The 64,305-nt window shown below is 38.3% G+C and overlaps 3 protein-coding genes and 2 long non-coding RNA genes across 11 annotated transcripts; all 5 read left to right on the forward strand.

Moving 5' to 3' along the window:
* The first annotated feature begins 671 nt into the window (after window positions 1-671).
* Window positions 672-14,771, forward strand: LOC131630084 (uncharacterized). The gene is made up of 3 exons (XM_058900881.1): window positions 672-1,494; window positions 1,588-2,016; window positions 14,518-14,771. Exons 1-3 carry the CDS (start codon window positions 672-674, stop codon window positions 14,769-14,771), a joined length of 1,506 nt encoding a protein of 501 aa, XP_058756864.1.
* A 2,611-nt stretch (window positions 14,772-17,382) lies between these two features.
* LOC131630107 (phenolic glucoside malonyltransferase 1-like) lies at window positions 17,383-19,824 on the forward strand. The gene has a single exon (XM_058900904.1). It carries the CDS (start codon window positions 17,504-17,506, stop codon window positions 18,851-18,853), a length of 1,350 nt encoding a protein of 449 aa, XP_058756887.1. The 5' UTR covers window positions 17,383-17,503; the 3' UTR covers window positions 18,854-19,824.
* A 2,270-nt stretch (window positions 19,825-22,094) lies between these two features.
* LOC131630108 (uncharacterized) lies at window positions 22,095-23,459 on the forward strand. Of its 6 annotated transcripts, none has more exons than XR_009292237.1 (4): window positions 22,095-22,139; window positions 22,804-22,867; window positions 23,030-23,126; window positions 23,231-23,459. It is a non-coding gene; the product is annotated as an uncharacterized LOC131630108 (long non-coding RNA). The 6 variants fall into 6 exon arrangements; XR_009292238.1 differs by having other exon boundaries at window positions 22,113-22,139; window positions 22,804-22,862; XR_009292235.1 differs by lacking the exon at window positions 22,095-22,139 and adding an exon at window positions 22,559-22,720.
* Window positions 23,460-35,634: 12,175 nt separating this feature from the next.
* LOC131630110 (uncharacterized) lies at window positions 35,635-36,505 on the forward strand. 2 transcript variants are annotated; one of them, XR_009292239.1, is made up of 4 exons: window positions 35,635-35,755; window positions 35,835-35,898; window positions 36,061-36,157; window positions 36,262-36,505. It is a non-coding gene; the product is annotated as an uncharacterized LOC131630110 (long non-coding RNA). The 2 variants fall into 2 exon arrangements; XR_009292240.1 differs by having other exon boundaries at window positions 35,835-35,893.
* Window positions 36,506-41,814: 5,309 nt separating this feature from the next.
* On the forward strand, window positions 41,815-43,847 carry LOC131630085 (protein MAIN-LIKE 1-like). Its single transcript, XM_058900882.1, has 4 exons — window positions 41,815-41,845; window positions 42,065-42,261; window positions 42,339-43,016; window positions 43,128-43,847. Exons 1-4 carry the CDS (start codon window positions 41,815-41,817, stop codon window positions 43,845-43,847), a joined length of 1,626 nt encoding a protein of 541 aa, XP_058756865.1.
* The last annotated feature ends 20,458 nt before the right edge of the window (window positions 43,848-64,305 follow it).

The following is a 64,305-nucleotide window of genomic DNA, read 5'->3' on the forward strand; positions in this document are numbered from 1 at the left end:
CATGTTTATTTTTCTGCTTGCATATCATGTTTATTTCTGTCTGCACATCATGCATATGGATTATATTCTGTGTTCCTTGGGGTCTTCTGTTCTGTTTTGCAGGTTGGGTGGGATGTTCTATGAGGTAAAAGGCCCAATACCCAGGCTATGAGTGCACTTTAGGTACCCTAGGATAGAGTGGGAGCATGGTTTGTCTCGAGGTGTACGTCTCGGGATGGATCATGTGACTACGAGCAGAGTAGTGGTTTCAAACGGAGGTATTATCGTCACCCGCATCCGCGCTGTGATGATGCTTACCTTCGGGCGGACCGTATACTGCGTTTCATGACCTTACCCTGACCTAGATTCACCTGTGAGTGGGGAGGGATATACATGACAGGTACCGTTGGTGACTATTCTGTTCTGTTGGTGATTATTGTTCTTATGGCTGTGTGGCACCTATGCCGAACCTTTGACCTTATGACGTGTGATTCTGCTCAGAGACGACACAACAACTCTCTCATATTGGGAGAATCTCCATTGCATCATTTTCATCATGGCATATTTATTTTCCAAAGAAAAAAGAAGAAAAGATGTAATAAAAAAAAAGAAAAAGGAAAAAAGAAAATAGTATTATTTCTCATATGCATGCCATTTTTCAGGGTATCCGAGGTTATTACTTTTCATCCAGGATGGCTAACAACGTGACCGCTACCAGAGAAGCTACAAGGCGTACTCACACTTACAGTTTCCATCGCGAAGGCTTGATTCAGTTGGGGCAGTTGGGTGGATTGATCACTGGTCATAATAAAACTGTGTTCACTGAGAATTACGGAAACATCTTGACCCTTTTGGACTCACACGTCGACGAATGGGGTTTATCTACTCTTCTCCAGTTCTATGATCCTGACTTGCGTTGTTTCACCTTCTCAGGCTATCAGTTGGCTCCCACTCTCGAGGAGTACTCTCACTTTCTCAATATCAAGGTTCAACACAAGGTTCCTTTCGTTTGTGTCCCAGAGAAACCGGATTTGGACAATATTGCCAACGCTCTTTATTTGAGCATAGAAGACGTTCTTGGGAATTGGAAGAAGAATGGTAATACTCATGGTTTCTATATGAGTTTCTTGGTTGATAAGGCCCAAGAGTTGGCCAACAAAAAGTTGTGGGAAGCTTTCAACGCCCTTCTGGCCGTTTTGATTTATGGGATCGTGATGTTCCCTAACATTCACAAGTTCATTGATCTGGCCGCTATATGTCTTTTCGTGGATAGGAATCCGATCCCTACTTTGCTAGCCGATACGTACTATTCCATTCACTCTCGATATGGGAAAGGAGGAGCCATAAGAAATTGTTTGCCGTTGTTATACACCTGGTTTAAGTCACACCTACCTACAAGTGGTCCTTTCATTACTTCTACTCAGAAATGGCCTCAAAGGATCATGGGGCTTACTGGAAATGACATTGTCTGGTGTCCCACTGGAATGGACGTGGGGAAAGTTATAACTAGCTGTGGTACTTTTGACAACGTTCCTCTCATAGGAACAAAAGGTGTTATCAATTATAATCCTAAGCTAGCGCTGCGTCAGTTGGGTTTTGCACTTGAAGACAAGCCTTTGGACAAAGAGATATTCGAATCCGTTTGCTTTGAAAAGGGAACCAATCCAAAGGGGCTAGAAAAAGTGAAGAGTGCCTGGAATAGCATCCATACAGATGATCAGATTTCTCTAGGTGAAAAGAATGCCGTTGCCAAACAAGCCTACACAGATTGGGTTGAAAATAGAGTTAAAGATCGCCTGTTGCCTTTCCCGAAGGTTAACCCATTGTACGAGCAGCCGCCTAAGATTCCAATTGCCACTGTGCCTGATGAGAATCGTATCCAGGTAGATATGGAATGCACCCAATTGCGCGAAAAGAAGTCAGATGCGCAACCGAAACATTGTCTGGTGGACCAGAAAAAGGTTGAGTTGACACACGAAGCCAAAATGCTGAAGGGAGGATCTTCCAGAGTTCAAAAGAGGGCTAGAACGGAAAAAGGTGAAAGAGATACTACTGTTATTGTCGAGGATCACCAGAAGATCCTAAAAAGGGCCATGAAAGAGGCAGAAGAGAAACTCAAGCGAGAGTACCGAGAAGACTTGAAAGCTTATAAGCTCAAGATAGAAAGGGATGCTAGAGTTGAAGTAAAGAATCTGAAAAAGAAACTGGAAGAAGAGACCACTAAAAGAATGGCAATTGAGACTCAACTGAAAGGAAGTCACCTCCGTAATACTCGATTAACAGAAGAAAATGCCAAGCTCAGAGATCGAATGATGGAGGACGTATCTGAGAAAGATTATCTCCCAGAATGCAAAGGATGTGACGAACTCAGGGAGTGCTGCAAGAAGCTGGATGGGCATTTGTTTCGCAAAGATGAGGTGATCCAAAGCCTTCTTAAAGGAAGAGATCGAGAAGCAACCAAGAAACTGTTTGATGAAACTAAGAAGTGGAGCGATGAGCACTTCAGACAAGGAGGACCTCTGTTTTATATTCAGATGGATTGATGTTTAAGTCTGTATGTTTCGACCACCACCAGACTTGTTGGATGGGGTCTTTTATTTCCCTTGTTGAACTATCTTGTTGATGTATGGCTTGCCCAAGTTTAAATTTCTGTTATGAATAAAAAAGAACTAGTTTCTCTTGATACTTATCTTTTGTCACATTGTTAGCTATTCTGGATCAATATTGAATCTTGGATACTCTGAAAATGGCACATCACGTCATACGCACACATGCACTCATACATTCACATTATCACATTGCATTTTTCAGGTTATTGTACAAGAAACTAATTGGGGTCCCTTTCAGCAACAGATTTCTGCTTCAACAACAAAGCTGACTTCCTTACATCCTTACCGCACCAGAAACAACGAGAAGAGAATCATGGAACAATTCGAACAGAATCAAGCTGCCCTCCGTAGGGATATGGATGTTATGGGGGAAAGAATGGCCCAACTTATGGAGACTCTCCATGCTGTTGTTCAAGGACAGGATGAACTCAGAAAGAGTGTCGCTAGTTTGGTCAAAGATACTCCTACCAATTCTGATGACGGAGGGGTGAAAACTAAAGAGACTCCTATTAATGAGACACTGAAAGTAGTGGACGACCACCACGAGGTTATTGACCTTGAACATGATCTTACTGCTGAGTTGACTGAGACCGCTAAGATGTACCAAGCTCTTGAAGAACGCCTTAAGGCCGTTGAGGTTGCTAAAACTTCGAGTTTTAACACTGCTGCTATGTGCTTGGTACCTGGGATTGTTATTCCCCCGAAGTTCAAGGTGCCAGATTTTGATAAGTACAAGGGAGTTACCTGCCCAGAGACTCACATTCGTTCCTACTGCCGTAAGATGGCCGCTCACGCTGAGAACGAACCTCTGCTTATGCACTTCTTCCAGGATAGTCTCACTGGAGCCCCGTTGGAGTGGTATATGAAACTCGAGAGGTCTAATGTCAGTACTTGGGGAGAACTTGTTGATGCCTTCCTGAAACAATACCACTACAATACTGCTATGGCTCCTAGCCGTGCCCAGCTACAAAATATGTCACAGAAATCTGAAGAGTCTTTTAAGGAATACGCCCAGAGGTGGCGTGAACTTGCTGCTCGAGTCCAACCTCCTTTATTGGACCGAGAGTTGATCGATCTGTTTATGGGGACTCTGAAAGGGCCGTATCTTCAGCACATGGTTAGTAATACTTCTCCTTCTTTTTCGGATGTGGTCATCATTGGTGAGAGGGTTGAGAACTGTGTCAAAGCTGGTACCATTCAAGGTGTTACTAATCCTAGCAACTCAAGTGGTAATGGTAAGAAGCCGTATTCTGGGTTTGTGAAGAAGAAGGAAGGTGAGACTAGCACCGCTTCTGTTGACCAAGGCCGAGCTCCTGCATATTCTGCTGTTCCACCTCCTTATTATCCGATGCCTTATGCTGTTCCTAGCCCATATGTCCCTCAGGCATATGCTGCTGCTCTTCCACAACCATGGATGGCACCCCAACAGCCTTTCGTACCACAACAACAAGCTGCTGCTCCTCAGAATCGTCAACAGAACCCTAGGCCTCAAGGTCAAAGGGGCCCACCAAGAACAAGATTCCAAGATAGGCGTATTGATCCGGTTCCGATGTCATATGCCCAACTCCTCCCTCAGTTGCTTGCTGGCCAATTGGTACAACTCCGTGAACTTGGGCCTCCGCCTAGTCCTCTCCCTCCTGGTTATGATGTTAATGCCCGATGTGAATTTCATTCAGGGGCTCCAGGCCATACTATTGAAAAGTGTAGAGCATTCAAATTGAAGGTTCAGGATCTCCTTGACGACAAGCTTATCTCGTTCACTCCTACTGGTCCTAATGTGCAGAATAATCCCATGCCTCCTCATGCTGGTACGACCAATGCTATTGAGTTATGTGATGATCAGACCCTGGTAAATGATGTTAATGAGGTTAGGATGCCGCTAGCAGTTGTCAGAGAGTATCTTATGCAACAAAAGGTTTTGTGTGAATTACATGACTACTGTTTGCAATGTTCTTCTAATCCTGAGGAGTGCACTAGGTTGAGAGAAGAAATCCAGGAATTAATGGATGAAGGTGTTCTTAGAGTGGAAAGGGTCGTTCCTGTCGAAGATGTGGCTACTTTAGAGATCCCTTACTACCCTGCTGAGATATCAAAAACTCAGGACACTTCTTTGATCATTCATGCTCCGAGTACTCCTTTGGTCATTCAGGCTCCGAGGACTCCGTTGGTTATTCAGGTTCCAAATGTTCCTTCGACTCCTTCAACCTCGTCTCTTGTTCCCTCTCCTGTGAATGATTCTAAGGATGTCCCTTGGAGTTATAATGCCGTGTATATTCGAGGGAAGAAATATGATTGTCCTCCAGTGGGTAATTCGAGCATCACTAATATTACTGGCACTAGTGGCATTACCCGTAGTGGTCGGATCTTTGCTGCCCCTCCACCACTTCCTAAAGAGACCAATAAAGAGGCTAGTACACAAGCAAAAGGAAAGCAAGTTGTTGTTGATCCTCCTGTAACACGTAATGCACAAGATGCCGAGCAGCTCTTGAAGATCATTAAGAAGAGCGATTACAAAGTGATTGACCAACTTGATCAGACCCAAGCCAAGATCTCCATCTTGTCTCTCTTGGTACATTCTGAAGCTCATCGAGATGCTCTGATGAAAGTTCTGGCTTCCTCTCACGTAACTCAAGACATTACCGTGCCTCAGTTTGAAGGGGTTGTGACCAACATTGATGCTGGTAATTGTTTGGGTTTTTCTGATGACGAGCTTCCACCTGAGGGTAGAGCACACAACAAAGCGTTGCATATCTCAGTCAAGTGTCTGGATGCTGTGTTGTCTCGAGTTCTGATTGATACAGGTTCTTCTCTTAATGTGATGCCCAAGACCACTTTGTTTAAGCTGAGTATGGATGGGATTATGATGAGACCATGCACTATGAGTGTCAGAGCTTTTGATGGCTCTAGGAGGTCCGTAGAAGGGGAAATTGATCTGCCTGTTCTGATTGGCCCTCACATGTTCTATATTGCCTTCTACGTCATGGATATAAGTCCTTCATACACTTGCCTCTTGGGTCGTCCTTGGATCCATGCTGCTGGGGCTGTGACATCTACTCTCCACCAGTGTTTGAAATTTGTTGTGAATGACAAGATTGTTGTGATCACTGGTGAAGAGGATTTGATAGTCAATAATCTGGCATCATACCGTTATGTTGAAGTGGAGGGAGAGATACAAGAGACACCTTTTCAAGCCTTAGAGATTGTGTCAGTTGACAAGCTCCCTGTGGTCGAGAATAAGAAGGAACTCGGAGCGCCCCTCTCGTCTTTAAATGATGCTAAGGCTTTCTTAGAAGCTGGTACTCCCCATAGTGCCTGGGGCAAGCTGATTGATGTTCATGAGAAGCGAGACAAGTATGGCCTTGGGTATCAACCATCTTCTTCTACTCAGTTCAGCATAATTCCTGGAAAGAAGGTGATTCCCCCCATTTCTCAAGTGTTCGTCAGTGCAAGCACCAGTTCTGGAAGTCAAGTTCTCGCCATGGATGATGATGATGAAGAAGATCTCTCCAGATTCATTTGCCATGCTGCGCCTGGACAGGAACTCAACAATTGGACTATCTTGGACATCCCCAAAGTCACTTTTATGGAGATGTAATTTTCTTGTTTCAATAAGTCATATGCTTCGCCCTAAGCATTTTTGACCTCTTGTATAAAGAAGGGCCCCCCATGTGTTTCAATTTGTTTAATATTGAATGAAAATCATATTTTCGCATGCAATTACTGTTCCATTTCTTTCATTTTTGTTTTACTTTAAAACTTTTTTCAAAAAATGGCAAAGCTTTCTCTTTTTTCTTTCTTTTTATGTGATGCATTCTAAGGCATAAATCATCCATCGTGCAGATCCGGCTCGAATTCCATCAAAAATGATATTGTTACAGATCCACGTCTTAATATCCTTGAGAATCCAATTGACCAAGCTGATGAGGATAGTGGGGAAGATTGGGAAGTCCCTGAAGAATTGGCAAGACTTTTGAGACAAGAGGAGAAATCTATTCAGCCACATCAAGAAGCCATAGAAGTCGTCAACCTCGGCACAGAAGAGGCAAAGAGAGAAGTCAAGATAGGGGCCGCGTTGCAAAGTGATGTAAAGAGAAGGTTGATTGAGCTACTTCGAGAGTATGTTGACATCTTCGCCTGGTCATACGAGGACATGCCTGGTTTAGACACGGATATAGTTATGCACAGATTACCGCTCAAACCAGAATGTCCGCCTGTAAAGCAGAAACCACGAAGAACTCGACCTGATATGGCTTTGAAAATCAAGGAAGAAGTTGAAAAACAGTTGAAGGCTGGTTTCTTATCTGTATGTGAATATCCTCCTTGGATTGCAAACATAGTACCCGTTCCCAAGAAGGACGGAAAGGTACGCATGTGTGTTGACTACCGAGATTTGAATAGGGCAAGTCCGAAAGATGATTTCCCTCTGCCTCATATTGATGTGCTAGTCGACAACACTGCTCAGTACTCGGTGTTCTCCTTCATGGATGGTTTTTCTGGCTATAATCAAATAAAGATGGCTCCTGAAGATATGACCAAGACTACTTTTACCACTCCGTGGGGTACGTATTGTTATAAAGTGATGCCTTTTGGTCTTAAGAATGCTGGTGCAACATATCAACGAGCGATGGTGGCTCTCTTCCATGACATGATCCATAAAGAGATTGAGGTGTACGTCGATGATATGATTGCAAAATCCCAAACTGAGGAGGAACACTTGGTATATCTTGAGAAACTGTTTGCTCGTTTGCGTAAATTCAAGTTGAGGCTTAATCCAAACAAGTGCACCTTTGGAGTGCGATCTGGAAAGTTACTTGGGTTCATTGTGAGCCAACGAGGGATTGAGGTCGACCCTGATAAAGTAAGAGCAATACAGAACATGCCAGCACCGAAGAATGAAAAGGAAGTTCGAGGGTTCCTTGGGAGATTGAATTACATAGCCAGGTTCATTTCTCATCTCACTGACACTTGTGAACCCATCTTCAAACTGCTGCGCAAAAATCAAGATATCCGTTGGGATGATCGTTGTCAGGAAGCCTTCGAAAAGATCAAGCAGTATCTCCAAGAGCCACCAATTCTCATGCCTCCGGTTCCTGGAAGGCCGCTTCTTATGTACTTAACTGTGCTTGAAGGATCTATGGGGTGTGTGCTGGGCCAACATGACGAGTCTGGTCGAAAAGAGTGCGCCATTTATTACCTGAGCAAAAAGTTTACCGATTGTGAATCCCGCTACTCACTACTCGAGAAAACTTGCTGTGCTTTGGTATGGGCTGCTCGCCGACTGAGGCAGTATATGTTGACTCACACCACTCTATTGATCTCCAAAATGGACCCGATAAAGTACATCTTTGAAAAACCGGCTCTTACCGGAAGATTAGCCCGATGGCAAATGCTTTTATCAGAATACGACATCCAGTATGTCACACAGAAGGCCATCAAAGGAAGTGTCCTTGCAGATCATCTTGCTCATCAACCATTAGAAGAGTATCAATCAATGAAGTTTGACTTTCCTGATGAAGATATCATGAAACTAGATGATAATGAAGGACCCGAACCAGGGGAGCGATGGACTCTCACGTTCGATGGTGCATCAAATGCTATGGGCCATGGTATTGGGGCAGTTTTGACTTCTCCTCGTCAAACTCACATCCCTTTCACAGCTAGAATATGCTTTGATTGCACGAACAATGTCGCGGAATACGAAGCTTGCATAATGGGTCTCGAAGCAGCCATTGATATGAGAATCAAGATCCTTGAGGTTTATGGGGATTCTGCCTTGGTTATACATCAAGTGAGAGGTGATTGGGAGACACGACACCCTAATTTAGTTCCTTATAAGGACTATATCTTGGAGTTGCTTCCCGCTTTCGAGGAAATCACTTTCAATCACATTCCCCGAGAGGAGAATCAATTGGCAGATGCCTTGGCTACTTTGGCAGCTATGTTCAGAGTTAGCTCCCCTAAAGAAGTGCCGGACATAAGGATCCTCCGTTACAAAGAACCCGCACATGTATTCCCTGCCCACTGCCTCACTACCGAAGATGTGTATGATGAAAAGCCATGGTATTACGACATCAAGAGGTATGTTGAGAAGCAAGAGTATCCCGAAGATGCTACGATTGGTGATAAGCGAACGCTTCGAAGGTTAGCATCCAAATTCTTCTTGTCAGGAGACGTCCTGTACAAAAGAAACTATGATTCAGTTTTGCTCAGATGCGTGGATAGACACGAAGCAGAATTGATCATGCGGGAAATTCATGAAGGATCTTTTGGAACTCATTCCAGTGGACATTCTATGGCCAAAAAGATCTTGCGAGCAGGATATTATTGGATGACGATTGAAAGTGATTGTTATGTGTATGTGAAGAAATGTCACAAATGTCAAGTGTATGCTGACAGAATTCATGTTCCTCCGACTCCTCTGAATGTCCTGACGTCGCCTTGGCCCTTTGCTATGTGGGGCATAGACATGATTGGACGGATAGAGCCACAAGCTTCAAATGGACACAGATTTATTCTTGTTGCTATCGACTACTTCACCAAATGGGTTGAAGCCGCTTCTTACAAGAACGTAACCAAGCAAGTCGTTACTCGCTTCATCAAGAAAGAGATCATATGCCGATATGGGGTTCCAAATAAGATCATCACTGATAATGGGTCCAATCTTAATAACAAGATGATGGCAGAGTTGTGTGAAGAGTTCAAGATTGAACATCACAATTCATCACCCTACCGGCCAAAGATGAACGGCGCGGTCGAAGCTGCTAACAAGAATATAAAGAAGATTGTCCAGAAAATGGTTAGAACGTATAAAGATTGGCATGAGATGTTGCCGTTTGCTTTGCATGGCTACAGAACTTCTGTCCGCACTTCAACTGGGGCAACTCCCTTCTCTCTTGTCTACGGCATGGAGGCCGTACTACCTGTTGAAGTGGAAATTCCTTCATTGAGAGTCTTAATGGACGCCAAACTCGATGAAACAGAATGGGTTCAAACGAGGCTTGATCATCTCAATCTAATTGAGGAGAAACGCTTATCTGCTATCTGCCATGGCCAGTTGTACCAAAAAAGGATCAAGAAAGCGTATGACAAGAAAATTCGGCCTCGAGAATTCCACACAGGTGACCTAGTCGTAAGGAAGATCTTGCCAATTCACACCGATCCAAGGGGCAAATGGACTCCCAACTATGAGGGACCATACATTGTGAAAAAAGCATTTTCAGGTGGTGCTTTAATCCTGACCAAGATGGATGGGGAAGACGTTCCGCTTCCAGTCAATTCAGACTCAGTCAAAAAATACTACGCATAAAAGACCCGCTAGGTCGACGTACCTAGGCAAAAATAAGGGCATCCCGGCAAACCAAAAGGGTTTGGGCAAAAATTAGGGATAAAGCAAAAAAAAAAAAGAGAAGAATAACCCGCTAAGTTGAAAACCCGAAAGGGCGACTTAGGCAAAAGGGGGCATCCCGCTGGATTGAAAACCCGAAAGGGCGATCCAGGCAAAAGTTAGGGATCAAAAGCGAGAGGCTGCAGTCTGAATATCTTTCACAAAGACCCCTATACGCCCTTGGCAGAACGGACAGATCAATCCAACCATTACCCTTTTGAAGCAAAGCATTGAGAGGATCGAGGATATGGGAACTGTAGCAATATCAGTTTTAATGGAAATTCGAGCATTTCTCTTTGCCATTTTGCTTTTTGCATTTTATTTTCCTTTCGCAACTACCTCATTTAGGAGTTGCTTCCTTGTACAGAAGCCTATTCATAGGCATTCCATCAATAAAAAGATCTTTTGATAAGAAATGTTCTTTCCTGCTTTCATTTTTTTTTTTTTTTCCGCATGCGAGATGTGATTTAATTCGTTATTAAACATTGCATTGAAAACATGGGGAATAATAATCACAAAATCAAAACGAAACATGATGTTACATAAACATAAAAGTGCTCTAAGGGGCACCATTTGCGTCCAAACGTTGTTTTCCGTGCAGGTTGCAGGTTCTAGTCGTCATCTTGGCTTACGACATGCCACAAAGGTCGTCATCATCCCGCGTGAAAGTTCAAGCGTATAATTCATCAGTACTGGTAAGCACAAGACACCGGAAGAAATCCATGTCTCTCCCCTACACGGCAGACAAAGAAGTGTCCATCAGAACCCACGTTTCCCCAAGCAGTATAAGATGTAAGGAAAGTCGAGCAAAGTCACTTCCTCCCCAACAGAGTTATGTTCTAATCCTCCACACAGTTGCCAATCATCTTTGGCACTATGAGGTTTTCAACGCCCACCCGCAACGGCATCTCAAGATCACAAGCAACGGACCCCAACGATCCTACTCCTCTGTCCCACCAAGGGCCTTTATTTGGCACTCGCTGCATATAGAATCCATTGCATATAGCATTGCATCCTCGAAAGCGTAGCATATCCATTACAGCGGAATATTACGCCATAGAAGAATTCAAACATGCATACAAAGCATAAGCCAGATAATACAAATCATCACTCAATCGAGACAATAATACATCCCCACACAAAAGGTTGTCCTTACAAATTCCGATTGATATCTGCTACTACATCTCAAATCTCTTCCAACCACGGTGCCGATGTGAGGTATCTTCAATCTCTGATGAGTGTCTGACACAATGTCTCCTTTTGTCCCTCGATGTCGAGTCGATGTTGAGTCATAAGATCGCCACGAGATCTTATTCCTTTCCAAAGTGCGGAAAATCGCACGAGATTTTCTTTCGATGTTGAGTCATAAGATCGCCACGAGATCTTATTCCTTTCCAAAGTGTGGAAAATCGCACGAGATTTTCTTTCGATGTTGAGTCATAAGATCGCCACGAGATCTTATTCCTTTCCAAAGTGTGGAAAATCGCACGAGATTTCCTTTCGATGTTGAGTCATAAGATCGCCACGAGATCTTATTCCTTTCCAAAGTGTGGAAAATCGCACGAGATTTTCTTTCGATGTTGAGTCATAAGATCGCCACGAGATCTTATTCCTTTCCCAAAGTGTGGAAAGTCGCACGAGACTTTCTTTCGATGTTGAGTCATAAGATTGCCACGAGATCTTATTCCCTTTTCTTCTGTTGATGAGTTGATCGCCACGAGATCTTCTTTCGATGTTGAGTCATAGATCGCCACGAGATCTTATTCCTTTCAGTCCTGATGTTGAGTCGCAAATTGCACGAAGGCTTTTCCTTCGATCATTGTTTCATACAACCATTCTCTTTGAAAACCCCGTGTCGGCACCGCTACCACGTTATAAGCTATCTCCATTCAAACCCATTACCCATTGTAAATTCTTCCACCAGAAAAACAAAAAGAGAATTCTCTTTCCCCAGCAGATATCAAAACAAAAATAAAGAATAAAGACCACTCCATCTCCTCGGGACAAATTTCGGGTACTTTGATATTTAATCTTCTTCAATCTTCAATGTTCGAAAGGCTAACGCCAATCTCACCTTCAGGTTTAAGATGATTAAATAGGGGCAGCTGTCATACCCTAAATTTGTCCTACCCCTTTGCTTCTAACTGGCTTAGGCTTTGCATTCATGTACATACATCACTTAGGTCATAATTCATAGGCATGCATATCATTGGTACTATTCAAAGGCTAGCAAGAGAAAAACTCCATTGCAAAGAAGTTTGATCAGAGAATAAGAAAACTGAGGTATAATCATGTGGCTCTATGTTCATTGAAGTCCTCCTGGATTGGGGTGTCTCTCTGCTTCAAATCAGGGCATTGATTGAAGAGCGCAAGCTTGCAAATCATCTGGTTCCTTAAAATAGGGTTTCTTTGACCAAAGCCAACCAGTTGACTTTCTGGTCAACAGTCAATCAGGAATGGTTTCTATGTGTGAAAAGCTTCTCATACTGACTATGTGGATGTGTTTGTTTGACTGGATTTGACTGGAAGAGATTTAATCGGGAATTTCATCAATAGTCGGAAAAATCAGAGCAGTTGACTTTTGGGTCAAAATCGGGAAAATTATTCAAATATTGACTTTTGGTGGAAAATTAATCAAGAAAAGTCGAAGAACGGATAAAATCGGGGGTTCGACAAAAAGTTGCAAAAAGACAAAAGACAAGTTTCCAACACTTAGAAAAATTTTTGATGCTTTAAATCTTGTTGGGCAGCCTACTTCACAGCATAATTACACGTGGCAAATGACATTTTCTGGAAAAGTTCCCAACATCAAAGTTGTTCCTCTCATGGAGGAGAACAACTTTGTAGTTGGACACTTTTTCATTTGATTCTTGGTTGAAGAGTTTAGAAAGTGCAAAGATGGAAGAATCAAACTAATCTAAGTCATGACACAAGGCAAGTTTTCTGGTCACGCGTATGCATTCCATCGAACATGTGGTGCGCCAACTTCCAATTCAATTTCCAAGAGCTATGGGCATGTCTTGGATCCAGAGTAAGAATCAAAGCGTTCTATGTCATGCCATCCATGAATTAAGCCAAGAATAAGCAAATTTGGACAAGTCCCGTGTGAGATACAAGACCCCAAAGGGCATCTCTCGCAAGTTCATACGTTGGTGAAAACATGAGCCTAATCCTGGGCAACGCAGAGGCATTTCATCGAACATGTGGCATACCGAATTCAAAGCTGATTCTAGAGAGCTGTAAATACTTTTTTGAAGCAATTCTAATGCTAAGACATTTGATTACGTGCCCTCTATCCAATGAACCGAAGTTCTCTATTTTTGTCACATGGTTGGTTAGATACTAAGCCCTAAAGTTGTGCCCTTAGCTAGTTTTGTTTGGGCAAAGATGTAGTCTATTTTCCCAAGTCATGTGCGCGGGCGTCCATACAGTGGCGTGTCAATGTTGGTAAGTTCCTTTGCCACGCTTCCAAGCATCATCTCAACAAGCTCCCAACATGAGTGATGATCTATCCCGGGCCCTCTCTACGTTGGTCATAAGTTTGAAGATGATAGTGACCCATGGAGAAAGTTCTGATAGCGCAAACATGACCATCCGGAATGCTTTCAAGGCCAAGCCAAGTTAACTCATTGCAGCAGCTGCAAGGTGTTGCACTATGCCTTGCCATTGCTTACTAAGATCATGCACCATGCTGCACACAAAAAGCATGTATAAGAACCTACCCCATTTCACCATGACTTGCTCACTAAGGGTAGAGAAGAAAATGATACACTGCACAACACCACATAATAATTTCTATGCAACCTCACCATATAAAAAGATAAAGCTCTTCGTAAACACACATGCCTCAGTTTTCACAGTTTCGAACAACACACTCTCATTCTCTCACTCTCTCAAGAAAGCTCTCTCCTCACTTTACTCTCCATCTCTCGGACCTCTCTCCACTATCCCTTCTCTCCCTCTCTCTCTCTCCATGCACCTTCCAAGAGTTTGTTATAACAAACTCTAAAACTCCATAACCACCATAACCAACCACCAACTACCTCCATTCTCCACCAACTTCAACAACCTCCATCTTCATCTCCCTCAACAAACTCTTTCACCTTCAACTTCATCACCAAACCATCATCACTACCAATTCCATCTCCGATCAGCACTACCGTATCTCCTCCGCTTCTTCATCATCGCCGCTCTCCCTCTCCGCAGCACCACATTCATTGCATAATCATCATAATACTGCCGGAAGCAAGAATCATATCATTGATCTTCGAGGATCGAGCTATCACCTTCATTGAAAAGTTTCGAGGCTTGTGGAATTCTTCATCGTCTTTTGAGTCAAAGCGTGAACAAGTAAGTTCTTTCAACCACCTCATCATGATAGCAATTTAGATAAGGCACGATATAGCTATGTGAGACGTTGTGTGCTGTGTAAATATCGATTATCCATGGTTCTTGAAAACTTGCGTTGACCTATACGGATACTGATTGTGTGAAGACTGGAATCATATTTATAGAACCTGTGAATGCTTATGAACATGCTGATAGGTACAGATTTGATTTTCGTGATGTTCTTAGAAATTAGGATTTTAAGAGTGCTTTCGGTTTACAAGTTAGAGAGGGAATCAAGTAAAATCAATGCTAGATCTGTGTTCAGAAGAGAAAACCGAGCTGAGCGATGGTGGTTTATGTTATTTCTGAAAAAAAAACGATGCGCCTCCGCCGCGAGGCTCCCCGGAGAAGACGATCGGAGGAGTTCTCCGACGTCTGAGTTTTGTCTGGCTATTTGCATGGCTGAATGACGTGGCGTATCCTTATTCGTCCCCGTTCCCATTTTATTTCATGCTTTAGTTCCATGTCAATGATTAGAATGCTATGTGTCGAGTTCTAGGTGGCTCGGATGGTATTTTGTCCTCTAGCAACTTAAATTCCAATGCACCAATTGATACCATGTTATCCTCATGTCACGTTATGATATCCTATTTCAACCATGGACCAACAAGGAATAAGTGCATACTGCATAATAATAAAAATGGAATAATTGCTTTGCTGACTAAAAATAAAGTGGAATAATAAAAGATGGAAGTGAGTAGTTAGTGTGACTGGGCCACGGAATTGAATGGGCTTTGTTACTTTGTGGATTATACCCCCGTTTTGCTAATACACTCACGAGCCAATGGACCGGGCCTGAGCGCCCTTACTGTTTGCACCCCTCTATTTGGGCCCAGTTTGCCTCATAACATAATTTTAGTCCATTAGAAAATCACTAGTAAACCCCTTGCAGTTTAGATTTTCCTTTTCTAATTTTTGTTTTGCTCATAATTCCAATTTCTAAATCAAACAAAAAATACATAAAAAAGTTGCTCTTAGATTTTTATGATGAGTAAATAATTGTCATAAGTTTTTGTTGATTTTTCTTCATTGTTTTAATCCTTTTAATAGATCTTTTTTTTTACAATATTTGAATATTCTTTGTATCGACACTTCATTGTAAATAACTCTCTAATAGACTTAGGAGTCAATTTTTTAGTCTCGTTTTGTATAGAATTAATGGATGTATGTGTGCTTGTGAGTATCATTTGTTTGCTATAATTCTCAATTTTATTTGTCGCATATTGATTTTCCTTTACCTATTCCATGCATAGTTTTTGTTGTTAATAAATTGTATAGTTTATCATTTTAATCCCCATGTGTAGACAACTTAGACTAGAATTTAGACATAGTTCCCTATTGCATTCTTTTTCTTTTCAACTTTTAAAATACTTAATAAAAATCGATGAAGATCATACCGTTGCGATATTTCATGATAGGAAAGAAATGATTGAGGCGTAGGCCTCGATGTATGTTCTTTCCTACTTAGCGGAGAAGAAATGGTTGAGGTGTGAAGCCTCGATGTATTTCTTAACCGTTATTTAGAGAAACGATTGTGGCGTAGGCCTCGATGTGCATTCTCTAAATATTCACAAAAGAACTCCTTTTTGCATTCCTACTTATCGGAGAAGAAATGATTGAGGTGTGAAGCCTCGATGTATTTCTTAACCGTTATTTAGAGAAACGATTGTGGTGTAGGCCTCGATGTGCGTTCTCTAAATATGCAAAACAAACTCTTTTTGGTATGATCTAAGTCACAAATTAAATCCCTATAAAAAACACCAACCAAAAACACTTCAAAAAACCTAATAAATGTTCAGACTTAAAACAAAAGTGAGGAAGTGATGCGAGACCTTGTAGTGGGTTCTCGTCATCATGGAATTACCCTTAAAAGATACAAACCAATCTCTTTTTCTCCTTTCTAAGGGCAAGTTACCTCCGCTCCATTGCATCCTAGGCTGTCCCCTTGTGCAAGAGCGTGAGCGTTAACGCCGCCCAACTAAAAAACACAAAAACAAACAGAAAATCGTGAGCCGAGCTACGGTAACTCTGATTCCTGAAAAGGATACGTAGGCAGCGGGGTAGGGCCCGTGCGAGTACAATTCTTTATTTTCCCTACATTCTGCATTCATTTCGCATTTAGACATAGACATAGTTAGACACCCTTTAGATAGAAACAAACATAGGTGGATACCATCGAGTACGATGGGCGCGAGGGGTGCTAATACCTTCCCCTCGCGTAACCGACTCCCGTACCTTGATTCTCTGGTCGCAAGACCTTGTTCCTTCCTTTGTTAGGTTTTCCGATATTCCTTTCCCTTATGGGATAAATATATTGGTGGCGACTCTGTTCATTTTTCGCGAGCGTGCGACATATATCAATAAATAATAAATTTTTTTCTCCATTGGCATATCACCACTAACAGCAATCGACATAGTTCTTTTTCTTTTTCCTTTTTTTTTTCAATCTAAAAAAAATGTGATCAATTGAATTCTTCACCTACCAACAGTTCATTCTTGGAAGAATACAATGAGCATATAAAGCAACTTCAACACCTACCAACAATGTAGATACACACTAGCTAAATGGAAACCGGCAAATTCAATTGAAACAGCAACGTCGGCACTAACAAATCAACATAAAAAAAAAAATACGAACCACTTTTCCGGTACAAACCAGTTTCACGGTAGATCCAATTTAATCCAAGCTCTTTGATACCATGTTAGCAATAGTGAACAAATATAAACATTGGGAAAGAGAAAGAACCTTTAGGTTAGGGTTTTAATAGAATGAATCAAAAGTATGTGAGTAAGGGTTACATCAGAATATAAATACCAAAAGTAAAGAAAGACCTAACTACCCTTATAAAGATACAATAAAATATAATAATTAATTATAATAACTAACAACCTATATTTTATTTAGTAATGCCATTATGACAGGGGGAGACAAACTGCAATATTTTAACCAAGTAATGCTGGCCAGCTTTTATAAATTGTTAAACATATTTTAACAAATCACATGCATACTTTTTTTTTATAGTCACCCATATGTATGATTACCATTTTTTGCTAGCAATTAAACTCTATATATTAATGTTTTGATTATTGCTATGCCATACACACTTCTTTCTTTATTTCTCTTTGTTGAAATAGTTAGGCCATGGCACAACAACAAGAATCATTCAAAGTTATTGAAGTTTGCAATATTGAACCATTTCACGAACCTTCTCAGTCACCAACCTCGCTTCCTTTAACTTTCTTTGATCTTTTATGGTTAAGATTTCCACCAGTTCAACGTCTCTTCTTCTATGAACTCACCAACTCAACCACTTTTTTCTATGATACTCTTCTTCCAAATCTCAAAAACTCTCTTTCACTCACACTTCAACTTTTTCTCCCTCTTTCTGGCCACATAGTTTGGCCTATTGATTCATCAAAACCAATCATTAACTATGTTCGCGGTGATTCGGTTTCCTTTACAGTTGTCGAGTCCAAAGAAAGTTTCGAAGATCTTTCTTCAAATCATTGTGAAGCTTCAAAGAGATATCACTTGATACCTCTTTTGAACATATCACATGAAAAAGCTTCTTTGATTTCAATTCAAGTCACTTTGTTTCCGAACAAAGGTTTTTGCATTGGAATAACCACACACCATGCTGCTTTTGATGGAAAATCTTCAACCAATTTTATGAAATCATGGTCTTATATTACATGTTCTAACCCTAACCTTGAGAATCTAACACCTTGTTTTGATAGATCAGTGATAGAAGATCATTATAATGGAATCAGTGAAGCATATGCTGATGCTTTGATGAATCATTATGGACCAAATAATAAAAGTCTCAAGGTTTGGGAATTTCCTGGTAGTTTGAAAAATGATGCAGTTAAAAGTTTATTTGAATTGTCACCTTCAAATATTCAAAAGCTTAAGAACCATGCAAAAAGCGAGATGAAAACAAATGTTATAAATCTGTCAACTTTTTCAGTTACATGTGCTTTTGTGATATCAAGTTTAGCAAAAGCAGAAAAACCAAAGGATGAAAAAGTGAATTTCATATTTAGTGTGGATTGTAGAACAAGATTAGAACCTTCAATTTCTTCTATGTATTTTGGAAATTGTATTGCAGGACAAAGGATTGAGTTTGAGACAAAGAAGTTAATTGGAAAAGATGGATTTTTAAGTGCTTTAGAAGGGATTAATGAAGGTTTGAATAAGGTGAAAACTGGAGTAATGGATGGAGCTGAAAATTGGTTGCATGATATGTTAATTCCTAAGGAGAGTTTTAAACTCTATTCTACCGGTGGATCACCAAGGTTTGAAGTTTATGATATTGATTTTGGATTTGGAAAGCCAAAGAAAGTTGACATGGCTTCAACAGATAAAACAGGTGCATTTTCTCTTAGTGAGAGTAAGAATCATAATGGTGGAATTGAGATTGGTTTGGCTTTGAACAAGATTGAGATGGATGCTTTTTCAACCCTTTTTGTTCAAGGTCTTGAATCTATTTAATGATTTAAATGTTAGTACTATTTTCTTGTGTTGTTATGAATAAATGATAACTTGCAAATTATTAGGATATTTTTTATCTTACTAAATTTAAAGATCATAGATATAATTATAATAGTATATGCATCTAGAGAATATGCTAAGCCAAAGAGTACCCTTTGGGATATGCATTGTGTTTGTTGATTCTAATTGGTTAGTGTAGTTTAAGTTTGGCTGTTGGTGATTAATGTTGTAAATGTTAGGATATTAAGTTTGGTCCTTTTATTTAATGTTTTGTTGTCCGTGATTAGTGTTGTTAATTTTTAGAGGGGACAACTTCTCTACCCATTACAAAAAGTTGGGTATTGTACCTTCCACCAATCATATTACATCATTTAGTTTTATCTTATTTCATTAATTATTAAATAGTATATTTTTTTGTTGTTTCCAAGACATTTTACATTGAAGGTAACTTTACCCAACTTTTTAAGTTGGGTAGATAAGAATTCACCATTTTTAGATATTGAGTTTTGGTTAGTGTAGTTTAAATTTTGTTGTTGGTGATTAGTGTTGTAGGCTAAATTTTGTAGTTGGTAATTAGTTATGTAAATTTTGAGATACCAAATTTGATTTTTAACAATTCTAGATATTCATACACTATTTTTGACACCTACACCTTAACATTATATATTATGCATACTAATTTTATTTTTTAATAATTTATTTTACTTTGATTTATGTGCTGTCGCACGCTCGCGAAAATAGACAGAGTCGCCACCAATATATTTATCCCAAAGAGGGAAAGGAATATCAGAAAACCTAGAATAAGAAAAGGATAAGAAAAGGTCTTGCGACCAGAGATCGGGTAAGAAGTCGGTTACGCGAGGGGAAGGTATTAGCACCCCTCACGTCTGTGGTACTCCACAGGATCCACTTATGTTTGTTCTATTCTAAGGGTGTATAAATCTAAAGCTTAATTACTAAGGGAATGCATGCAAATGAAAGAAAGAAACACGGGGAAAATAAGGTTTTTAAATAGTTGTGCTCGCTTAGGCCCCGCGACCTAATGCCTACGTATCCTTTTCAGGAATCAGAGCGCCGTAGTTCGGCTCTTTAGTTTTTGTTTGTTTTTGTGTTTTTTAGTTGAACAGTTACATTCGCACTCCGCTGCTCGACCTCTGGAGTCTTAAGCTGGGAATGGAGCGGAAATAACGTGTCCGATTAGGAGAAAGAATGCCCTGAAGGCAAGAGAAAGAATGCCTCGGAGGCAAGAGAGAGAAGAGATAAAATTGGTTTGTGTCTTTTAGGTGTAATTCCATGATGGACGAAAACCCACTACAAGGCTTCGCATCACTTCCTTACTTTGTTTAGGTCTGAACCTTTATTAGATATTTTGAAGTGTTTTTGGTTGGGTGTCTTTTAAGGAAAATTAATTCGTGACTTGAATCATGCCTTAAAAAGAGTTTTTTGAATATTTAGAGAATGCACATCGAGGCCTACGCCACAATCGTTTCTCTAAATGAAATACAGTTTTTGAATATTTAGAGAATGCACATCGAGGCCTACGCCACAATCGTTTCTCTAAATAACGGTTAAGAAATACACCGAGGCCTAGGCCTCAATCATTTCTCTTCCGCTAAGTGGGAAAGAACATACATCGGGGCCTACGCCCCAATCATTTCTTTCACACTAAAAAAAGGCATTAGCATGATTCGCGTCGTCCTTTATTAATGTTTTAAAGTTGAAAAGAAAAAGGAGAAGAAAACTAGCCTAAAATGAATAACTAGCTTAAGTGTTATGAAGGGAACTTCTAAGTCCTAATGTTGTCATGGTTTCTACCTAAAGTTAGGAATTAAATGAACGAAATTACAAGCACAAGCAAAGATCAAAATTATAAGTAAAAATTACAAGTAAACAATGATACAAAATTAGTGCAAAAATGACTAAAAGAATGACTTGAAATATGGTACAAAACATGGAAGCAAATGATGCAAAATATAGTACCAAAAGTGAATTAAAGGACTATTATTTTTATTGATTTTTATATGACAAAGAACAAGAATTCTAATCAAGCAAAAGAATTAAAATACAAGCCTAAACTAATATTTTTGTGATCATTTTTTATGTTAAAACTTCATGTATTAAAGCCTAAAAGTGATAGTAGACAAATCAGCATTTAATCACTAAAAGAAATAGTAAAAAAAACTAACTAAAATTAAATTGGAAATTAAAATGAACCGGGGTGAAAATATGAAAATAGGGGTGTGATAGCAATGAGCGCAGGCCCAGATTCATTGTCTTGATCCAGTTTAATTATTATTATTATTCAGTTCAAACCTTAGTGATCAAATTAACAATTAACTCAGAATATTCACATTAAATTCACATTAAGCCTAATTAATAATCATTACTCAGACCTTAATACCATTAATCAGATTTATGTCATATACAATCTAAGATTAATTCAATTAATTAAAATTAAAATTAAATAGAAAGAGGATTTAGGGTTAAGCGAAATGTACCGATTGCACTTCTTCTGCTCTCAACTGTGTGCAACGTTCCCAATTCTTCTTCCCTCTCTCTCACGACGAAACGGCGACGCTTGCTTTCTCTCCGGCGAAGCTTCACTCGGCGCTGTAAACCAACGCACGTCGAACCTGGCGCCTTCGTCTCTCCCGCTTTCGCTCTTATCTCTCCTCGCCGGTGAGCGGCTCGACGGAAGATTCCATGGCCTCTGATCGAGGACAACGCCGTCACTGAGCCCTCCCAATCATCACTCTCTGAACTCGTCGCTTCTTGCCTCCGATTCAAACCATCTTAACCCTGAGATGCAAAAGGAATGCAACAATTTGAGAATACCAGCGGTGCGATGGCAGCGAAATGAACGCGAACCCGCGATGAGGGAGTTGACGATTCAGGCAAGCTTTCTTGATAATCTTCCGCTTTCAATTCGTCTTACTTCGTCCTTTTCAGAATTTTTGTTTCCGTGAGCGTCAAATCGATGATGATGATGATGTTGATTGTTGCAGATGATTGAAGGAGGAGTTGAAGATGGTGATGAAGTGGTGGAGGATGATCGATGGTGAAGGTTATGAGTTGTGGAAGAGATGAAGAATCGAAGAAGATGATGAAAATGGAGAGAAGATGAAGATGAGAATCTGGAAAAGATGGAGAATGGTCGAGAATGAAGGGAGAGAATTGAAGATGAAGTTCATTGTGGGGAGAAAATGGTGGAGAGAGTGTGTGAAAGGCTTGCAGGTGGGAGAGGAGCTTGTTATATAGGCCACTGGTTCAGCTTATTCATTCTCAGGTTAGTTACAAATTGGTCCCCATTCTGTTATAAGACAGTTGCAATGGTAGTTATAGGTTAGTTATGATCTGAGAGTTTGTTAGTTTTCTGTTGTAACTGTTAGAAGTGAGTTAACAGTTAGTTATAGGGTTAGTTATGGGACTGTACTAGGTTGTTAGAGTTTGGAAATTCTGTTATGGGTTAGTTTAAGTTGGTTACGGATTGGTTATTTGGCAGTTGGGAAAGGTAAAAGTTATAGATGGAAGCTGAGAAATGTTAAGTTAGCAAGTTTGAAAATTTTGTTAGCAACAAGATATGAGTTTATGAATAGGAGTTGAGTTTGAGGCAAACTGAATCCGAATTAATTTCTTGTTATGCAGGGCTGCTATCTCTGTGTTAAATGGTGGACTGGTTTTGATATTTGCAGGGGCTGACTTCAATTATGGACACGGTAGTTTGTTATGTGATGTGTTGCAAGGAAATAATTCAGAAAAACCAATTAGTATGCAAGTATTTGTTGATATGTGTTTGTAATTTTGTGTTGAATAGACTAGATGAGTCTGCCCTTCTTCTTTGTTGCATGAAATTGGAAGCTGAATGTGGTTGGTATGGCAGTGGTTTGAATTGTATGGAAAATTGCGGATTATAGAGAATGACTGTTAATGCTGATTTATTGTGATTGCAGGTTACTTGGCTTGTTAGGAGTATGAAGTTTGAATGTAACAGGCTCTGGTATTGTGAATGGTATGGTAGGTTTTGATCAGTACTTTAATTAACTTCAAAATTGAGTTGTAACCTGTTATGCATTTGATTTGGATGTATGATGCTTTTAAGCTTAAATGCTGAACTGGTGAGAAACTGAATGTACTTGCAGCATGATATAAATTCATTTTGTTTTCTTTTGTATGGAGTTCTGAATGACTTGTAAGCTGCCTGAATTGCTGAAATAGAGTGTATGCAGGGCTGTCTTGATGCTATTGGATGGCTGCTGTAAATATATGTTGCAGGGTATAACTTTTGCTTGAGCCACTTCTGAATTTTGAATTTACCCTTGTGTGAACTTTGGTTTTATGGCATTGTTTTGACGTTCTTTCGAATGGCTTTCGGTTCAGGTACTGCAGTTGAGGATTTTTCTGAGACATTTGACTACTGAAGTATGCAAGGGTGCAGCTCTGTTGTTGGGAGTGAGTTGGAGATTTACATGGAGGCATGAAGATTTAGGGACAGAATTAGGATGAGTTTATGATGATGATTCTTTCTTTGGTTGTAATCTTTCCTTTGCGATTTGTAGCGCCTTTGTAATAAGTTAGGATTGTTGTAATAAAATTTGGACCTTATTAGCTCCATGATCCTTGATCCCATGCCTCAATGTTATTTCATCATGAATGAATGTTATGCTATGTACATGACCTACTGAAATATATACAAATGAATGAGAATTATAAGCCAGTTAGAAATAAATTAGATGGGCAAATTTTGGGGTGCAACAGCTGCCCCTATTTAATCGTCTTAAACCTGAATGTAAGATTGGCGCTAGCCTTTCGATCATTCGAGGTAGAAGAAGATTAAATACCAAGTGAACCTGAAAATTTGCCTGATGAGAGACAGGATCCACTGGGGAAAAGACGGTGTCAATTCTACTGAGGAAAAGTATATCAATTCTGGATTGAACAAAGTAACTCTGGGTTAGAAATGAAATAGAACTCAACTCTGGGTTGAAGAAGGATAGTGGGTCGACTCTGGGTTGAAGAATAGAAGGAAGTCAACTCTGGATTGGATATGAGGTAAATGTCAACTCTGGATTGAGAACGGAAAGAGAAATCAGTATTAATGGGACAAGATATAGGCATCAACTCTGGGTTGAGGAAAAACGTAAGAATATCAACTCTGGGTTGAAAACAAGAGATAGACATCAACTCTGGGTTGAAAGAAGGAAGGATGAACAATTAGAAGTAACTGTCAACTCTGGGTTGAGTGGGAAAGAGAAATCAATTCTGGATTGAACTAGGGATAACCATCGACTCTGGGTTGAGAGGGAAAGAAATCAATTCTGGGTTGAATAAAGGGTAACCGTCAACTCTGGGTTGAGTGGGAAATAAGAAAAGATAACCGTCAACTCTGGGTTGAATAAAGGATAACCGTCAACTCTGGGTTGAGAGGGAAAGGAGGAAAGATAACCGTCAACTTTGGGTTGAGTGCGAAAGAAAGACAAGGATCAACTCTGGGTTGAATAAAAGATAACCGTCAACTCTGGGTTGAGAGGGGAAAGATAATTAACTCGGGGTTAAAAGATGAAAGGAAAATCAACTCTGGGTTGAACACAAAAACATCAACTCTGGGTTGAAGAAAGATGAACATGATTGACTTTGGAAGATGACACCACAATGGTAACTCTGAGTGATCCAGTGGAATATCAATTGATTGCTTGTAGGGACCTCATCTGATGAGTAACTTGGCTTATGTTTCATATGCAATGTTTGATTTTTTTTTTGATGCACTTTTGGAGATGCAATGCAATGAGTTCTATATGCAGTGTACCGATTGATTGTTCAGGGTGTGAAGGCAAGCTTCTACAACACTATGTTTTGATGAAGACAACTATCATAAGTATGCATCAATAAAGGATGAGCAAAAAGATCAAATAAGCAATGGATCAAGTATTTTTTAAAAGAAACAAGATTCAAGATTTCCTCAATGGTTTCAAGCTTGGTTGATCTAAGGTATTAAGGTTTATGGCAAAGCAAGTCTATTAATGCATAACAAGTGTTCTCAAACATTCATACATGTTCCATAATATTTGCAAATCATTAGAAAATCATTCAAGCCATTAAAAATGAGTCTTTGGCATTTTTTTTGCATGTGGGAACCGAGTTCCAGTTTGGAGGAACCGGTTCCCAGATCCCACTGCCCAGCATATTTGCGTTTCATCATGTCCAGGAACCGAGTTCCATATTCTGGGAACCGGTTCCCCAGTTCAAAATTTGAATTTCTTTTTAACGTTGGGTTAGGGAACCCGGGTTCCATATTTTGGGAACCGGTTCCTCTGTGCGCAGTTTGAAAAATTATATTTTTCCCAACAGCTTTTATGTCATACCTCTTCACCCTTTGTATTGGCAACCTTCCATGGATTATGATCTTTTGTAGGGGTGTTTTAGAGGTTATAAAACACAGAATTTCAGATTTATCAAATCACCTCTTTCATTCAAAAATTCATACAAATCTTATACATCAAGAAATCTTCATATAAACACCAAGTGTCATATACTTCAAATTTCATTGAAACCTCTTGCATATATTTTCTTTTAATATTGCAAAGAAACATTTCATACCATTCATAAACACTTGTGTTACATTAAAAGATTTGTTTACTTGAAAGGGAAGATCAATCAAGTGATTGATTCATTGTATCAAAACTTCTACTCAAAATATATTTTGTTATTATTGATTTGCTATCCAGGATTGTTGGAAGCAAGAGTCTTTGATTAGTGAGAGGATTGTTCTCATAATCAAGTTGGTAAATCCAAGAGGATTGTTCTTGGTAGTTGTAACCTTGTTGTCCATAGTTTTGGAAACAAGAGGTATCCTTAGGGAGGGTGTTCTCTTAAGGACTTATTGAAATCCAAGAGGATTGTTCTTGGTGGTTTTGTTAGAAGATTGTAGGAGGAGTCTTAGTATAGGCTTGTACAAAGATCTAACAATAGTAAAATCTCTTTCGTGTTTGAAAGGGGACTGGAGTACTCTCGGATTGTGAGGGGAACCAGTATATATCGTTGTGTTCTTTACTTTTCCGCATTTTACCGCTTTATCACCATTATCAAGAAAATAAAAGAACTATTCAAGAACCTTCAAACACTTAACCAGAAAAATAAGTACAAGCATTCTCATAAAACCGGATAAATTTTCAAAGTCCTAATTCACCCCCCCTCTTAGGCGCACTCTTAAACTTACAATTGGCATCAGAGCAAGTTATAGGTAACTTGTTCCTAAAGATCCAGAATGGCTTCCGCAAATCAAAGACCGGTTTTCAAAGATGGTGGTTCTAACAACAAGCCTCCATTGTTTTGTGGTGAATATTTTGACTTTTGGAAAATCCAAATGAAGGCTCATCTAGAAGCACAAGGAGAAGAAGTTTGGGAGGCTGTCCTACAAGGTCCTCATGTTCCTACAACGGTCGTTAATGGTGTTGGATCGGAGAAACCTAAAGCGTCATGGGATAATAATGATAGAAAAAGGGTTCTTGCTGACAAAAAGGCAATCAGTCTTCTTCATGGTGCTCTTAGTATGGATGAATTTTTCCGAGTATCAGCATGTACAACATCAAAGGAAATTTGGGATACTCTTGTAGAAACTCATGAAGGTACCGCTGAAGTTAAAAGATCAAGATTGAATACCTTAAGTCAAGAATACGAATTGTTTAGAATGAAGCCCAGAGAAACTATTCTCGAATTGCAAAAACGATTCGTTCATTTGACAAATCACTTGAAGGCACTTGGTAAGACTCTCACTACCGAAGAACTAAATCTAAAGGTGCTTAGATCTTTAACAAGAGAATGGCAACCAAAAGTAACGGCGATATCCGAGAAAAAGAATCTATCAAAGATGACTTCCGCAACCTTGTTCGGTAAACTTCAAGAATATGAAACAGAACTCGGAAGACTTGAAACGCATGAAATTCAAATGAAAGATTCAAAAGATATTGCCTTGAAGACAAGATTCAAGCATCATGATAGCAATAAAGAGGAAGCACCAACAAGGAAGATTAAATGCTTCGAATGTGGAGAAAGAGGACATGTCAAAAGTGAATGCCCTAAACTTGTAAAGAAGGACAAATACTTCAAGAAAAATAAAGATAAAAAATCAAAGAAAGCATATGTAGCATGGGATGACAATGAAATAAGTTCATCTTCAGATGAAGAACATGTGAATCTTGCATTGGTAGCAACACACCATTCCGATGATGAAGACAATGAGGTTAGTAATGAATTTTCTCTTTTTGATAATGATGTTCAAGATGCAATAAATGAATTGTTAAATGAGTGCAAAATTCTCTATAAAACTATCTCATCTCAAAAGAAAATAATATCATCTTTAGAAGAGAAGGTTAAGATAATAGAAGAAAAAGATGACAAAGAAAAAATGATTAGTGTTCAAGAAGATAGTGTTGCATGCAAGAATTGTGAATCACTTTCTTTTCAAATTGTTCAAATAAAGAGACTCCTTGAAAGGTATGAAAAAGGACAAATTGGGTTGGAAGGTGTCCTTAGGCAACAAAGATTCCTTAATGATAAAAGTGGTCTTGGATATGCAAAGTCTAAACCAAGTACTAGTTAAACTATCTTTGTGAAGGCAAGTGAACAAATCAACAAATTGGATAAAGCACAAAAGGTTCATCATCATCCTAAAAGGTTTCCTAAAAAGAAACCATATGTTCCTAGATATAGAAGTAACTTTGAACCTACTTGTTTTTATTGTGGTATTATTGGTCACACACCCAATGCTTGTTATGTAAGGAACTTTAGTGTTCCTAGTGGACATTATGTATGGGTGAAGAAAGGAACTAACTATGATGGACCCAAAGCCACTTGGGTACCAAATAAAACTTAATTTGTTTTGTAGGTTTGCTTGAGGACCACTTAAAATCTATGGTGTTTTTATCAAGTGGTGGTTCTAAGCATTTGATGGGAGACATAAACTAACTTTCAAATCTAGTTATAAAGTCCAAGGGTGATTTCACATATGGAGAATAACTTAAAGGAAGAATTCTTGGCATTGTCAAAGTTGAAGTACTAAATTTCACATCAATTGAAGACTTACTTTATGTTGAAAGACTAAAGCAAAATCTTCTAAGAAAAAGCCAACTTTGTGACAAAGGCTTCAAAATAATATTCATCAAAGATGAATGTTTGATGAAGTCATTCATGAGGTAAAACTCATAGGTAAAGAATTAATTGTGTTCATATTTTATAATAATTTATCTTTTTCCCATCCTTTTTGATAATGACAAAGGGGGAGAAGATATTTGTGTATATGTGTATGCTTGCTTGTCTCTAACATTTGCAGCCACAAAGAAATAATATTCTCTATAAATCAAGGGAGAGCTTTGATCAAGGGGGAGTTATCAAATTTAGGGGGAGCATTCACATAAGAGCATTACACTTCATATTTCAAATGTTGTCATCATCAAAAAGGGGGAGAATGTGAAGGCATGCTTCTACAACACTATATTTTGATGAAGACAACTATCATAAGTATGCATCAATAAAGGATGAGCAAAAAGATCAAATAAGCAATGGATCAAGTATTTTTTAAAAGAAACAAGATTCAAGATTTCCTCAATGGTTTCAAGCTTGGTTGATCTAAGGTATTAAGGTTTATGGCAAAGCAAGTCTATTAATGCATAACAAGTGTTCTCAAACATTCATACATGTTCCATAATATTTGCAAATCATTAGAAAATCATTCAAGCCATTAAAAATGAGTCTTTGGCATTTTTTTTGCATGTGGGAACCGAGTTCCAGTTTGGAGGAACCGGTTCCCAGATCCCACTACCCAGCATATTTGCGTTTCATCATGTCCAGGAACCGAGTTCCATATTCTGGGAACCGGTTCCCCAGTTCAAAATTTGAATTTCTTTTTAACGTTGGGTTAGGGAACCCGGGTTCCATATTTTGGGAACCGGTTCCTCTGTGCGCAGTTTGAAAAATTATATTTTTCCCAACAGCTTTTATGTCATACCTCTTCACCCTTTGTATTGGCAACCTTCCATGGATTATGATCTTTTGTAGGGGTGTTTTAGAGGTTATAAAACACAGAATTTCAGATTTATCAAATCACCTCTTTCATTCAAAAATTCATACAAATCTTATACATCAAGAAATCTTCATATAAACACCAAGTGTCATATACTTCAAATTTCATTGAAACCTCTTGCATATATTTTCTTTTAATATTGCAAAGAAACATTTCATACCATTCATAAACACTTGTGTTACATTAAAAGATTTGTTTACTTGAAAGGGAAGATCAATCAAGTGATTGATTCATTGTATCAAAACTTCTACTCAAAATATATTTTGTTATTATTGATTTGCTATCCAGGATTGTTGGAAGCAAGAGTCTTTGATTAGTGAGAGGATTGTTCTCATAATCAAGTTGGTAAATCCAAGAGGATTGTTCTTGGTAGTTGTAACCTTGTTGTCCATAGTTTTGGAAACAAGAGGTATCCTTAGGGAGGGTGTTCTCTTAAGGACTTATTGAAATCCAAGAGGATTGTTCTTGGTGGTTTTGTTAGAAGATTGTAGGAGGAGTCTTAGTATAGGCTTGTACAAAGATCTAACAATAGTAAAATCTCTTTCGTGTTTGAAAGGGGACTGGAGTACTCTCGGATTGTGAGGGGAACCAGTATATATCGTTGTGTTCTTTACTTTTCCGCATTTTACCGCTTTATCACCATTATCAAGAAAATAAAAGAACTATTCAAGAACCTTCAAACACTTAACCAGAAAAATAAGTACAAGCATTCTCATAAAACCGGATAAATTTTCAAAGTCCTAATTCACCCCCCCCCTCTTAGGCGCACTCTTAAACTTACACAGGGTTTATGCTTTGTGTGGGAATAGATTAGGTGGAGCTCTGAAACTCTGCTTGATTCAGGATAGGGTGGATGCCCCTGCTTTATTGATGATTGGATTATTGAGGGAGATATGCTAATGAGAATGCAATGATATGTATGATGTATGTATGATTATGAATGGAATGATTGCTTCCATGATACAGGGGATGGAAGGGGAATGCCTTTGTGGAAAGGTCATTGCCTGAAGGACAGAACTTATGAAGGTATTTGGCTTGACTCCTCGCCACTTGTCTCGATATCTGACTCTTGATTGAAGATGAAGAAATGAATTGCCACTAGCTTGCCCCAGCTTGTATAGTCTCTTGAGAAAGAACTTTGATAATGTTTGAATCATGGAGATTTGAAATGGTCTGCCCCAGTGTTGATCATGGAATGAATGCCCCAGATTGAAAGGAACTCTTCCACCCAATGGATTCTTCAGATATTTTCTAGTTGGTGACCAACCTTTGCCTTTGTAAGATTACTCGATGGAATTTCAATGTTGAACTTTCCTTGGTATCAAGTACTTACTTTCAAGTTTAGAGACATTTCTGTTTTGGAAAGATAATGAGAATGCAATGCACATGTTAATCCCAAAGTAAAAGTTTTTATTTGTCAAAATGTTGTACTGATACTAACACAAATGACACAGCAACATTAGGAGTCAGTTTTGACATGATTTCACAGTTTGTATGCTTTCAGAACGAACCCTGCTTCAATTAGGACTTTTGAGGGTTGTAACGTGGCCGGGTTCACGGTTTAAGAAACAAAGGATAAAGGCTCAAGTTCTACTTAACCCACCCCTTCTTCGTGATGTCCTCCAGTCCTACGTTCAGCTAGTTTGACACGAGTGTTCACCTTTCAGGAAGAATTGTGATGGATGAGGATCCTTTATGGCTTTGACGGAGGTGGCAGTCACCCTTTGGTGTTTTTGTTGATGGTCACAACAACTTGTCCCTTGGAGGTTTTTTTTTTGCTTTGTCTTTTGCTTTCCCTAATTTTTGCCTGGACAAAAAGTTTCTCTTGATTTTGGTTTCCGTTGTCCAGCGGGATATGCCCTAATTTTTGCCTAAGTCATTTGCTTAAAAGCTTTTCTTTTTTTCTTTTGACTTAGCGGGCTATTGTTTTTTTTTTATCATGATTCATAACTTTCTTTTCATTCTTTTTGTCTCGTTTCGGGAATAAGTTGTATGGCTTTTGTGATTGATTTGAAGAAAAGGTTGTGACTGCCTTCTTCTTAGTGAATGAGAGACATCCATTGTGGATTGTGCTCTTCTTCTTTTGTTGTGAGAGACGGAATATGATTGATCCTCTGATGGAATACCTGAAAGTTGAGAGCTCGGTCGCACTAACTGAAGACTACCCTGCCCCTGGTTAATATTGAGGGTTTTGTATTTTTGAAAAGAAACTACTACTCCTTAGGCTCAAAGGGGTTGACGAAGGTTTCACTCCCTTATAACTCCGGTGTTTAGGAATCGAAACAATGCCTGTACATCGTCAGCAGGATCTTTGTTCCAAAAGCATACAGTTAGTAGTTCATGTGTTTTTGATTTTCATCATTCTCCTTTTTTAGTTGCTTAAGACAAATGAGTTTAATATGAACAAACATAATGACAAAGATGAAATGATTTGAGAAAAACATGTATATTGCATTATTTTTATTTATTCAAACAGAATGAGTTTCTTACAATGAGAAGTACTTGATAACAACAAAAGTAATATAGTTGAAAATGCTTGAGAAGTCTAAACAATGGCAAGATTGGCCTTATTCTGATGCAACTGAAATGTTCTCTGACAAACACAAAGTCTTCAGGGTTCTTTGGTGGAAGGTACCCTCATGAGGAGGCATGGGGTCCTTAGATAGTAGCTTGATTTTGTTTGTAATTCCCCATGATTCTTCTTCTGTGAGCTTTTATCAGATATCGGTGTGGAGGAATCGTCTTGACTAATCTGATGGAAAGGAGAAAGGTAAGAGTCTTGGTAACCATGGATGCACATGCATGAATGCAAAATGTTAATGAAGATGCAAATGTATCATAAATCAGGATCAAGGATCAAGGCCTCTTGGACAATAGCTTCTTGTGGTCAATAAGATATGGTCGAACCCTCTAGATTCAGAGGTTCGACGTTGCTTTCTGGATAAATAGCTCGTGCATGAGTCAAAGATGGTCGAACCCTCCAGATTCAGAGGTTCGACGTTGATTCTGATAGATAACCTTTGCATAAGTCAAATAAGGTCGAATCCTCCAGATTCAGAGGTTCGACGTTGATTCTGATAGATAACTGATGTATAGCTTCTGTATAAGTCAAATGTTCCAAGATCAAAGGTTCAACGTTCTTTTGAGTACCAGGAGGACCAATAGTCACCAACAGAACATGTACCTGTACATGATAAGAATATGATTCCCTCCCCACTCACGGGTGTAGTCTAGGTCAGGGTAGGTCAATATGGCAACCAGCGTTATCAGTTCTCCTGAGATACCACCATTGTTGCATCTACATGCCAACGATGATACCCCATTTGAACCTCGACTGGGCGTGAGTCTCATGATCGCACTAGACAAGACCTGACATCTCATCGGCGTCATGACTATCCACTCTATCCTAGGTATCCTATGTGTCACTCTGGCCTGGGTATTGGGCCTTTTACCTCAAATCAGTAACATCCCGTCCCAACAGAACAGCATAATAATAATCATAGTACATGAAAATAAAATGCGATGCATAAAGAAATAAAGCAATAAAGCAATAAAGTAATAAAGCAATAAAGCAATAAATAAACACCCAAAGAAAAGAAAACAAACGCAAGCTAGGATCGACTTGCTAAGAATGGACCAGCACAGGTCTATCACATCCCCAGCAGAGTCGCCAGCTGTCGCACGCTCGCGAAAATAGACAGATTCGCCACCAATATATTTATCCCAAAGAGGGAAAGGAATATCAGAAAACCTAGAATAAGAAAAGGATAAGAAAAGGTCTTGCGACCAGAGATCGGGTAAGAAGTCGGTTACGCGAGGGGAAGGTATTAGCACCCCTCACGTCTGTGGTACTCCACAGGATCCACTTATGTTTGTTCTATTCTAAGGGTGTATAAATCTAAAGCTTAATTACTAAGGGAATGCATGCAAATGAAAGAAAGAAACACGGGGAAAATAAGGTTTTTAAATAGTTGTGCTCGCTTAGGCCCCGCGACCTAATGCCTACGTATCCTTTTCAGGAATCAGAGCGCCGTAGTTCGGCTCTTTAGTTTTTGTTTGTTTTTGTGTTTTTTAGTTGAACATTTACATTCGCACTCCGCTGCTCGACCTCTGGAGTCTTAAGCTGGGAATGGAGCGGAAATAACGTGTCCGATTAGGAGAAAGAATGCCCTGAAGGCAAGAGAAAGAATGCCTCGGAGGCAAGAGAGAGAAGAGATAAAATTGGTTTGTGTCTTTTAGGTGTAATTCCATGATGGACGAAAACCCACTACAAGGCTTCGCATCACTTCCTTACTTTGTTTAGGTCTGAACCTTTATTAGATATTTTGAAGTGTTTTTGGTTGGGTGTCTTTTAAGGAAAATTAATTCGTGACTTGAATCATGCCTTAAAAAGAGTTTTTTGAATATTTAGAGAATGCACATCGAGGCCTACGCCACAATCGTTTCTCTAAATGAAATACAGTTTTTGAGTATTTAGAGAATGCACATCGAGGCCTACGCCACAATCGTTTCTCTAAATAACGGTTAAGAAATAAACCGAGGCCTAGGCCTCAATCATTTCTCTTCCGCTAAGTGGGAAAGAACATACATCGGGGCCTACGCCCCAATCATTTCTTTCACACTAAAAAAAGGCATTAGCATGATTCGCGTCGTCCTTTATTAATGTTTTAAAGTTGAAAAGAAAAAGGAGAAAAAAACTAGCCTAAAATGAATAACTAGCTTAAGTGTTATGAAGGGAACTTCTAAGTCCTAATGTTGTCATGGTTTCTACCTAAAGTTAGGAATTAAATGAACGAAATTACAAGCACAAGCAAAGATCAAAATTATAAGTAAAAATTACAAGTAAACAATGATACAAAATTAGTGCAAAAATGACTAAAAGAATGACTTGAAATATGGTACAAAACATGGAAGCAAATGATGCAAAATATAGTACCAAAAGTGAATTAAAGGACTATTATTTTTATTGATTTTTATATGACAAAGAACAAGAATTCTAATCAAGCAAAAGAATTAAAATACAAGCCTAAACTAATATTTTTGTGATCATTTTTTATGTTAAAACTTCATGTATTAAAGCCTAAAAGTGATAGTAGACAAATCAGCATTTAATCACTAAAAGAAATAGTAAAAAAAACTAACTAAAATTAAATTGGAAATTAAAATGAACCGGGGTGAAAATATGAAAATAGGGGTGTGATAGCAATGAGCGCAGGCCCAGATTCATTGTCTTGATCCAGTTTAATTATTATTATTATTCAGTTCAAACCTTAGTGATCAAATTAACAATTAACTCAGAATATTCACATTAAATTCACATTAAGCCTAATTAATAATCATTACTCAGACCTTAATACCATTAATCAGATTTATGTCATATACAATCTAAGATTAATTCAATTAATTAAAATTAAAATTAAATAGAAAGAGGATTTAGGGTTAAGCGAAATGTACCGATTGCACTTCTTCTGCTCTCAACTGTGTGCAACGTTCCCAATTCTTCTTCCCTCTCTCTCACGACGAAACGGCGACGCTTGCTTTCTCTCCGGCGAAGCTTCACTCGGCGCTGTAAACCAACGCACGTCGAACCTGGCGCCTTCGTCTCTCCCGCTTTCGCTCTTATCTCTCCTCGCCGGTGAGCGGCTCGACGGAAGATTCCATGGCCTCTGATCGAGGACAACGCCGTCACTGAGCCCTCCCAATCATCACTCTCTGAACTCGTCGCTTCTTGCCTCCGATTCAAACCATCTTAACCCTGAGATGCAAAAGGAATGCAACAATTTGAGAATACCAGCGGTGCGATGGCAGCGAAATGAACGCGAACCCGCGATGAGGGAGTTGACGATTCAGGAAAGCTTTCTTGATAATCTTCCGCTTTCAATTCGTCTTACTTCGTCCTTTTCAGAATTTTTGTTTCCGTGGGCGTCAAATCGATGATGATGATGATGTTGATTGTTGCAGATGATTGAAGGAGGAGTTGAAGATGGTGATGAAGTGGTGGAGGATGATCGATGGTGAAGGTTATGAGTTGTGGAAGAGATGAAGAATCGAAGAAGATGATGAAAATGGAGAGAAGATGAAGATGAGAATCTGGAAAAGATGGAGAATGGTCGAGAAGGAAGGGAGAGAATTGAAGATGAAGTTCATTGTGGGGAGAAAATGGTGGAGAGAGTGTGTGAAAGGCTTGCAGGTGGGAGAGGAGCTTGTTATATAGGCCACTGGTTCAGCTTATTCATTCTCAGGTTAGTTACAAATTGGTCCCCATTCTGTTATAAGACAGTTGCAATGGTAGTTATAGGTTAGTTATGATCTGAGAGTTTGTTAGTTTTCTGTTGTAACTGTTAGAAGTGAGTTAACAGTTAGTTATAGGGTTAGTTATGGGACTGTACTAGGTTGTTAGAGTTTGGAAATTCTGTTATGGGTTAGTTTAAGTTGGTTACGGATTGGTTATTTGGCAGTTGGGAAAGGTAAAAGTTATAGATGGAAGCTGAGAAATGTTAAGTTAGCAAGTTTGAAAATTCTGTTAGCAACAAGATATGAGTTTATGAGTAGGAGTTGAGTTTGAGGCAAACTGAATCCGAATTAATTTCTTGTTATGCAGGGCTGTTATCTCTGTGTTAAATGGTGGACTGGTTTTGATATTTGCAGGGGCTGACTTCAATTATGGACACGGTAGTTTGTTATGTGATGTGTTGCAAGGAAATAATTCAGAAAAACCAATTAGTATGCAAGTATTTGTTGATATGTGTTTGTAATTTTGTGTTGAATAGACTAGATGAGTCTGCCCTTCTTCTTTGTTGCATGAAATTGGAAGCTGAATGTGGTTGGTATGGCAGTGGTTTGAATTGTATGGAAAATTGCGGATTATAGAGAATGACTGTTAATGCTGATTTATTGTGATTGCAGGTTACTTGGCTTGTTAGGAGTATGAAGTTTGAATGTAACAGGCTCTGGTATTGTGAATGGTATGGTAGGTTTTGATCAGTACTTTAATTAACTTCAAAATTGAGTTGTAACCTGTTATGCATTTGATTTGGATGTATGATGCTTTTAAGCTTAAATGCTGAACTGGTGAGAAACTGAATGTACTTGCAGCATGATATAAATTCATTTTGTTTTCTTTTGTATGGAGTTCTGAATGACTTGTAAGCTGCCTGAATTGCTGAAATAGAGTGTATGCAGGGCTGTCTTGATGCTATTGGATGGCTGCTGTAAATATATGTTGCAGGGTATAACTTTTGCTTGAGCCACTTCTGAATTTTGAATTTACCCTTGTGTGAACATTGGTTTTATGGCATTGTTTTGACGTTCTTTCGAATGGCTTTCGGTTCAGGTACTGCAGTTGAGGATTTTTCTGAGACATTTGACTACTGAAGTATGCAAGGGTGCAGCTCTGTTGTTGGGAGTGAGTTAGAGATTTACATGGAGGCATGAAGATTTAGGGACAGAATTAGGATGAGTTTATGATGATGATTCTTTCTTTGGTTGTAATCTTTCCTTTGCGATTTGTAGCGCCTTTGTAATAAGTTAGGATTGTTGTAATAAAATTTGGACCTTATTAGCTCCATGATCCTTGATCCCATGCCTCAATGTTATTTCATCATGAATGAATGTTATGCTATGTACATGACCTACTGAAATATATACAGATGAATGAGAATTATAAGCCAGTTAGAAATAAATTAGATGGGCAAATTTTGGGGTGCAACATGTGCCTAACAATTTTTCTTTGTTGTCTTTATATGGTGTAAGCTAGGTGTAGAGAAAAGTGGTGTATATATAGCAAGCCTCTTCTACCAATTGTTTTTGTGTAAGCCTTTCGTATCGTATTATAGAATCAATAAACTAGCCAGATATCTGTGTATCCGCACATGTGAATTTATTTTATACGATATATATTTTATTTAATTATAAAATAAATAATAATAATATAAATTCAATTTTGATATTTGAAAATAAAATTTTTGTGTCTCAAATAAAAATAATTGGTAATTAAAATAAAATATATATTTTGCTAATAGTGACCCGTAAAAAAATATAAATTTTGACATCAACTATCAACTTCAACTTCAATCAACTATGATGATAGAGTCTTATCTTTCATTGGTAATCGAATCGGGAAGACAGTCAAAGTAGATAAAAAATACTCTCAGTCGGAAAAGAGGCAAGTATGCAAGATTGTGTATTCAAGTTGACTTGATAAAACCCCTTGTAGCAATGTTCTCCTTAAAAGAAAGACATTATAAGATGGAATATGAAGGACTTCACCTGATTTGCCTTACATGCGGTAGATTTTCTCATTACACTGAAGGATACATGGAGAAGACACATAAAGTGAATGTTTAAGATAATCAGGGGAAATGCAGAAGTGATAAATGAAGAAGCTAATTCCTTAAAAGTTGGGCAATGGACAACTGTTCAAAAAATTAGGAGAGTGAGGAAGAACAAGATAGATGGCCATAACGGTGGTCAGGCGGAAAAGGGGAACAGGGTGCAAGAGGTCAAAGGTGTAATCAATGGTGTCATCAATGATAGGGCAAAAATCATAGGATCTAGGTTCAATACTCTTAATGAGAAATAAGTTATAAATGCTGATAATAGGCATAAACTAATCATTAAAGAGACTAATCGTGTGGGGGTTGTGAACAACGTAACATAAGGAATTGAAATTATGGAGAATTCAAATGAAGAAGTTGGAAAACGACACGTGGAAGGCGAGAAATTTTTTTAAAAAAGATTAAAAAGCAACCAAATCACTCAGAGAAGCTTGAAATGGTATCCCGAGGAATAATCAAAGAGAGAAGTAAAGGCACGACACATGGAAAGGGAAAGCACGCTATGGAAAAATTAATAGATGAAAGTGGGGTCATTGACTTTATTAGGGGCTGCAGCTTGAAGGTCACCATGTGGTAAACGCAAATTACTTGAATGAGGTGCATGTTAGGCCAAATTCAGAAAAAGGGACTATGCTGGAACAACTAGGCCCAAAAACATTAAGAACCCAAGGATTGGTGGTGAAAGAAGGAGTAGCACTTGAGTCAAACACATACTCAACAACATCCGAAAACGAGAAAGAAGAAGATAATGATAAAGTGGGTATTGAATCAAGCATCAACAACACGTGTTCTTTTAATCATAATAATGTTACTTATTACGCCTTTGTATATGTGAACAATATTCTCATAACTGGATCTTTCTCAAAACTAGTTCATGAGCTCGTCAACAAACTTCATACCAAGTTTTCTCTCAAGAAGCTAGGAGTTCCTTAATATTTTCTAGCCATTAAAGTTCATCATCGGGAAAATGGTACTCTACTCCTTAAATATATCAAATATATTTAGGACTTACTCTCCAAAGTGAATATGATCGAAGCAAAAGGTGTGGCTATTACTATGTTCAGTCAGTGTAAACTAAGAAACATGGAACTGGTGTAGTTCCAAATCCTCTAGCTTATCGTTGCACAATTGGTGCCTTGCAATTTGTGACACTCACCCGACCTGACATAACATTCTTAATTAACAAAGCTTGTTAGTTCATGGCAACGTTTTTTTAATAACATTGGGATACGGTTAAATGCATCATACGTTAAATGAGAAGCACGACAACTCATGGCTTGTTACTTTCACTAGCCAAGCATATTTCAAACTTCTCCCTACGTGTATACAGTGATTCTGATGCGTCCGCAAGTGCATGGATATATCGAAGTAATATAAAATATTGTCGAACCACAGAGACCAATGCCAACCTACTGTAATCTATTGTTGCTTTGTAAAGCTAAGGCTAATGAATGTTTGATTAAGGGGAACCTAAGAACTAAAACTGAAATAAAACTAAGATTAAGATAAATATAGGAGGAGAGAGACCGGAATGTAATTCCGCGTACTTCGGGAACACTGTAATTCATTGGTTTATTAAAAATGTTAAAAACATATTTAGTAGAAAATATTAGCTTAAAGACTAAACTTCACACTCTCGTGGTTTTGAATAAAGTCACGCTCCTTAATCGTAGGATTCTGCTCTCGCTCGCCCACTTAAATCAAAGAACGCGTTTTGAAAACTAAACAAGTCCTAATTAATCCTAAAGCACTCTCGCTGTGTTTAAGATTAATGCCTAGTTTTTACTATCTGGTTCGACCCCCACGCTCTCGTAGTGCCGGTTCGAACCTTAATAGATTTCTCACTCTCGTGACGAAATCGTGGTAGGTAACCTCTCACTCTCATGACAAGGTTTCCTAAATTAAGAATAAAAACTAAAGCCAAAACAGAATTTAATAATAATAATTTAAGCCAACAAAATAATTACCGAGTCCCGTCGGAGACGACGGTCCTTACATACCGGACTCAAAACTATTTAGCTAAACATTAAATTAAACTTAAACAGACTAAACATGATAATTGAAATTAAAGACATCATGTTAATTAAATTAAACTAATAAAGCAATAGGAAATAAAATGCGATAAAGAGAAACCTGTAAATAATGCGAAAAGGAAAATTGTAATTGCTTCTGAAAGAGACTTTGTACAATAACTGGAACTGGAATTGAATTGGATTATTCCGGCATGCTTGAAACTCGAAGTACAAAATAATTAAAAGAAAAAAATCTAAAACTAATGGTGTGGTAGTTCCTCGATGTGAGAAACTACCACTTTTTACATGGCGAAAGAAAATTACCTAGAAACTAAACAAGAAAGAAAAATGGACGAAGAAGAGAAAAATGGCGTCCCCCCTCTTTGCTGCTAAATGATCAGTATTTATACTCATCGTATCCAAGCTTAGGTTGAGAAATTGTAGGAATCTGGAGAGAGTAATCCGGAAGACTGGGCTTGAGAAAATATAGGAAGAATTGGTGTTGGACTTTGGAGAAAACTTCGCAGGAAAATTATACGTGGTGCTGCGTTCTAGCTGTGAAGAGGGTAACAGAATGTGTGACGTGGGTCACACAATTTGGAGGTGTGTCGACCGGCAGGAAGGGGCTGGCGACGACCGGCAGAAAGGGGCTGGCGACGACCGACACACCCTATAACTGGTCATTCCTGCGCTTTGGGCCTTGGTCACGCTTTGGGCCTTGTTCCTTTTCCTCTTCATTCCTTCACCTCCTCACTTTTCTTTTATATTTTGTTCTATTTTGACTCCATTTCTACTTCTTTTTCTTCCTTTTCTCACATGAGCTTGTAAACATTAAATCCTGAAAATACAATAGAATACCGGCATAATACTAATATAAAGTAACGAAATTAAATGACAATAAAGATATAATTTATGTAAATCAAATCAAATATACGATACATTTACGTGTTATCAGATTCCAATTGGGAAAACAAATCATATGATTGTCGATTTACCTCAGGTTGACGTGTCTTCTTTTTGCCTTAATCTTGTAGTATAAGGCTCAAAGAAATAAGTGCTCGCTGCAAGGTCAAATGCGAAAGTTGAATATAGGGCATTAGCACACACCACAACTAAACTACCCTGGCTCGAATCTCTTCCATCTGAACTTCATATTGAGTATCTTGTGCCTACTCTGTTGTGTGATAACCTTAGTGCATTATTGCTTTAACATAATCCAATACTCCATGCAAGAATCAAACACATTGAAGTTGATATTCATTTTGATAGGGAGAAAGTTGTAGCAAATCATCTGCAAATTCTACACGTCCCTGCTCATGCTCAACTAGTTGATGCACTCACCAAGCCTATCCTGACTACTGTGTTTGCTGCTTTTAGAGACAAACTCAAAGTGACTTTGCTCAACCCACCATGAGTTTGTGAGGGCGTATTAGAAGATTATATATATATATATATATATATATATATATATATATATATATATATATATATATATATGCGCTTGGTAGTTAGATGAGTAACTAACTTTTGAGTTAGTTATAACTACCTCTAAAGTTCATAGTTTATATAAGAGATTCCACTCCTGCATTGTAATAAATGAATATACAAAGCAAGTAAAATTTGCATTATTTTGATGAAGTTCTCTCTCTTTCATGTGTTATACATCATTCTAACAGTGAGGAAATTAAATACATTGAAATTGATTGCCACATAGTTTTTGGAAAAAAAAATACCTATTCATAATAGGGGTATTCGAGGGTCGGTTTAGTTCAGTTTTCAGATAATCTGATACCCAAACCGAATAAAATTAAATGGATTGGTTTGGATTGAATTTGCAAAAAAAATCGATCAAACTCAAACTGAACCGAACCGAGAAACAACGGGTTGATTTGGATCGATCGAATAGATTAAAAAATACAAAAATATTTGGAAAAGAACTATTTACAGAAATTAAGTTTTTATAATAATATAAAAAAATATAGTATTAATAGCGTTCAATTGTGAATATCTAACAGAAAGGCTTTTGAATTCATAACTAATCACTTGAGCTAGTATGATAATGAATGTGTTTCATAGCTCTATACTTAATTACCACATTAAATTAACAATTTTCTAATAACAAATTAAATTTGCATAACTTGTCTACATACGACATTTCACTTTTTTCTTTCTTAAGTTGAATGTTTGGTAATAATTTAATGATAATTAATTATGGTTCGTTTGGGTTGGATTTGCGGGTAGAAAATTGAAAATCCGATACCCAACCAATTGTCATTGAATTTCAGAAAATTATACCCTGTACCCCAACTTTTATCCCAATACCCCTACCAAAAAAAATTTCGGACAAATTTACCCCTGTATAAATAGTGAAAATTACCAAATTTTTCACTTTTTTACTCATTTTCACGTTTGCACAGTGGTTCTGAAGAGGAAATGTTTTTGACCAAAAACCGGATAACCCAGCCTCGTGAGTTCTGGTTCAGCATTCATTGAAAAAGTAAGTTTTTTTTAAAAAATTCTCAGCCGGATAACCCAGCTATGGGGTTTCCGGTTCTGTTTGTTTTCTTACGTATATAGCCGGATAACCCAATGATGGGGTTTCCGGTTCATTTTGTCTCAGCCGGATAACCCAACAAGGGGGTTTCCGGTTCTTCTAGACCTCAGCCGGATAACCCAGCCTTTGGGTATCCGGTTCCTATTTTTTTTAGTTTTTTTTGTTTTTAATATCATATATTATTTTTAATAACATTTTATTTAATTGTTAACTATTTTATTTTTTATTTTTTAGCGGTTCGAAGAAGAGGAGGTGCGATCGACGGAATGCGTCAAAGAGGAAGACAACGTCGAGAGGCTGATGGCGAGGGACAGCAGGGAGCTGCTCCTAAGGTTGGTCCGCAGCATCCGGCATTTCCCGGAGGACCTACTGATACATCATTATTGGTTAGATATCAGAGGCACGTTGCATGTCATTTATGGTTGGTCGAGGTACGTAAATATTTTCTTAAATGTTTTTTTAAATTACATGTACTTATATATTAACATATATTACAAATTATTTTCAGGAGAGACGACCAAAGCCGACCTTAAAGGTTGTTGCACATGGAAGCAAATTAATAGGATGGGTTCCGGCAATGCTCCCAAGGGAGATGGAAAATTGGTTAGTTGCATCTGGCCTTTCATCTTTGCAGCATACTAGTTTGTCGAGGGTAGATACGCATCTATTATCTGCTTTTGTTGAGAGATGGAATCCTGAAACATCGTCATTTCATATGCCGTTCGGCGAGATGACCATCACGCTAGACGATGTTTCTTGTCTTCTTCATGTACCGATTAGGGGCCAGTTGGTTGACCCCGATGTTGTTGTCACCGATTATGATGCTATCCATCTAGCTGTTGAGTTGCTTGGTGTCTCGCTGAGTGATGCAGCTACAGAGGCTTCTGCTGTAAGGGGTCCTTACTATAAATTGGATTGGTTGAAGCAAGTTTTTGAGCAACAAAGAGCTGCGAATAACTTTACAGGCGCTATGAGAGCATACATGATGTTGCTATTAGGTTGTACCATTCTTGCCGACAAGACTTTTACTCTTGTCGAGGCAAAATATCTTCCACTTTTGAGAGATTTGGATACTTGTGGAAGCTATTGCTGGGGGGCAGCTGCACTGGTTACTCTGTACAGATACTTAGGGGATGCCTCATTTTATTCATGCAAGCAGCTTGGCGGTTATGCCTCTCTTCTTCAGGTTTAAAATTTTACTTATTATTTAATTATACTTAATATCTAATATTTTAGTTTAATTTATTTTATTATAATTTATTTTAATTTATAATAGTAACTTTTACTTTTGTTTTAGTGTTGGATTCATGAGTACTTTCCAACTGTTGGAAAGAGAGGTACTTCTGGGTTATTTGGCATTGATAGTCCGATGGCTAGGGCGATGAAATGGGAATATAGGCAGGGGACGCAAAAAGTGGCTGACATCCGAGCTGTGTTAGATCAGTTGACTCCTCACGATATTGCCTGGCGCCCTTTTGAGGATCATCGGGTGCACCGTCCTTTTGATGATATCTGTTTGTATCGGGGTGGTTTGAAGTGGTTTGGTACTGTAGTTCTATATTTACCTGACAGATGCTTGCGTCAGTTTGGATACAGACAGTACATACCGACTGCTCCTCCTAATGTAGACACACTTGATGTGGATGTTGAGTGGGCTACATATAGGCAGAGTGTGTTGCAGGTGACCCGATCCCACGATGATCCCCCAGCTGCGTTTGCCACCATACCATATGAGACAGACGATGATTATTTGGCGTGGTATTATACGGTGTCACATCCTATATTGAGAGCACCAAGAGGTGATCAGCCGATGGAGGTACCAGTGCCTGTCTATGACGAAGGACCGTCAGACCCGAGATTATCATATATATCTCATGAGCTTCATCATTACTTACAGCGTCATCAGGCTGTTCCTGAAGACGAACAGTTTCTTGAGATATTTAGAGCACTCAGACTTGCACAGGGCGGACCATTACCTAGGGAAGGTCCAATTACTTATGACCATGAGTCTGATTGATGTCACATTTTATGTTTATATTTATGTTTTAGTTTGAGACTTATGTATTGTTATGAGACTTGTAGACGTCTGTATTATTATAAGACTTATAGTTTGAGATTAATTATTTATAATCCATTTGGCAACATATTAAAATCCAATAGTACTAATGTTGTAATATCATAAAATCAATCTAAGCTGACATATTTTGGTAGTATAGGCATTAGCCGTTGCCAATGTTGTAACCGCCCGGCAAATCCTACCATCCAAGAAGTTGCATCTTTCATGCGATATTTCGTCCAATCAGTTGTGACAGGTGGCAACGGGAATCCTTCATTCATGTTTACCTGCACACAAAATAAATATCAGAAAAACACGAATAGGGATTGAATGTACCAAAAATGTGTTTCTAATTACCTGAACCCAATGATTTCCATTGACAAAGCCGATACAGTAAATGGATGCATTAGGTGAATGTGCACTCGTCATAGGAAAGTAACTCAAACTAAGGTGACCTAAAGAGACGAGAACAACTTTATACCGATTAGCTATTACATAGCCCAACTCAGGTAACGTCATCCATTTATTTGGTGGTTGTTGACCTAAAGTTTCTATCACCAACGATGATCTCACTGTTGGAAGGCGTTGACCAAATAAATCCTCATACAACTTGCTTCTAGGACCTATAATTTCTTTCTCCAAATCCCGACGAACCATTGACCATCCATCTGTGCCATAACCATGCAAAGATGCAATGGCTCTAAAACCACAATTTCCATCATCTCTTACATCAACAATGTCATCAATAAATGGTCTGATGTAATCTGGAAATTGTACAATGTATTTATCAAGTTCTCTATTTTTTGAGGTTTAGGATAGTTGTGAATATAACCTCTTTGAAGATTTTTGAGAACTCAAAAGTGATTGATCAACATACTCATATCCTGAAGGATCACGATAAACATCATATCCACAGGTCTCTTCCCTTTTTTCTTAACCTCTCCTTTGGTTTTTAATTTTTTCAGGCGGTGGACACATCTTTGTTGTAGTTGGATAAGCAATCTCACACACTCTGCTTTTTAATGCTCTTTTTTCGACAACATCTAATGACCTCCACATTTTCCAAATTTCATCGATTGCATTTGTCATGTCTATTTCTGATCCATCATCTGCATCTATATCTTGATTTCCTTCCATACTTAGTTTCCTCCAATGAATATGAATAGCCTCAATTGGTATCGCATCACCACTCAATGTATATCTCCCTGTTTACCCGGAAAAATGGTAAACAAGCGCTAGTTTCCTTTTTAAAGGTTACTTTTGCGGAATCAACTAGAATACTCCAGGACTAATTGCTTTACTTTGTTATATTATGTGTATCTGGTTTGTATTAAATGCAACAGTAACTTTAAAATAAAAGTAAACACTGAAATTAAAGGCTTTAAAGTAAATCAAAGCAATAAAAAAGCAGTAAATGTGCACTGAAAGATGAAATATAACGTAAAATGATTGCATTAATTAAACTGGTACGCATACGTACATTCCAAAGTTGCACTCGTTACTCATTTTTGCACAGAGATTTGAGTTTACTTGTGTTTATGTAGAAAATGCGGACCCCTAACTATTCCTATGGAACTTGCTTAAATAGTAAAAATAAAATCACTACTACTAACGGTCGACTGGTTATCAGTCAACACGTGTCTTCGACATGCAAGATCTTCAATTGTGAGACCTCCACGCGTCCTGTAAGAACTGCCAGAAAACTGCTTGAAATTGCCTCTTAACTTCTAATACCTCTCGACTTCCACTTCAGTTTCTGCAGCAAAATTCTTAAGTCTTCGCATACTTCTGATCGAACGCTGAAGCCTCTGATCATCTTTCTTGTCGAACAGCTTCGACTACTAAGCATTACTTAGTCGAACCGCTTCGACCCAAATGGCAATGTGATTATTTAATTGAGGCCCAATTACCAATTTAGGGCCTTTTTACCAAATTGAGGCCCAATTACCAATTTTGAGCCCCAGTTGCCCATTTATTGGTAAGTCGAAATCCTAGGGTAACAAATTGCCCCCCAAGTGACTTCTTTCGACTGACTTTAGGAAAAAGAAAAGATGGCGTTTCAGTTCTTTCTTGGGTTTCGACTTTTGTTAATTCCCATTACGCCATGATTACATTTCATTTTCCCAGGCACTAATTATTACCTAAACACTAGGTTAGTGGGCTATAACTGCTCCCAGCTTGCTTGTGTCAGTTTCCAAGATATTTAATACGACCTTTGATTTTCTAAACTTCCTTTCCCACGTTTGTCTTGCTGAAGTAACTACATATTATCTATATATATAGCCTCATTCCTTCCATTTCCTTTTGCATTTCCCTACGCACAACATCTTAAACATTTTCATCCTTCAATCTTTGTCTTCACACCATGGCACAACCTTTAACAAATGCCAACATAAGAGCCTGCATCAAGAAAGAATTTAAACTTTCTGAAGAAGAGTTTGATGCGAACCACATCAATGTTCGTGCTCTTTATGCTAGTCAGGGACTTGAATTTTATCCTGAAATTTTAGATGGTAACATCTATCCCTGCATGCTGATTGAATTCTGGAGATTTGCATCTTTGCGCATAGATCCAGAAGGGAGGACTACTATAACCTCTAACATTCGAGGGGCTCATGTCATCAACACTCCCTCAACAATCTCTGATTTGTTGAAATGCAGCAATACCGGTGAAACTTTTGGTGACAATATTTTCGACATGAACACTTCTAATATGTTAAGGGACCTCATGGACAATGACCCCTTTTGTGCCAAAGTAATAAAAATTTGGCACCAACTTTTGGTGGGCAACTTTCGTCCACGCAACCATGATGAAAATAGCATCATGGTGGGAGACTTGGAATTCATTTCCTGTGCCCTTCAGGGGAAGAAAATCAACTTCCCTCTATTGATTTTTAAGCAACTTGTGGAGGCTGTCTCTTTGACTGCCTCTCGTCAAGGAATGGTGACTCATCTTCCTTATGGAAGATTTTTATCCTACCTATTTCTCAAGCAAGGTGTGGTGAGGAAAATGCGCAAGACTGGACGTATGGATATGTTCGAAGCCGAAAGTCTGCCTCTATTATCCTTGGAAGACATCGACCGAAGAGTTAACTAATATTGGATATTTTAGTGGCTTTGGTTTTTTTTTTTGTAATGACTGCGCATTTTATGAAGGAACTTTTTGTAATGACTGGCCAAGTTTTGGCCATTTAATATAATCTCTTAGTTTTTACTCTCTTATGTGAATTTCTTGAAGCATAGGTTTATATTTTTTCAAATATTTACCATTTATCCTCAAGATTCGACCATCTGAATTTAGTTCTTCAATTTCATATGCATTGTTTGAAAACACTTGCAAAATTTTAAACGGTCCTTCCCAACTTGGGGACCATTTACCCAATAACTTATTCCTTTGATCCCTGGGCAGAATAACTTTCCATACGTAATTACCTACCATGAATGTCTTCTCTTTGACTTTCTTGTTGTAAGCCTTCGCCACTTTTTCTTTTTGTCTTATTAACCTATCCAACGCTATTAGCCTTTCTTCGTCTAATTCTACTAATTCATCTAACATCATATTCCAGTATTCATCAGACGAGAGACTATTTTGTCGTTGAATTCTTGTCGACTGTAGATGAATCTCTGTAGGCAATACAACATCATGCCCAAAAGTCAAACGAAATGGGGTAGTCTTTATTGCTTCCTTTGGTGACGTCCGACAAGCCCAAAGGATTTGGTCGAGCGTTTGATTCCAATTTCTGGGCTTTTTCCCCACATGCTTTTTTATCAAATTTATAATAACTTTATTAGCAGCTTCGACTTGACCATTAGCCTGAGCATAATACGGAGTGGATGTTAGCAATTTAAATCCTGTCTCTGCTGCAAAAGCTTGCATCTTTCGACCAACAAAAACTGATCCTTGATCAGTAGTAATAGTTTCTGGAATCCCATATCTGTAGATAATGTGTTTTTGTATGAAACTAATCACTGCTTCTTGATCAACATTAACTAGTGGGATTGCCTCTATCCATTTAGTAAAATAATCTATTCCTACTAAAATAAATCTTTGTTGCTTAGAAGATGCAGGTTTGATTTCTCCTATTAAATCCAAAGCCCATCCTCTAAAAGGCCAAGGTTTGACAATGGCATGCAATTCACTGGCTGGAACATGTTGAATGCCTGAAAATTTCTGGCACTCTTGGCATCCTCTTGCATATTCAATACAATCTTTTAACATTGTTGGCCAATATAAACCTTGTCTAAACAACAACCACTTCATCTTATGGCCTGATTGATGAGCTCCACAAACACCACTATGAACTTCTGACACAGCCAAATATGTTTCAGCTTCACTTAAGCATTTCAACAATACACCCTCGGTTGTTTTCTTGTATAAATCATTTCCTAATACCACATAGTTTAGAGCTCTATATTTAATCTTTCGATCAGTTCCTCCGACGGGATTATTTAGGTATTGGACCAATGGGTTTCTCCAATCAGCATCAGTCATATTGTCGATGGCAAAAATTTCCAAGGCATACCCCCTCAAATTTTTACTTTCAACTTTACTTTCAACATTATCACCTACCCCCTCAAATTTTGACGTCGACAATTGACCTAACTTGTCTAATACTTCATGGGCTTCTTTATTCTTGATCTCGACCATATCTTCTAACTTGTCTTTAGAAACTCTATACCCAGAAGCAATTTGTGCCAATTCATTGGCAATGCAATTGTTAGATCTTGGTACATGTAAGATCTCAACATGTTCGAATTTTTCTAATAAGCGTATCACAATTTCATAATACATTATTAGATTTTCTTTGATGCATTTATACTCTTTTTTGATTTGTCGAATTATTAGCTCAGAATCACCTCGAATCTCAACTCGTTTTGCCCCTAAATCTATTAGGGCCTTCAAACCAGTTATCAAGGCTTCATATTCGACCTCATTGTTAGAGCATACTTCTTTCATTTTATAATGGAACTTTGTTGGAAGTCCTTTGGGAGAAATAATCAAGACTCCAATGCCTGATCCATTTTTGTGACTAGAACCGTCAAAAAACAGTTTCCAGTTAGTTCGTTCGACTTGATTTACAGACAATTTGACTAATCCATGGTCGAATATAAAATCAGCCACAACTTGTCCTTTCATAGCTTTTAAAGGGACATATGTCAAGGAAAATTTAGTTAGCGCTAAGGCCCACTTACCAATTCGACTATGCAAAATTGGTTTAGACAACATATGTTTAACAACATCAAAATGAGAGGACACATACACATCAACAGGCTTTATATATTGCTTAAGTTTATTACATGAGAAGTACAAGCATAAGCATAATTTTTCAATATCATTATACCTAGTTTCAGCATCTACTAGGGTTCGACTTAGATAATATATGGCTCTTTCGACGCCATTATCATCTTCTTGGGCCAACATACTCCCAAATGTCGAGCCTGATGCAGCTATGTATAACTTCATACTTTTTGTCCTATTGGGGGGGTAACAAAATAGGAGGCTTAGTTAAATAAGCTTTTATTTGGTCGAATGCCTGTTGATGTTCTTGTTCCCATTTGAATTGATCTTGGTTCTTGAGTTTCACAAGTGGTGAAAATATCTTCGTTTTGCCACTTAGATTTGAGATGAATCTCCTCAAGAAATTAATCTTCCCCAACAATGACTGGAGTTGTTTCTTTGTTTCTGGCGCCTTTAGCTCCAAGATTGCTTTCGTCTTATTTTGGTTTATCTCAATGCCTTTCTTGTGAACCACGAAGCCTAGGAAATCCCCTGCATGTACACCAAAAGCACATTTTAAAGGGTTCATTTTGAGTCCATATTTCCTCATTCGTTCAAAAGATTGTCGAAGATGGTCTAAGTGACCATTTTCAGAGTTAGATTTTACTACCTCCGTTCCTTTTTATAAGAGACAAGTCATTTTTTAGGTTCATTGAATAACTAATGTATTTGGCCTCTTTATAGACTAGATACATTGATTATTCAATGAATCTAAAAAGTGAAATTTCTCTTATAAAAAGGAACGGAGGTAGTATTACAATATCATCAATATAAACCTGCATAAACTTGTCAATAAAATCATGAAACATGGAATTCATGGCTCGTGGGTATGTAGCTCCAGCATTTTTTAAACCAAAAGGCATTACCACCCATTCATAAGTTCCTAAAGCACCTGGGCATCGAAACGCCGTCTTAGGTACATCTTCGTCAGCTATAAAAATTTGGTTATAACCTGAATATCCATCCAATAAACTGAGATATTCAAATCCGGCTGCAGAGTCGACTAACATTTCAGCAACCGGCATGGGATATTCATCTTTAGGAGTAGCCTTATTTAAATCTCTGAAATCTATGCATACACGAAGGCTACCATTTTTCTTTATGACAGGCACTATATTAGCTAACCATTCGACATACCTTGCAGTTCGAATAAACTTGCTTTTCAGCAATCTTTCAATTTCTATTTTGATTTTTTCCATAACCTCTGGCGCAAATCTTCTAGGAAGCTGCTTGATAGGTTTCTTCCCTGGGTTTAGTGGTAGTCGATGTTCCACCACATGTCGACTTAAACCAAGAATTTCATTGTAATCCCATGCAAAACAATCTTTGTATTCTTTCAAAAGTCGAATCAACTTGGTCTTTAGGTCACTTGTAAGCCTTGTACTTACATAAGTAGGCCTTTTAATGGCTCCATCACCTAAGTCAATTTCCTCAAGAGGATCTTGAGCTTGCATCCTTTTTACCGATCCTGATGGATCCATTTCGAAACCTAAAGGTTCGTCATCGTATATCCCGTCAAGTCGTTCGACTTGGTGATCGACTTCTTGATCGTTTTCATTTTTTACTATCATGGCCTCAATCGTCATATTTTTCTCTAGTTCGGCTTCTAAAGCCGCTTTTTCTTTATTTTCGGCCAAATAGGCCGTTATTCGAGCCAGGTATTCTGACTCAGTGGTCATCGTCTTTGATTGTTGTCCTCTGCTCTGGAGGACTTTCATGGTTCAATGGTTCATTAGGATCTTCTTTATTCCAAATGAAACCATAATTTGGGTCTAAGTTCAGATACTTAGACACACTTTCATCAGAAGGATATACATCTTCTGCTTTGTAGCAAGGAGCTACATTTGCCAAATGCTGGTCGAAGTGTCTGCGACCACTTTCAGTTTTGTAATAACTTTGGTCAGCTTCAATATTCTCCACTATACCATCTGACCTCCAAATGGCCACACGCTGATGTAAGGTGGAAGGAACTGCCCCAATTCCATGGATCCATTCTCGACCCAACAGCAGTTTAAAATTTGTCTGCGATGCAATCACCATGAAGACGGTTGACCTGACAGACGAACCAACATATAGTTTTACTTGAATTACTCCAAGTATTCCACTTGTCTTGCCTTCATAATTCGACAGTACCATATTATGGGGTCTTAAGTCTTTATCAGACTTTCCCACTTTCTGAAGTGAAGAATAGGGCATTAAGTTTACAGCAGCCCCACCATCGACAAACACTTTGTTTATTGGAACACCATCCACTTTCGCCCTTATGAATAAAGGCTTCAAATGATACATCATTCCTCGACCTGGCCTCTCAAACACAGCCTTTTGCTCTTCTACCACCCCTTTTCCCATTACATAGTAACAGACAGGTGTTTCTTCCACATTCTCGTCAGGAAGAAAATCATCTTCGTTCTCAGATACCTCAGATACTCTGTCGAACTCTGCTGGAAGTACAGAGACAATTCCACAGTCGATTAGCAACTCATCTGACTCTATGTCAAAGTTGTCGTCGACCTCTTCGTCCGACAGTGGAGAATATTCAGGCTCTTTCCCCGTATTGAGAGCCAGAGTATCATCATCAACTAGTTCTTTGATGAGTTTCTTTCCTAGGATCATCCCAGCAGCTAATCTTTCATTTGCTATTTTAGCCTGTTCTTCAGTCAACTTCCTGTGAAAAGGTTTTGACTGATAGTGAGAAAATCCTGCCTGCACCATTTTCGAACTTTCTTGTCCATTCTTGTGGCTTCTTTGGTAACGTCTCCACTGCGTTCGAGTCATGGGGTTCTTTCCTTTGTAGTTTGGAGATATGTAATCTTTTCTTTTAGGTCCACTATCAGTCCAAGAACCTTCAGCATTGGTTCCATCGCCTTGAATCTGCCATTCTGGGCGTTTACCTCTGAAGTTAATGGGTTTCACCCATTTGTCTTCAGGGACATCCGTCTTGGGACGGAAAGTCCTTGGTTTTTCAAACATCTTCCTGTATTCTCCAGCCCTTCGACCACTGTTTTCTCCTGTATACATGAATTGACGATTCTTGCCTCGACGAGGGTCGAACCTCACTTTGTTTGCAGCATCGACATTGAAAACAGCATCACACCTTGGGCATAATCCAACTTGGGAGTTGTTATTGTGGCATCTCTCAAGGAATTTCAAAAGACTTTCTTTTGGTTCAGGATAAACCATGTTCAAAACTTTGCCATCAGTAGCGCCGTTTTGCTTTCTAACGAAACCATCAGTAGTCTCGACCATCATCACATCAGCAAGCTCAGTATAGTGAGCCTCTTCGACTTGCAAAGGATCAGTATCAACTTGCATTGATGACTTTGGCTTTTCTCCAAACTGTAACCTTCCTTCTTTCAAAGCTTTTTTGTCATACCCCAAATTTTGCCCACGAGTTCGAATCCCACTTCTGACAGTTTGGCCTTTTATTTGCTCCTAACTTTTGTTTTAATTTTATTTTCATTTAATTAAAAAATCACAAAAAAAATCTTTTTTTTATCATTTTAATTTTCGTAATTAATTAAATATTTATTTTTTTATAGTCAATTTTTCTTTTTTGTTTGTTTTTAGTCAAAATATTATAACATATTCAAAAATCCAAAAAAAAAAAAAAAGTTTTGATTTTGATTTTTAACATATTTTACAACTTGAGGAACAAGCAAATTACTTTTAGAAATAATTAATTTGATTGATTATTTTTTAAGTAATTATTTGAATTCCAATTAACTTTTTCCTATTTTGTTAACCTGTTTTTCTTGTATATATATAACAAACATTTGCTCTAGGTGGGGGGACGAATCCTAACCTACGGGGGTGGACTGAAGTGATCGTGTGGATCAGAATACTCTAGAAAGTCTTAGAGGGTATCTAAGCAGTTGTTCCTGGAGTGATCAGTGTGTGATCAGAAGACTCTGGAAGACTTAGTTGCTGACTAAGTGGAGAACCATTGTAATCCGTGCGATTAGTGGATTAAATCCTCAGTTGAGGTAAATCATCTCTGCGGGGGTGGACTGGAGTAGTTTAGTTAACAACGAACCAGGATAAAAATAACTGTGCAATTTATTTTTTATCGGTCAAGTTTTTAAAGCTACACTTATTCAAACCCCCCCTTTCTAAGTGTTTTTCTATCCTTCAATTGGCATCAGAGCGTCGGTTCTAAGGTGCAAGCACTTAACCGTGTTTAGAAAAGATTCAGGAAGAGAAAAACGCTTCAGTAAAAGATGGCTAATGAAATTGCAAAGTCTACATCTACATCTGGCTCTGCTGAGCAACACAACGGTAACAATGGTTATACTAGACCGCCGGTATTTGATGGTGAAAACTTTGAATACTGGAAAGATAAACTGGAAAGTTACTTTCTTGGTCTAGATGGTGATCTATGGGATCTTCTGATGGATGGTTACAAACATCCGGTAAATGCCAGTGGCGTAAAGCTGACAAGGCAAGAAATGAGTGATGATCAGAAGAAGCTTTTCAGGAATCATCATAAATGCAGAACTGTTTTGCTGAATGCTATCTCTCATGCTGAGTATGAGAAGATATCTAACAGGGAAACGACCTATGACATATATGAGTCCTTGAAAATGACTCATGAAGGAAATGCTCAAGTCAAGGAGACTAAAGCTCTTGCTCTAATCCAGAAATATGAAGCCTTCAAGATGGAGGATGATGAAGACATTGAAAAGATGTTTTTAAGATTTCAAACTCTTACTGCTGGATTGAGAGTTCTTGACAAGGGATACACCAAGGCTGATCACGTAAAGAAGATCATCAGAAGCTTACCCAGAAGATGGGGTCCTATGGTGACTGCATTTAAGATTGCGAAGAATCTAAATGAAGTCTCTTTGGAAGAGCTGATAAGTGCCCTGAGGAGTCATGAAATTGAACTGGATGCAAACGAGCCTCAAAAGAAAGGTAAGTCTATTGCATTAAAATCCAATATCAAGAAATGCACTAACGCTTTTCAGGCTAGAGAAGAAGATCCTGAAGAATCAGAATCCGAAGAAGAAGATGAACTGTCCTTGATCTCCAGAAGGCTAAATCAACTCTGGAAGAACAAGCAAAGGAAGTTCAGAGGCGTCAGAAGTTCAAAGAAATTTGAACGTGGAGAATCTTCTGATGACAGAAGATTTGACAAGAAGAAGGTCATGTGCTATGAATGCAATGAGCCTGGACACTTCAAGAATGAATGTCCAAAACTTCTGAAAGAAAATCCCAAGAAGAAGTTTCATAAGAAGAAAGGTCTTATGGCAACCTGGGATGAGTCAGAAGATGATTCAGACTCTGAAGATGAGCAGGCCAACTGTGCGCTGATGGCGACAGAAGATGACGGATCAGAATCTACATCAGAATCAGATTCTGAAGAGGTATTTTCTGAACTTACTAGAGATGAGTTAGTTTTCAGTCTAACAGAACTTCTTGAATTCAAGTCTCAGATTAGTCTCAAATACAAAAAGCTGAAAAAGCTATTTGAATTTGAAACAAAGAAGCTTGAGTTGGAGAATTCTGAATTAAAAGAAAAACTTTTAAAATTATCCAATAATGTTGGATCTCCTTCTGATTCAGAAAAATCCACTCCTAGTCTAAACCATATTCTGAAAGAATATGATTTAAGTTTCAGGAAGTTCTTATCTAGAAGTATTGGCAGAAGTCAGCTAGCTTCTATGATATATGCTGTGTCTGGAAACAAAAGAGTCGGCATTGGTTTTGAGGGTGAAACCCCATACAAACTTGAACCTGTTGATAAGATGAAAATCACATACAAGCCATTGTATGATCAGTTCAAGTATGGCCACTCACATGATATTAGGCACACTTCACATGCTCAAAGTTTTCACATTACACACACTAAGAAGCATGTGACACAACCTAGGAAATATCATGAAACTCACATTAAGAATTATCATGCTGTTCCTCCTATTGCTTACAATGTTAAACCCAAGTTCAATCAGAACTTGAGAAAATCTAACAAGAAAGGACCCAAGAAAATGTGGGTACCTAAGGATAAGATTATTCCTATTGCAGATATCCTTGGCTGCAAAAAGGACAAAGCACAACATGTCGTGGTACCTGGACTCTGGATGCTCACGACACATGACAGGAAGAAGGTCTATGTTCCAAGACCCGGTGCTTAAGTCTGGAGGAGAAGTCAAGTTTGGAGGAGATCAGAAGGGCAAGATAATTGGCTCTGGAACTATAAAGTCTGGTAACTCTCCTTCCATTTCAAATGTACTTCTTGTAGAAGGATTAACACATAACCTCTTATCTATCAGTCAATTGAGTGACAATGGTTATGATATAATCTTTAATCAAAAGTCTTGCAAGGCTGTAAATCAGAAGGATGGCTCAATCCTATTTACCGGCAAGAGGAAGAACAACATTTATAAGACAGATCTGCAAGATCTTATGAGTCAGAAGGTGACTTGTCTTATGTCTGTTTCTGAAGAGCAGTGGGTCTGGCACAGAAGATTAGGTCATGCTAGTTTAAGAAAGATTTCTCAGATTAACAAACTGGATCTTGTCAGAGGACTCCCTAATCTGAAATTCAAATCAGATGCTCTTTGTGAAGCATGTCAGAAGGGCAAGTTCTCCAAACCTGCATTCAAGTCCAAGAATGTTGTTTCTACCTCAAGGCCATTAGAACTCTTGCACATTGATCTGTTTGGCCCAGTCAAAACAGCATCTGTCAGAGGGAAGAAATATGGATTAGTCATCGTAGATGATTATAGCCGCTGGACATGGGTAAAATTCTTGAAACACAAGGATGAGTCTCATTCAGTGTTCTTTGATTTCTGCATTCAGATTCAATCTGAAAAAGAGTGTAAAATCATAAAGGTTAGAAGTGATCATGGTGGTGAATTTGAGAACAGATTCTTTGAAGAATTCTTCAAAGAAAATGGTATTGCCCATGATTTCTCTTGTCTTAGAACTCCACAGCAAAATGGAGTTGTAGAACGAAAGAATAGGACTCTGCAAGAAATGGCCAGAACCATGATCAATGAAACCAATATGGCTAAGCATTTCTGGGCAGAAGAAATAAACACTGCATGTGTTGAAAGTTTTTGTGGGTAAATATTTTCTGTAATATATCGTATCCACAGGGATTGGTTAATATCACTGCCGTTCTATAGTTGTTTATTTTGAGTTAGGAAATTTGGTTTGGTTTGTCTGATACTTCTAATAATATCAAAAGCAAATGATAAAATACAAGCGAGTAAAGGATTTTGTGTTAACAATTAAAGAAAGATGTTGAGTCTTTAGGGTTCATCAACCTAATCCTATACAATTATCAATTAAATCACAATAGAATAATCCTTTGAATCATTATCTTCACTTATCCTCAAATAAGATTCCATGTCTGCAAATCAAATTAGATAACTTTTACCGGTATGAGATTCGATCTCTCCAAATCACAATAACGATAATAGTAATTAAGAATGATAATTATGAAAACCCAATTACAATTCCATCTCTGCAAATTGCAATTGAATCAATATAGTAACCTAGGGCAAAAGTTAAATCCTTTCTTTCGATCAAAGATTCAACGATAATGTAAGAATAAAAGCAAGGTTTCTTATTGATAATGAATTCAAATAATTGTTCACAGGAATTAATCAATGGTATTGTATATTCATAGGTTAACTACTACCTTAGACTCAACAAACGGGATTTAGCTCTCCATAGACATGAAGAACAAACAAGGTTTTATGGAGGGATTCATCTTCATCAATGGAATATCTTCGATTGGTAAAGAATTGGCCTTCAATTGTTGTTCTTGACTGCAAACTCAGAATGCTCTCCTAATTTCGCTCACAAAAAGATCTCCCCCAAGTTGGAAGCTAGGGCTTCTATTTATAACTTTTGGGCTTTTAACGCCGAGGCCGCGGCGCGGCAACGGATTGGCGCGGCGCGCTCACAAACAGAGACTTTGGCGCGGCGCTGGCTAGAACTCCCGCGGCGCGCCCTTGTCAGACTTCAACTTTTTTTGCTTTGCCTTTGAGACTTCCAGCTTCCTTTCCTCTTCTTGTTCTTCTTAAGTTCCAATTCAGCTCAAAACCTGCAACAATAACACCCACAAGTGATTCGATTTGCTTTATACATGAACTAAACTTATTCAGTTCAATTCTTCATAAAAACCTATGGATTCATCACAATTTGCATTAGTTTAGAGAAGAAATCACTTATATTAACACATGAATTTACCATTAATTTACTCCTAACAGCATGCTATATTCAGAATAGAATCTCTATCAGACCTATTCTAAATAAGACTCCTTATGAATTGTGGAAGAATATAAAGCCCAACATTTCATATTTCCATCCTTTTGGATGTGTATGCTTTATTCCGAACACTAAAGATCATCTTGGTAAGTTTGATTCCAAAGCACAAAAATGTTTCCTTCTTGGATATTCTGAACGCTCAAAAGGCTACAGAGTATACAATACTGAAACATTGATTGTAGAAGAATCAATCAATATCAGGTTTGATGATAAGCTTGGTTCTGAAAAACCAAAGCAGTTTGATAATTTTGCAGATTGTGATATTGATGTATCAGAAGTTGTTGAGCCAAGAAGCAACGCATCAGAAGCAGAGCTTCTCAGAAGCAAAGAATCTGAAGATCAAGTATCAGCTTCTCTGGAAAATCTAAGCATTTCTGAAGAACCATCTGTCAGAAGATCATACAGACTCATCTCTGGTCATTCAGAAGATGTCATTCTTGGAAAGAAGGATGATCCAATCAGAACAAGAGCATTCCTTAAGAACAATGCAGACTGTCAATTAGGTCTTGTATCTTTGATCGAGCCAACTTCTGTTGATCATGCTCTAGAAGATCCAGACTGGATAATTGCTATGCAAGAAGAACTGAATCAGTTTACAAGGAATGATGTTTGGGATCTTGTTCCTAGACCAGATGGATTCAATATAATCGGTACAAAATGGGTCTTCAGAAACAAGCTCAGTGAGAAAGGTGAAGTGGTAAGGAACAAAGCCAGACTGGTGGCTCAGGGTTACAGTCAGCAAGAAGGGATTGACTATACAGAAACCTTTGCACCAGTGGCCAGGTTAGAATCTATTCGTCTATTAATTTCATTTGCCACTCAACATAACATCACTCTCTATCAGATGGATGTTAAGAGTGCCTTCTTAAATGGTTATATAGATGAAGAAGTTTATGTCCATCAACCTCCTGGTTTTGAAGACTCTATGTCTCCTAATCATGTTTTTAAACTAAAGAAATCGTTGTATGGATTGAAACAAGCCCCCAGAGCTTGGTATGAACGCTGAAGTTCTTTCCTTCTGGATAATGGTTTCACTAGAGGAAAAGTGGACACTACTCTCTTTTGTAAAACCTTTAAAAGGGATATTTTAATTTGTCAAATATATGTAGATGATATTATTTTTGGAACATCTAATGCTACACTTGGAAAGGAGTTTGCTGAGTCTATGCAGGCTGAGTTTGAAATGAGCATGATGGGAGAACTCAAGTATTTCCTTGGAATACAAATAAATCAAACATCAGAAGGAACGTATGTTCACCAAACCAAGTATGTGAAGGAACTTCTGAAGAAGTTTAATCTTCTAGACTGCAAAGAAGCCAAAACTCCTATGCATCCAACATGCATCCTAGGTAAGGATGAGGTAAGTAAGAAGGTAGATCAGAAGTTATACAGAGGTATGATTGGATCTCTTCTATATTTGACTGCTTCTAGACCTGACATTTTGTTCAGTGTTTGTTTGTGTGCTAGATTCCAATCAGACCCTAGAGAATCTCATTTAACTGCTGTTAAGAGAATTCTAAGGTATCTAAAAGGTACTACTAATGTTGGCTTAGTTTACAGAAAATCTAAAGAATACAACTTAGTAGGATTCTGCGATGCTGAATATGCTGGAGACAGATTTGAAAGAAAGTGTACTTTAGGAAGTTGCCAATTTCTTGGAAGTCATTTGATCTCCTGGTATAGCAAGAAGCAAGCAACTATTGCTCTATCAACAACAGAAGCAGAATATGTCGCTGCTGCTGGTTGCAGTACACAGATGCTCTGGATGAAGAGTCAGCTAGAAGATTATCAGATATATGAGAGTAACATTCCTATATTCTGTGATAATACTTCTGCTATATGTTTATCTAAGAATCCTATTCTTCATTCAAAAGCTAAACATATTGAGATTAAACATCATTTCATAAGGGACTATGTTCAGAAGGGTGTTCTATCTTTAAACTTTGTGGATACAGACCATCAATGGGCTGATATCTTTACAAAACCCCTGGCTGAAGATAGGTTTAAGTTCATTCTGAAGAACATCAGTATGGATTTATGCCCAGAATGAGAAGATGAGAAGTTCTTATGTATGAGTATCTTCTGAAATGAAAGTGGATTATTTTTTAATCAGAAGTTCGGATAAAAATCTTTTAGAAATTATGATTCGGTTATTACTAACGTTTCATTGTCTAAGTTGATTTAGAACCTCTTTTAAAGCAAAACAGCTGTAACGTTTTATCTCGGGATGGTAAACCTGTCTTTACTGTTCATGGATAAGCGCGCGTGCAGTTGAAGGGACGCCGACCATAGGTAACTGTGCTAGTCACCTCATTTGTCTTTATTATCTCTCCTCATGTCACGTAACATTAAATGCTATCCATCATTTGTTTCATTCTATTTTCTTTTAAATACTCTTCAAACGCTTCTCCTTCCCTCTTATATTTTCCCTATTACACTCTGTCTTTGTTTTCTTTCTCTATCTCTCTGCATTCATATCAAACCCTAGCTGTTCATTATCTGCAAATCCATTATGAACTCTTCATCAAGCCCAGGAAACCATGAAAATGATCAAAACAAAAAGAGAAAAGCTGTTGAAACATCTTCTTCCAAACCCAAAAAGATAAAGATCACCTATGACCCTCTCAAGGTGAATCCATTCGAAGCAAAGTTGTCTGGAAACTATTCTAGACGTGTGTTTCAACCCCCTGGTGAAAGCCCTCCATCATCTCCATCTTCTTCCTCATCTTTTTACCTTCAAGACTCAACTTCCTCTTCATCTAACCTTTCCTCTCCCTCAACCCATTCCAAAGAAATCTCTTCATCTTCACCTGCTGAGAATGATGTTTCTGATAGAGATTGTGGAAGATCTGCATCAGAATCAAGTCTCCCTGACCCCTCGCCTGGAAGCCCAAGAAGCAGTCAATGATGCGTTTCACTCCTTCATGGCAAGGAAAACTGCAAATTATGACAGGGTTCAAGACATGCTGGCGCAGATTTTGTCTTAGCTAGGGTCTTAGTCTTTGGTCTTAGTAGTTTTCTTTCCTTGTTGCATCTGCTTGTTAAACATCTTCTCATGTAATATCTTTTGATTATCAATGAAAAGTTTCTTTGTTTTTACATTCCAGTGATTTTATTTGTCGTTTTATACATCTGAATCTTTTGGAATATTCTTTTTGATGTTATGACAAAAAGGGGGAGAAGATAAATGATAAATGATTTGATTAATCTATCAGTTGCTGGGTAAAGCTCCCACACATTCACTAACAAGAACTGCAAGTTCTATATGGTTTAAGTGTTTTGCAGGTATAAAGAAGTGAAGAGAATCTTCAAAGAACACAAGAAGCAAAACCATAAGAAGCGTTATTCTGTAAAAAGAATAAGCTTATGGAAACTGAAGCAAGCTGAGTGCTGTCAAGCTTCAGAAATCAGAAGCAAGAAAGAAGAATGATCAGAATTTCTGATAATAGAATTTGATCCAAAATTTGTCTATTTGCTCTGACAAAATTCTATTTGCTCTGATACATTATTTTAGCATATATGGCTCTGATACATATCATGTGTTCTAATATACATGTTATGTTCTGACTCGTTCATGCTGACTTTTGTCGTTTAGTTTTTGTTCTGTAACATTTCAGGATGTAGAGATGCTCTGATGATGCTCTGGTACATTCAACAATGTTCTGATACAAATCTAGCATGAAGTGATGTTGGTAGAACATCAAAGCTCTGAAGCTATCCGAGGGAAGCAGAAATCAGAAGCTGTGAATGTTCTAAAGATCCAGAAAACTCAAGTTCTGAAGCTGTCCTAAATGGAAGCAGAAATCAGAAGCTGTGAATGTTCTGAAGATCAAAGAAATTCAAGTTCTGAAGCTGTCCTAGATGGAAGCAGGAATCAGAAGTTGTGAATGTTCTGAAGATCAAAGAAATTCAAGTTCTGAAGCTGTCCTAAATGGAAGCAGGAATCAGGAGCTATGAGTGTTCTAGGGATCTAAAGAAATTCAAGTTCTGAAGCTGTCCAATGGAAGCAGAAGTCAGAAGCTATGAATTCTCTGAAGACAGAAGCTTATGTGATCGTCTCTACCGAAATAATCAGGGAAGTCTTTTATTAAAGTTCTTCGAGTATTTATTTCAGGGGGAGATTATTTATCTCAGGGGGAGATTGTTAATCTCAGGGGGAGACATATTCACATGCTTATGCTATAGCTGTGTAATTTGTCTTTTGCCGTCTGCTCTTTCTGATCGCAAATTCATATCATTTATATATGTTTTTGTCATCATCAAAAAGGGGGAGATTGTTAGAATAAGATTTGTTCTGATCAATTATCTTAGTTTTGATGATAACAATAATATGAATTTTGCTTAAGATAATATGGTACTCTAATCCAATGCAATTTCCTTTTCAGGAAATATATAAAGAGTATGCATAATTCAGCGCTCAGAAGCTTTGTCTCAAAGGGTTCAGCATGCAACATCAGAACATGGTCTGGCAAGACATCAGAAGATGGTCGAAGCAGAATCAGAACATGGGTCTATGGAAGCATCAGAAGAACATGAGATCAGAAGCACTGAAGTTCTGATGGTATCACGCTCAGAAGCACTTCAAGGTCAGAAGATCAGAAGATGCTTTGCACCAAGCTGTTTGACTCTGATGATATTCAAACGTTGTATTCACAAACATCAGATCAGAAGGAAGTACAAGTGGCAGGCTACGCTGACTGACAAAAGGAACGTTAGAAGCTATTAAAGGCAACGTCAGTAGACACAGCGTGAACAAGGCTCGAGGTAGTTGACAAAAGCGTATAACATTAAATGCGATGCTGTACGGAACACGCAAAGCATTAAATGCACTCAACGGTCATCTTCTCCAACGCCTATATATATGAAGTTCTGATGAGAAGCAAGGTTAACGATTCTGGAACAAAACAACTCATATTAACTTGCTGAAACTCTGTTCTATTCAAAGCTCAGAATCTTCATCTTCATCAAAGCTCACTACATTGCTGTTGTAATATATTAGTGAGATTAAGCTTAAACGATAAGAGAAATATCACAGTTTGTGATTATAGCTTTTAAGAAGCAATTGTAATACTCTTAGAATTGATTACATTAAGTTGTAAGGAACTAGAGTGATCGTGTGGATCAGAATACTCTAGGAAGTCTTAGAGGTTATCTAAGCAGGTTGTAACTAGAGTGATCGTGTGGATCAGAATACTCTAGAAAGTCTTAGAGGGTATCTAAGCAGTTGTTCCTGGAGTGATCAGTGTTTGATCAGAAGACTCTGGAAGACTTAGTTGCTGACTAAGTGGAGAACCATTGTAATCCGTGCGATTAGTGGATTAAATCCTCAGTTGAGGTAAATCATCTCTGCGGGGGTGGACTGGAGTAGTTTAGTTAACAACGAACCAGGATAAAAATAACTGTGCAATTTATTTTTTATCGGTCAAGTTTTTAAAGCTACACTTATTCAAACCCCCCCTTTCTAAGTGTTTTTCTATCCTTCAACAAGCACATGGTAACCCATATACTTTTCTATGAGTACATCCGCACTTTTGCGTATCGGTACCCACCATGTCAATCCTCAACCACTCTTCAGCAATCTGCCTCAATGCAGCTCTTAATACTGAACCACGCAAATTTGAATAAAAAGGACTAGTATGTGCATGCTCAACTTCATAAAAACTCTTCTGAAATGAAGCTCTAATGTTGCCCACTTGTATCTTGATATTGTCATTCATAGCCTCCCAACATTTGCATAAATCACCTAAGCTATTCTCTAACATTTGCTTAAGTTTCCAATGCGCAGACTCCACCCTTTAAATAAAACAAAACAACTAATTATCTGTAATATTAATATAAAGAAACAATGTCGATAAAATCACATAAACATACCTATTTGTTGTTGTGTTGCCCAAATGTAACACTTGATTGATCCATGCTTCGACAAATCGATGTCTGTGCGGTGTCAACCATGTGTCATTCACATAATCAATAAAACCTTTGGAGTCAACACATGCATCCTCAAGTTGTTTCAACCGTTGATGGTACTCCATCTCATCACTAGCCTTTATCAGTTCAAACCACATTTTCTCCACTGTTTCTCGCATATCATCCACAACATGTTCCTTACACCTTGATTTCACGTTTTTGTTGATGTGAAATCGGCAAAGCAAATTAGCTGTCTTTGGAAATTTGTTTCAATGGCTTTCATTAAAGCAAGATCTCTATCAGTCAAGATTACTTGAGGACAATTATCCTGCTTGATAAACAACTGTTTCAACTTATCCAATACCCAACAAAAAGTCTCTGTCTGCTCAGATTCCATATAGGCAAATGCAACAGCAAATGTTAATTTAGTTGATGTCATACCAACTATTTCAAACAACGGTTGCCTGTACTTGTTTGTCTTGTATGTGCAGTCCATAATCAATACAATAGGAAACATATTCAACAACTTCACTGATTCTGGATGTGCCCAAAAACTATCTCTCACAACTTCTGACTCATCCTTTTTCCTACTCCAGTAAACATAACCTGATTCTTCAACCAACTTGAGCAATTGTTGCAGTTCTGTTCTAGGACCCCTTATGTCTTTTTGTATCTTACTCTTATGTTTTTATATTTGCGTGATCCGAGTGACATTCTCCGGGTCACGCTCTTGCAATGACAATAATATGTGTCTTGGTGGAACATGGCGTTTTGTCAAATCAACAATATGTTGCTTATCATCTGTATTTAGTCGACTTACGAAAGCATGACCTTCAAATCTATCAGGTAAGCCGTGGTTGTGTACTCCGCATTTTACATCGATCTTCCATCCAGAACCATCTTTCGACGGTGTTGACCTAATTTTGAAAGGACAACCACATCTCTTACTAGCACTTT

Source organism: Vicia villosa, unplaced genomic scaffold, assembly GCF_029867415.1.
Source record: "Vicia villosa cultivar HV-30 ecotype Madison, WI unplaced genomic scaffold, Vvil1.0 ctg.000643F_1_1, whole genome shotgun sequence".
NCBI lineage: Eukaryota > Viridiplantae > Streptophyta > Magnoliopsida > Fabales > Fabaceae > Vicia > Vicia villosa.

Coding starts and splice junctions, on each gene's coding strand:
- LOC131630084 (XM_058900881.1), top strand. CDS start 672: ATGGCTAACAACGTGACCGCTACCAGAGAAGCTACAAGGCGTACTCAC. Junction 1,495..1,587: donor GAAAGTTATAACTAGCTGTG/GTACTTTTGACA, acceptor TTGCACTTGAAG/ACAAGCCTTTGGACAAAGAG. Junction 2,017..14,517: donor GAGGGCTAGAACGGAAAAAG/GTGAAAGAGATA, acceptor ACATGCTGATAG/GTACAGATTTGATTTTCGTG.
- LOC131630107 (XM_058900904.1), top strand. CDS start 17,504: ATGGCACAACAACAAGAATCATTCAAAGTTATTGAAGTTTGCAATATT.
- LOC131630085 (XM_058900882.1), top strand. CDS start 41,815: ATGGGGTTTCCGGTTCTGTTTGTTTTCTTAC. Junction 42,262..42,338: donor GTCATTTATGGTTGGTCGAG/GTACGTAAATAT, acceptor AATTATTTTCAG/GAGAGACGACCAAAGCCGAC. Junction 43,017..43,127: donor GTTATGCCTCTCTTCTTCAG/GTTTAAAATTTT, acceptor CTTTTGTTTTAG/TGTTGGATTCATGAGTACTT.